The sequence below is a fragment of the Ciconia boyciana genome, chromosome 5 (genome assembly GCF_034638445.1).
Source record: "Ciconia boyciana chromosome 5, ASM3463844v1, whole genome shotgun sequence".
Lineage (NCBI taxonomy): Eukaryota > Metazoa > Chordata > Aves > Ciconiiformes > Ciconiidae > Ciconia > Ciconia boyciana.
Genome location: NC_132938.1, coordinates 64,605,326 through 64,677,414, shown reverse-complemented (window position 1 = coordinate 64,677,414; position 72,089 = coordinate 64,605,326). Strand labels below are relative to the sequence as shown.

At 41.6% G+C, this 72,089-nt stretch overlaps 1 protein-coding gene across 9 annotated transcripts; it reads right to left on the bottom strand.

The window, feature by feature from the left end:
* Nucleotides 1–27,890: 27,890 nt before the first annotated feature.
* Nucleotides 27,891–60,705, bottom strand: RASGEF1B (RasGEF domain family member 1B). 9 transcript variants are annotated; one of them, XM_072862719.1, is made up of 17 exons: nucleotides 60,456–60,583; nucleotides 56,092–56,218; nucleotides 53,206–53,338; nucleotides 51,570–51,723; nucleotides 48,230–48,412; nucleotides 46,330–46,452; nucleotides 45,207–45,344; nucleotides 40,018–40,230; nucleotides 39,845–39,919; nucleotides 38,485–38,580; nucleotides 37,777–37,879; nucleotides 36,945–37,024; nucleotides 35,532–35,627; nucleotides 33,437–33,532; nucleotides 32,066–32,189; nucleotides 31,349–31,421; nucleotides 27,891–30,146 (listed from the first exon to the last, which is right to left on the bottom strand). In XM_072862719.1, the coding sequence occupies exons 5-17, from the start codon at nucleotides 48,404–48,406 to the stop codon at nucleotides 30,122–30,124; spliced, it is 1,419 nt and encodes a 472-aa protein (XP_072718820.1). In that variant the 5' UTR covers nucleotides 48,407–48,412; nucleotides 51,570–51,723; nucleotides 53,206–53,338; nucleotides 56,092–56,218; nucleotides 60,456–60,583; the 3' UTR covers nucleotides 27,891–30,121. The 9 variants fall into 9 exon arrangements, with proteins under 9 accessions (XP_072718820.1, XP_072718817.1, XP_072718814.1 ...); XM_072862716.1 differs by lacking the exon at nucleotides 51,570–51,723; XM_072862713.1 differs by lacking the exon at nucleotides 51,570–51,723 and having other exon boundaries at nucleotides 53,253–53,338.
* Between the last annotated feature and the right edge of the window lie 11,384 nt (nucleotides 60,706–72,089).

Here is a 72,089-nt window from a genome sequence, read left to right as displayed (position 1 = left end):
ATGCATTAGCAGACAGAGGCAATTCCTGTGCCTCCTCACAATAAAAGGGAGAAGGAGGTGAAACCGCTCTGAAGCAACTCAGGTCTCTCTTTCTATTCTTTGCTGAACAGTATGTACTGAAAGAAAAATCTGTACAATCATATTACACAAGCCCTATAGTGTGTAATTCCCACTGTTCTACCTGCAAACTGCAGGGGCAGCAATAAACCTACAAAGCACAACACGAGTGTCCTGTTGGTAATCCTTTCCATTTGTACTGCTGTCTCTTAACACGAAAGGGATGAGACACTTATTGCCATGAAGCACTGAGGAGCAGGAACTTGAAAAGACGGGACTTTAGATTGTGCCTTGCTGCTGCAGGTTCATGTTTTGAAGCAGAATAAAATTGATGGTATTAAATGCTTGTGAGTGGGGTTTTTTTTTCTGTTGTAGATAGGAATCAAATGGGTAGGGATTACAAAATCACAATGCTTCTGCTTCTTACATGCTTTGGGAAATATTTCTGTATTCTAAGAATTTTGCTCTTAATTTTGTAGTTAGCCTGTTGAATCAGTAATCTAGAAGATGCACCTCTACCTGAAACACAACACACTCTCACTTGCCCACTGTAATCCCAGAAAGAGTGTTTTGTTTGGGGTTGGTCCCTTCTTCCCCCCCCATAAAAGGTTTTTTTGTGGGGGGGGTGGTGGTGGTGTGGTTTTGTCTCATCTAGAATCTCAGGGTACTAACCATCTTTGGAACAGATCCATAATCAAAAAACAAACAAAACCCCCATTGTTTGAAACCTAAAGCACATAAATCATCTAAGCTCTACTGCTGTCAAGGAAAAGAAAAATAAAATATGATTGTAAGGGTTAAACTTATATGTACTGCATCATCACTGATTTCAGGGGCTGTCTGGCTTTAATGGTCTGTCTCATTTCCTTAAGCATAAAAACTTTGCCAAGTGAAACAAAGGTTAAGCTTTCCTGAGCTCATACCACATTCAAAAGTCCATTTTCCCCATTTGCTCTTTGTCAAAGTTTGCTTTAGAAACAGAACTACTTGTCAGAGATCTGAAATCAGAATCACAGACAGCACAGCTGTTCTCTCTCTTGGCTAGAAATAAAGGCAAACAAAAATCATGTCCCCCACATTTGAAATAATAAAACATCTGGTACCTGATAAGTGAATAGCTAGTGCAGCCACACTAATTATCAGCAGCTTCAGGATATACTTTAATCTCTCTTGTTCATCTCTATCCTTTGAAAACAGCAAATAGCCCAAATGGGCAATGGCAAGATTTGTAGTAAATAAAACCTGCACATTTTTATTTAGAAGCCCCAGTGCTGACTTTCAGCAAGGTTCCTACAAGCAGTCACTACTCAGCACCAGTGATTTATCACCACAAATATATGCCAAGACAGCGTCCCCCACATACTTGGGAGCCCTCAGGCTGCTGGCCTCCCTAGGGTGTGCGCTGTGCCCAGAGGGGCTGGTCGTACTGCAGCTGCTCCACCAAAATCCATGGGCTGAAAGGGAGAGGTACACAAAGAACAGCAAGAAAGCAAGCAGAAGGGAGAAAATCATCTCATGCATGGGTGCTTTGTCCACTTCAGCCATGTCAACCAAACATCCTTCAACCAAATTAAGCCAAGTGGGGCAAAAAAATACATTAATTCTGTTACAGGGTTCACTCTAAGCTGGAAGACATAGGCAGGGCTGGAGTACTGAAAAGGCAACTGACACTAATTATTAATCTGCCTTATAATAGCCTCTCACAACCCCTAGAGCATTTACAACCTCACTTCTGCTCAGAGGTTTGTAAATATGCCCAAAGTTTTATCTGTGTAAAAAAATTCAAGAGAGATGCCTCGTCCCCAAGGACCTTGCAGTCTATGCAAGCAGAACACACCAGAGCTGGTGGGGACAAAGGGAACGGCAGAAAAATAGAGTCCGTTGGCCATGGCCATCCAGCAGATCAGTGACAGTGCAGGTGTAGCATCCACAGCCTGACTGCCAGGCTGCCCTCACGGTCCCACCACTGCACACACCATGTCCCACCCCTCTCCTTGGTGAGAGATGGTGCTGCAGTCCTGGCTTTAGGCTGGGCTCATGGCAGCAGTTGTTCAGAGCACAGCAAGTACTGAGAGAGTTCCTGCTTTTCTTTCTGTCACTGTTTGCCAGAAAAATCCTCCTCTCTTGCCTTGTAGGAAAGGCAGCTTCTCATCACTGGGAAAGTTCTCTTTATAATTAATCAACAGACTGAGTGACACTAGCGCATCTTGAGCAGTCTCTTTCTACTGATATGATAATAAAGTTTATGGCATACAAAAGAGGGAAAATGGTACAAGGAAAATGGCATTGCTTCTTAATTCCCAAACAGAACCAGTCATTCAATTACATGAAATAATGGATATTTATTTGCCATCTTTTACCCAAATAATAAATAAGCATTTGAACACTGCCTTATTCAGTGTCAGTTCACTCATCAGGCTAGCTTCTACTTGGCCATAACTTCCTCTAGCCAAGAATACTCTAGCCCTTGGAAACGAAAGCACAGCAAAGGCATGTCTGGCAGCAGTTTGACAGGATTACTGCATGGGAAAATTCTTGCCCCAAACCCTCAAGTTCCACCACTCTCACTCATTTTGACTAATGTAGGATGAATATTGCAAGCTGGGGCAGTGCAAGATCCAGGAAAGAAGTGAACTGCAACAGAGCTCCACCTAACACAGATCATTTTGCCACCTTTGCTGGCTCTTCTGCTTTTTTCATTGCATTGAGAGCCAGCACCAAACTCCTGAACTGCTCCTTGCCCATCTTGACAGGACATTGAGCATCAACCCAAAGTCAGCTGCTTACCCCCTCAGGTATGGGCTTTGAATGTGGGCAGCCTGCACAAAGCAAGAGAGGGCACCTAAAGGGCCTGTGCTAGTATGTTAAAGAGCTTCTGTCGTCTGGGCCATATGCAATCATTCAGGCTGAAAATAGTGCTATTAGTTGTCAGGAACAGCACCACTCACTTTGATCTGAACCATTTTTATATATATATATATATATATATATATATGTATAATATGTGTAGAGCCCTTTGAGCCAGCCTTCTACATACTGAGTCTAGATCAGTTCCCGCGTGCTGTCATCCTCCACCACAGATGAAGAAGATCTCAGAACCAAAAAGGAATACAAGTCGTATATGTTCATGGCAGCAAGAGTTAGGCAAACTCAAAAGGCTTTTAATGGAAAGAGATACAGTAGCTATTTTACTCTGGTATTAGGATGCAAACAAGATTTGATGCAGACACATGAAAAGGCACGCATTTTTTTCTAGTTCAACTATCACATTCCGAAGCATCCTGCTTTTGTTGTTACTTTTTGCATGCATACCTTTTCTAGTTTTGACCTGTGTCTCATTTTTACACCAAATCAAATTCTCATGTGGGACTCACTGTCAAGTCATGCATTTGAGAAAAACAGCTAAGTTAAAAAGTAACAAAAACAGCAAAAGAGCCATGGACCTCAACTGCCTGTGCAGCATTAAGGCAAGCTGAAGAAAGGCTCCAAGTTCTCATAGCTGCATAGGCAAGCTGATCATCTGGCTGGGATCAGGAGGGTTGTCATAGCCCATGGTGCTACTGCCCTGCGCTGTTTAGCTCACTGGGCAAGTTTTAGGTTCCTGTTAAACATCTATCATCAACAGGGACACTGAACTAAAAATTCTCCTGTGGTACTATGGAAAGATGGCATTTTCTATGTTCTTAATGTCCTTCAAGAGGCAAAAATTACCAATTTGTATCCCTGGCCAGCCTTTCAAAATTGAAATTTCAAAATTGAAAATATTTTAATATGAGTTTTATGATACTTCAAAACTGTATTGTATTTGGCACTGGAAGTAAAAATGTAATGATAATTTAAACAGAAGATTAATTTTATGGAAGTAATATTGTCTTGATGACTTCAACAAGGTCAAGATTTGACCCAGCACTTACAGTCTAAGACAAAGCTTTCTGGGAGTCTGTATCTTGCTAATGTTTTTCAGTTATAGACATATTATAAATTTTAATCAAACTACTACAGCAGAAACTCTTTAACATGGACCTAATTACAACTGCCTGTGCTATTTCTCCTGTAGTAACCTGGGAGATACATCTTTATAACCATACAACTGTAGCCTGTCTAAATGCACTGTGTGACCTTAACAATAGCAAGCTAATTAAAATGCTACAAGAACATCTTCAAGGCAACTGTTTAGCTATTAGTTTTGTAACATGGGACATCACTACTCATGACCATTTGCTGTGGCAGATTGACATCATACAGCAAAGTCACACTGAGGTGGATATAGAGACAACTGGCTACTCGATTTCTGAATCCTGTGACCATGGTTATGAGGTTTCCTAAGGTCTGAATCAAGTGAGCTACTTCAGGCTGTACATAATTTTAAGCACAAGAACTGTCTCAGTGAGGCTTCAAATAGGAACAGAGCCAGGAACCACACCACACACTACCACAGAAGCTGTTTGCTCCACACTAGTTTCACGTTACTACTTTATAAAGATTTTGGGAACAACGACTTCTTTTTCTCTTCAGTAAGTACACAATGATGATCACTTCTCTATCTCAGAAAATATTCTACAGTACGCTCTTTCCTGTTCAAATTCTTCATTCAGCTTTTCCATGCTCCCTTGAGTGGCACACAGTGTCTTTTGTGTTAATGATTCTAAGAAAATAAATGGAGACAAACTATATGTAATCAGGTGGCTCAGTACAGAGCAGAGAGACAATACACCATACATTGCCTGCCCTGAAGCATTTATAAGCAACAGTAAACAACACGCAGTGCCTCAAGAACGCTAGTTTTATTTCCATGTTGTGAGAGGAAAATTCCTGAGATTCGTAAAGGAAGCTGAAGTATATGCTAAAATGAAAAAATGTGGGAGGCAGCTGAGCTCTGTGAGTGGACCTGCCTTCACTTGATCCAGCAAGGTAATTGAGCACTAGGTGCTCCAAACTCGGCATACAACCTCACACATGTAGCTTGGCGCCCTTATGTGGTTAATGTGACCAGGGCACTGCAGGATGGCACCTTAAAGAAAAGAAAAAAATCCCAAGCCTAATAAGACAGCATGGAAAGATAAAATTTAATTATAGGGACCAAAAGAAAGGGGAGCAAGAATTGGAGGTAAGTCTTGCACATGACAAAGGAGCATCTGAGATGTCTGTGAGTGAGACATAGAGAAGCCAGAAGTCCTGGCTCATAAGGAATATAACTGTACTACACCTGAAGAAAAGGCCAGCAGAATTTAGGGAGATTGCAGATTTCCTCAGACTATAAGATCACAAATCTAAGCGTGTTGTGCAGGCACACATTTTTCTGTCTTTAATTACATGTATAGTTCTTTCTATAGCTTCTTTATATGATTGTGTACTCACCATGTCAGCTGTCTTCACTGCTGCCCAGCTCATTTCCTTTGATCTAGCAAAACTGACTCTTGTTTATGACCATGCATGGGTTTTCTTCCTCTGTGGTGTGGCAGCCCTCTGTTAGCCTAAAAGAAAAAAAACAGTAAAAAGTGAGGGGAATATAAGCTGAAAGTGTCTTGTTTGACCCATGGGGATACACAGATGGCTATCTGTGCCCTACAGGTGGTCACTTAGGCGGAGCAGCACAAACAGAAAAACCACATTTTAAATGGAAATTTCTAAGTGACAAAGTGTGAGGGAATTGTCTGCCTCTTTAATTCATCAGGCTTGACAGCATTTCTTACAACACTATAGATGGAAGAGTATTTAAGATTGTAATTAAATTACTTTTTATCTATCTCTTCAGGCAGTTTATTTAGAAGATTTGTTAAACACATACACATGTGTGTGCAGGTGGAGGTTAAGTCCAGAACTAGAAGACCAGGGGAGCACAGTGCAAAGACACCTGCACCAGCTACACCCCAGCCTGGGCACCACACTGCTGAAACTGAACAGGCTACATTTGTTGCGTGGACCTGGCAAGACTGTGTCAGTCTAAGTCCTTAGTGTCTTCCTATCCCACCGCAGAACTTGAGCCTCTTCAGGGTACCTCTCTCCTCTGCACTCTGCCAATCTAACCAGACAAGACAGGCAGCCACCTTTGAGCAGCCAGGTTAAATAACCATAGCAGTGCTCCCTAACACTGATGCCAAATGTGTACCACTACTACATCCTACACCAACTGGAACTGGAGGAACCTCCCTTTCTCCTCCCAGTCTCCAAAGAGATCAATCTCAGTTCAGCATCCCCAGTGGTGGGAATATAGTCCTGGGCTACGAAACGAGAGCTCGATAAGAGAGGCCTGAGGATCATCCCTGCCTCAAGGGTGTCCAGGCTTGGCAATAAGCCCCTCCAGGTCCCTTTCCACTTCCCCTCCCTGCCACTTTTGTCTCCTTTCCTTTTCCCAACTGCTCTTCTCTGGGCTACATTTCAGTTTTCTGTTCAGTGCAGACTGGTGGGCGAGCCGGTGATGGCAGCTGAACAAGAGAAGCTGAACAAGGGATGCAGAGTCTTTTTTCTTAAATCTTGTCCTCGTAGTAGGAAAACCAAACTCTGCTATGCTGCAAGGACTTATTTTCGTTTTTGTTCCTCCTCTGCCTTGCCGTTCATCTTCTTCCCTCCTCAAGCCTCAGGGACTGACTGCTCCTGGGTGTTTAGAGGAAAGGGCAGGCTGTGCACCCAACAGACTGCAGGTTGCTTCTGCAAATGCAAATGTGCCCAGAACTGGAGAGGATGCTGTTTCAGCTTGGGGCACCATCTGCAGAGCAAGCAACACCCTCCCAAGCAGTGTCAGCTATATAGATGCTCCATATTGCAAAGAACGGCTTCAGTCAGTCCTGCCTGGTGCAGAAAACTGCATTTTACTCCTCTGTCTGACAGCCAGGAGGAGTTGGCAGCAGGCAGTGTTTCCAGACAGTGTGTGTTATCCTCCTGGACCACCTCCATATGCCTGCGGTCCCCTACCTCCTCTTCTTCTTGGATACATTTTGTGTTTTCCAGTACAGGCTTCATTTCTTCCTAAATGAGAAAGGAGGGAGGGGATATTTGCCCTTTGTGCAGTGTTACCATGTCTATCACATCCTTGGTAGTCGCTGGCACCTCTAGGCTCTGCAACAATCTGTTGCTCTGGAATCCCATTGCTCCAGGCAAACTGGGGCACATCCACTGAATGACCAGACAAGGAGAAAGAAGGGCTCTGTAGACAGGCAAAACACGGACATACACTTTGCCTGTTAAAAAGGAGGCAGGTGAGGGGAGCACAGATAACAGTCAGAAAGAAAACCCAAAGACAGATCATTATAATATTCCTAATCCTAGGAAAACACTCAGGAAGACTGTATCAACAGAGAGCAGTTCTTAAGTGCTCCAAGCAAGACCCATTAAATCACCAATCAAGATGTCAATTACTCGCTGCTTCTGCAGGAGAGCTACTCCCAAGCAGGCTTTTTCTGACTTACATGACTGACCTCCTTAAGAAATATTTTTAGAGCGGCTTTATCAGAAGACAACTGCCTTAGCACTGTGACAACAAACCAGGACGCATCTCATCTGCAGGGGGTATCACTGTCCAATACCTTACTTGAAGAAGGAGTCTGAGGAGCCCATGGAAAGTGCCATAGAAAATGCCCTGCATGACTGCATATGAAACCATCTCAGCAAAACGTCCCTGTTCCCTGCTAAAGAAACCATTAGTTTCAGTTCCAGCCATTGTAATCAAACCAGACTTGTGGGAATTCTCAAGAGAGGCAAGCTGGAATGCATGTTCTCACTGCTGAGAGCTATTAACTTATTTTGCTTCCTCTAACAGTAACAGAAGGGGATATCTGGAAAACTCTAGACAATAAAACTCTCCTTATCTTTAGAAACAGCACAACAGTGCCAGCACCATGCAGATTTACCTGAGGTGAGGTGAGTTGCTCACCAGGTTGCCTGTTGTTTAAAATAACTCCCGAAACACACAAAGTATGTTTAGAGAGGAGACATTGTTTTATTCTGCGTAGGGTGCAGGTGGAATATTTCCACAAATCAAGAACACCTACTGTAATTATCCTCAACATTTATACATGAAAGTTAACACACCACGCCTATCTAATACATAATCATTAGACTGACTAAGCATCCTCTTCTTCCATTGGTCTGTATTTTCTCTGCTTAGATTTAAAGCTACAGTGTGATTTTAATTCACTGCGCACGCTCAAAAGGAGTGTGAGGGGTAGTCCTTTTCTCCCTCAATTGGGTCGGTCATCGCAATCTCCTGCTGCCGTCTTCACCCTTCCCCTAGTTACTGTGAGTCCCGTTGTTCTCATGGTTGTGGTTCTCATCCCTTTATCTTTATGACCTTCCCTATAGCAGGATGTTCCTGTTATTAGTCCTTGAAGTGTTACAGCTTTGCATTCTTTGAGGAGATGCTAGTTAGTGAAACATATGCTTGTTAGTGAAGTATGCAGTGCCAGTACCCTCTTACCTGGCTTGAGCATTATCTATTACCTTGAAGATTCTACAATTCTCATATGCTAGTTTCCACTCCTAACTGTGATCCCTTCTTAGCTACTAATAACTTCTATACTAATTCTATTTTATTTTAAAAAAAAAAAAAAAGTTTTGAGGTAACACCCACACCTGAGGGACAAATCAGCTTTCCCGGCTCTCTTACTCCACCATCCCCACGTCGCACAGCACTCATAGTGCAGCTGTGCAGCAAAACCCACAAGCAATGGGCAAACAGTAAATTTGCAATGGCAGAACTGGCAAATTGTGTCACTCATATGGACACATAAGAAAACAAATTGTAGTCTGAAAAAATGCAGGAATAGATTTTTACCAGAGTTGGCATGAACTTTCTGCTTTTCTTGGTTTTGCTTTGTTTTACAACCACACTCTGTTTAGCAAATGCAGGATAATTCAATGGTGCTCTCAGCTTCACCCCGTTTGAAAACAGCCCAGGCCACTAAGCATCTCATAGATGCATTTTGTGAACATCTCTACATCCTGCTCTTGGCCCAGATCTGTGGTCTGAAATGGGTCTGACTGGTTGTAAAACTATATTTTTTTTATTTTGCCCCTCTCCCCATGTTCCTGATATACAGCATCAATGCTAAAAATGTCTGAATATCACAAAAAAAACGGGGCTGGATTAACACCTTATATTTTTTGCACAATTTTTTGTGTTTCAGCTCCAACCTTTTTCTAGATGTATCTTCTCTTTTTCATTAAACTTACCGTGTCAACGTCACAACAGATCATCCTGTGAGACTGAACATTAAACCCAAACTGATTTCAGTTAGTGCTACTAAGATTATCTGCCACAGTGAATAAAAATCCACCCTGGGAAATAGTAACAGTGTTACTGGACAGAGATGAAGCCATGGTATCAGCTGTGCATAGCACTTTGCTGAGGCAAACAATCCTCTCCGAATACCCAATACCCCACATCTGCCTGTGGTGCCCCACTGTCAAAGTCCATTGGAGAGTTTTGCCCTTCACTTTGGTAAGCAGGGAAACAACTCAGGCTCTGTCTGTATTTCTGTGTAGGCTCTGCTGTACAGAGGGAAAGGAAAAGACCACTTTCCATATAATTCAGGGAGGAAAAGATTGGCTGCAGATGTCTCACAGCTGTGCACAACACCTTTGTTGCTCCAGAAGCGCATTGTAAATCTGTTTTTTAAATGTACCTGTTGCAATTATTTTTAATTTAGAGGACTCTGGGGACATCTCTGTATCTGATGCTTCTTTTTAAACATCTGTAAGGTGGTTTGGCTTGGGTTTAAGGCACTGTGCAAACCAAGGGATGAATTCTGAACCTGCAGCCACAACATAGCTCCTCCCACATAAGCCTCCTCAGAATCCCCTTTCCTGGAACATAATTGTATTTTGTTAATTAATGCTGCAGACAGAAATAAGCAGGTCCTTCTGCACAATGACAGTTTTGATCATCCAGGTGAGGCATGAAGAAGATAGATAATTTGAGCTGTATTTTAGAATCAAGCTAGAAAACCAGGGGAAAGTATATTTTTCGCAAAACACTCCCAAGTATTGTTGCTGCCTCTCCCCTTTTCCCCACATACATTTACAGGACAGAACATTTCTACAGAAACTGTATTTTCTTACAGCTACAGTCTGACTTCAGGGCACTTTCACATAGTAATGACACCTCTGTCTCCATTAATTACAGCAGTATGCTACTCTGGGCTCAAGATAATTTGGCTTTGATTATTGCAGCCTGTTTTACCATATTCAGCTTCAGATGAGCTATTTGTTCTCCAGTGTTCTTCATAACTCCAATCTAGTCTGCAGCCAGAAGTAATAGAGTAAGCAATGATGTAAGGCAAAAATGTGACACTGTCTATTTTATAAGGAAAACAAAAGCTACATCAACTCTGGAAAGCACAAGGGCTTCCACTTGGTGCACTCATTTGCCCCAGAAGATACCTGTGCTGCTCTTTAATTCAGTAAATGTTTCTGGATCTTTCTTACTCTGCTCATGTTTCATGTTTTCCATTGGTATCATCTAGCCCGCATTCAGTTATGTTCTAACTGAAAATTAATTTTCCTGATACCTCCAGTTCTTCTAAGAAATAAGAGTCTTCTGGATGAGTAAATACAACAATATTGGGAATAAATTGCCAGAACTAGAACAAAGTCCTACATGGGTTACTTGTGGCCTAATCTGAGAGTGTTAACTGAGAGTATTAACCTTAGGAAATCTTTACAACAGGTGAGCTATTTCCCAAAGAGGAACACAACTTTTAGACCTATCATCTCTGTAGGGATGAACTGACAGCTCTTTAAAAAAGTACGCTCAGAGTTGTACATCTACATAAGCAATACAGTATCTGAGCATGCATGGGATGTGTTGTCTCAAATTCACCTGGTGCTCAGTTCCTAGAAATTCAGAAGGATCTCAAAGAACTCCCATATTTCCCCTTGTTTTCTCCAAAACACGATCAACTTGAACAAATCCCTCTGTATGTGGATCAATTTGGACATTTGATATGGCAAAGTTTAGTGCTTTTCCCCTTAGCAGTGTTACTGTACATTTATTTTGCCAATCATCTACTGTGTTAAAAGAAACCATGACCTGGTCAAGCCAGGACACAGAAATAACAAAAATGAGTATACGGCATATATAGAATACTCCCCAAAATAATGAATCCCATAAGGAATAGCAACAAAGTAGATAAAGCTATTTTTAACCTAAATATGAACTTTGTGACAATGCAGTTTCTAACGTCTCAGCAGAGAGCAGTTAACCCACTTCTGAGGCAGCATCAGTTTTACACATTTTATAACCTAGCTAATTTGGTCACATTTCACCTATTTATTACATACACACTGAATAAACTAAACATGCATCACCACCCCCAATATACAAATGTACCTACTCATACCAAGTACATGCTTCTACTGAAAACAAGAACATGTTTACGTGCTAAGGAAATCTCCCCCTTTGGAATTAGAGGCTAAAATCTCATCTTCTCCTAAGGGATTTCAACAGCTGCAGGGTGAGAGACACAAACTCACCTCCCGATCCAAGTGTTTGCACACCTGACCGGTACTTTTTCACCCAGGGATATAAGGTTTTCTGCAGGGCAGAAAATTATGACACTCATTATGACAGTTTCCTGGCTTTGTGCTGATTAGTCACACAGCTTCCCAAGGGTCAGGTTCCCACCCCTGGAGATTCTCTTTCTCCAGGACACTTAGGCATGGCTTTAAGTAAGCCATTGTACCATTCCATCTTTCCAGCTGGCCAGGGGTGATAGGGAATATGATATACCCAGTCTACTCCATGAGCTGCCACCTGTTCTTGGATAGTTTTGTTTTTGAAAGGACTTCCATTACCTGACTCAAGCTCAAGTGGCACTCCATGGGGACAGATATGCTTGTTTATTCCTCCTAGGTTGCTACACCTATTTGCTTTCCCAGCAGAAAACTTCTAGTCACCATGGTGATAGCTGTACCACTGTGAGACTGCAGTGCCTTCTGGTCTTGCTGGAACCAAGGGCGGCTACGTAACCTGCTGGCCAGGCTTCTCTAAACATGCATTTCTCCCACCATGTGCGCTGTTTCATCACTCACACTTTGTGAGCATGTCATATTATTCCACAGATGTCACACTGCCTAACTACTTGCATTATGGCTTCCCAAGACAAACCTAATCTCTGTTCTCTGGCCCAGTATGAAATTCAATCCCTTGCAGCACGCCCAGCAGTTTTGTGGGCCCATCTGGCTGCAAATGGTTCTCCATTATGCTCCCATTCCATATCTATGTGTTCAGGTCAGGCCAGCTGGTCAGCCTGCTCATTGTGTTTTTCTTTCTAAATTGCCTTTAAGACAGGTAAAATACTGTCAGGAAATGAAACATTCTAAAGATGACCACAAAAGAACAGAAAAACTTACTTCTTTCTTTGTTGGCGCTGTCTGGTTTTGGCTTAGTGAATGCAATGATTATAGTATCAATGAAAATGGGGGGTAAATGATGTGTTCACAATATCCACTAGTTATTTGTAGCATTTGCAGCTCTGCCAGCCTTGCTTCAGCTGTGCAGTGCAATCTGGAATGGAATTCTTCTGCAAAATAGAGCCCATTATTTCTAGCAAGAGGAGAAAAGAGTTAACACATCACTTTGTTTTAGTACAGGCTGAAGAAGAACTGCTTATGCAAGACACAGATCCTTCAATGTATGATGCATCTGGAAGGGTCTTCAAGCTCTTTCACTGAAATCAGTAGTACTCTATAAATGGAAAGAAATGTATAGGGTCAAGGACAACTCCATACTCCATCTGCTAAAGGTGGCATCAACTCTATTTTTACCTTTTCCAGGAAGTGCAGCGAAGAGTGAGATGCCTTTCACTTCACTTGAGATGAGATGAATCAAGTTCTGGAGGTGCCTGGTTCTTTCCAGTGTCTTAAACTACATGTGCAACACCTTGGCTTGTTAAGTGTGACATCAGGTGAATCTCTCAGTATACAAGACTCTTTTGCCTGAAGAGCCAAACACAAATGTAATTTGACACAAAAGACTAAACTAATCTCAAGAACGAGCAGATAATCCCAACCTCCAGCTGCTTTCTGTCTCTATCTCTGTTCAGTGCTTCTTCAAAAACTTAGTGTGTTTCCAAGACAAGTAATTTCCTCAACTTCAGATGACTTTTTTAATGCCATTTTGTTTGCAGGTGTTTGCACCTGGAAAAGCAGGAGCAGAGTTGGCCAGCCTGTTGCCATGAGCTTACTAAGATCATATAATTTGTTCTATAACCAAGTAAATTCCAAATTGTAAGCTAGATGACTTGCCTGCTTATAGGAGGTTGTGGAAGCAATGTGATATCAAACTGACATGTGAATGGACTGACAAAAGTAGCAAGAACGTGATTTGAAGCGACATGGTGAGAGACAGCACTTAGAACACCTTTTTGCATTTTGACCAATGCTGGTAAATGGGGCAGGGGGAAGGTGAGAGAGGGAGAATGAATTTATCTAAAAACAGTTTTATATGCATATTGGGTTCATTCCCCAAGTATTTGAGTATTTGTTTCCAAAAATTAAATATGTAGATGATTGCAGGCTTGTTGTTTTTTTCCCCACACAAAGTTAGAGTTCTGTTTGGGGTTTTTGAAGCTCACTTCTCCTTCTGCAGTTAGAGGAAAAAAGGAATTACAATTACAAGGTCAATCTGGAGAGAAACATTTCAATGAGTTCAATTTTGACTCAGTAGGATGTAAAATTACAGGGAGAAAGCTCTGCTCATGCTCTTGATGCTTTCGTTGCTTTCATTTTGCATTTTACTTTGTCCCCATCTCCAGAATATCTGAGCACTTTTCAGTGGGGCATTAAGCAAGATAACATCTGTCATGTGCTGAATTTCCTTTACTCTGATGAAGCCAACTTTCCAGTTGGTGCAAAACAGGCTGTAGTGTCCTACCTGAATTACTGCTTGTTTTTAGCTTTATTCCAATTACAAGGTACCTATTTCAAGGGAAAAGCTCAGAGAAATGAGACTGTCTAGGAAATATGCCCCAGTAAAGTTTATTATTATTTTTAATTCTCAATAGCTTCACATTACAGCCTCAAACAGTTTCCTGGAAAAGATCTACCTTTCAAGGCACATGAACTTCCTCCTACAGAAAGCCCCACTGTATTACAGAGAGGGGAAAACCTGTGAAGTTAGTCTTCATGATGAAGTTTTCTATTATCATTCATACTGACTTGCTAGCAAGTTAAATTTTTCCAGCCTGCTATTAGAACTAAACTGTGCAGCTGTCTCATCTCAGTTTATTTTATATAAATCAAACAGTATAAGTCCTGGCAAAATTCAATCCATTAGCAAAGGAGATAGTATCACACAATGTACCACCGAGTTCTTAGAGCCACTGAAAGATCTGTCGTAGCTAGATTGACTTCTTTCATGCATGACTATGAAGTGTAATGGAAGATGTAAATAAGGCTTTAAATCTTAGCTTAGTCTGACAGGGGAAAAAAGGCATTATTTATGATAAGCAGTGCTGATGATGCACATGAAGGAACAACTCTGAACTGGAGACTGGGCATACACTAGCTCTGACACATCAAACTGTCTCACATAGATCACACTGCCTCTCCCTTTGCAGTTTGGGTCTAAACTGAAGCACCAAGGACTGCACATTGGGTGAAAGACACCATCACAGCACAACCTCTTAGTCCCCTAGGCAGCACGGTGGCTAGAGGAAGATGGAAAGGGGGTGGGAAGTCTGATTTGCGTCTCCTCACATGCGAACAATTCTGGGAATCTCATGTCTGTTGGCTCCCCTGACAAAGTTCCTCCTTTAACAGTGAGAAATAGAGCATGCAAAAGCTCTCACCAGAGGCTGGTCTTAAATAATCCACTACAACCATTTATGCCCCAGAACAAAGTTGTACGCCAGGCTCCCTGGTGATTTATTTTCTTATGCGGACTAGCCACAGACAGTATGGAGAAGGGTCCAACACAACCTGGATGCTCAGTCCTGAGCCAGACTGATCCAATTGTAATCAATCACATTTAGTGTTATACAAGTAAGTATGGAAGGTCAGTCTGACCTAAGCACTTAGCTATAAGTGCTCTAAAGATAATGGAAGGCCAAGGCATATGTAAAGTTGATAAGGGGGATTCAGACTGGAATGTAGAACACCTAATCAAGAATTACTGTCCTTGGGAGTAAAGCACATCCTGGAGAAATATGTAAGCTAATTAAGATGTTTTTGGACAATCTGGAACTGCTAGCGGAAGTGTGATAAGGAGCATCCTTACGCGAACTATCCTCATTATAATACTAAAAGTCACACCCCTCGAGCTGGAGACCCTGGGCCAAGCAGAGACCCCTCACCTTTGAGCATGTACAGAATATTAAAGGAGCACTGTAGCTTTAAGAGTAAGATAAGAAAATGTAGACCAATAGTAAGCCGCTTTGCGTAATTACTTATGCATATCTATAACTAGACTGTATAAATATTGTACCTGCATGAATGAGTGGTGTGCTAGCTTTGTGGAATTACCACCTAGCACCCAGTTATGCACAAAACCAGAAATAAATCAGTATCTTGGCTCTGTGTGCGTATTGGGTGTTGCACACTGGGTAACGAACTCCATTTGTGAGACAACATTTTGGCACCCCAGATAGGACAGCCATAAGGCCTTGTCCAGATCGTCTTGCTGTCCTGATAGGAAGTGGTTGTCGGAACGGATTCTGGCACGCACTGACCTGTTGATCAGGGGTTCCCTTCGGCCTCCCTTCTGCAGTCAGGCAGTAAGTGACACAATGATGCAACATGAATTTAATGAGATATCTTCAGGGGACTGCAGAGGAGGAAATCTTGGTGAGTGGGAAATCTGGTTCTGTTTTCATTCTGGGCTCTGCGTAAGACACATCAGGAAAGATACGCGGCAGTAGCACAATTTTGTTTGAGTAACAAAGGGAGACATCCCTTGCTCTGGTTTGTGTATGAAACATTGGTTCTTTTTCAGTACTGATCTGTTTCTGTTTCAGTATCAGTTTCTGTTCTGAAATTGCTCTGTGTAAGATGCCCATAGAAGGACTGCAGCAGGAGCTTATTTAGACTTCTGTACGTAGATGCTTGAAAGGAATATTGGAATATCCTTTAGTTGCTGAGTACATGAAGTCCTGCTTAACAAAGTTTTTCCTAGGAAATAATATGGGTTTAAATCCCTCTACTGAGATACCTCCCTGCACTCCTTTAAAATGCATCCTGAAGAATTGGCAAAAATTTGGAGGCGATCCTTTAACTAAAGAAAAACTCCATAAATAGTGTAATCAGTGGTGGCCAATGTACAAATTAAGTGATGGTGAAAAATGGCCCGAAAATGGAACTTTAAATTATAATACTGTGTTGCAATTGATGCTTTGGATGCAATTGATGCAATTGATGCAATTGGATGGATAAATGGGATAAAGTATCGTATGTTGATTTGTTCTTTGCACTGCGAAATAATAATGAAATCAGAAAGAAATGCAAACTGTCAAATAATGATCCTGGTGGTATATATGTTTTAGTGGAAAATGGGTTAGAAAAAAACAAAGATGTTGTTCTGCATGTGATATTGGAAAAGGATGTATCAGGGGTAATGAGGAACCAGAGGATATTCAATTATTGGTAGCAAGAACTAAGCGAGAGGGGTTGGACAATGAAACTGAGTCCGATGGGGTACCGGCACAGTCTTCCCAGATGGACTTTTCACCAATCACTGGAAGGACTCAAGCTTGTACCTGTGATACAGGCACCACTCTGACAGGCAACTGGAGTGGAAGGCCTACCAGTGTTTGTGCATGTACCATTTACTACTTCAGACCTTTTAAATTGGAAGCAATCAGTTGGATCCTATCGGGAAAACCCAGACAAAATGCATCGGTTAGGGGATGCAATTATATGTAATCATAACCCTACGTGGGGAGACATGCAGACACTGTTAAGCACTCTTTTTACTCCAGAAGAAAGGCGATTGGTAATGGAAAAAGCCAAACAGGAAAATCAAAGGTGGAATGCCAACGATGATCCTGCTAGGTTTATGCCTAAAATGATCCTGAATGGGATCCCAATACCAGTGTAGGAAGTGCTATGATTAAACAATATCAACAACTGATTTTATATGGGATACAACATGGGGTTCTGAGACCTAAAAATCTAGCAAAATTGTATGACATTAAACAAGAAAATAATGAGAGCCTCTCAGCATTCTATGAGAGATTGTGTGAAACAGCTAGAAAGTGGACTGACTTGAATCCAGAGGAAGAGACTAATCAGAGAATGTTTAATATGTTGTTTATCGGACAATCTGCCCCAGCTATAAGGAAAAAAACTACAAAAAGTGGATGGAGCAGGAGGAACATCTATATCCCAACTGATAGAAATAGCTTATAAAGTGTATAATAATCATGATGAAACAGAGAAAAGGGAAAAACAAAAGGAAAAATTAAAGGACAGGAAGCTGCAGGCTACATTACTGGCTGCAGCAATTGCAGGGAATTCGGCAAAAAGCAGAGGAAGGGGTCAAGGACATTATCAAGGAAATGACAGAGGCAGAGGCCGGGGTTGGAACCCTGGCTCTATCCCTGTTGCAAGTCATCTGTTAGGATCAAATCGGTGTGCATACTGTAAGGAGGACAGACATGGGAAAAATGAATGCCTGAAGAAGAAACCAACTATCCAAGGGGGGGTCTACATGGGAGGCTGATCTATTCATGTTGGGAACTTCAGACTCGAATTGATGGGGACCAGGGAAGAACACTGAAGTTTCCCCAGCCGATCCCCTGGTTCCAGTTCAGCTGGGGAATTAAATTATAGATTTTCTGATAGACAGAGGGTCACCCATTCTGTAGTGACTAGCTGTAAGGGACCTTTAAGTAATATTTATATGCCTGTTGTTGGGGCCACGGAAAAGTGAGCTTTGAAACCATTTCTGAAACAGATGGAATGTCAAATTGGAGGTAAAGTGGTATCTCATGAGTTCCTCTATATGCCAGAGTGCCTCTTCTAGGGTGAAATTTACTTTGTAAATTAAGAGCACAAACAACCTTTTCTGATAGATCAATATAGTTACATCTACCAAAAGAAACTGCCTGGAAAGCACAGTTTTGCTTATTGACTGTATCAACATCCCAGAAGAGATCCTGGATGCTGTGATACCTACGGTATGGGCAACCAAGAGACAGGCAAGAGTGAAAAATTCTGTACCAGTAAAAATTGGATTGAAACCTGGAGCACATATGGTAAGAAAAATACAATATCCTGTTAAGTTGGAAGCCAGAATAGGTTTGGAACCATTGATAAATGACTTTATTCAGTATGGACTATTAAGAGAATGCCAATCTGAATATAATACTCCAATTTTGACGGTCAGGAAGCCCTGAACACAGGAGTATCGGTTGGTACAGGATTTAAGAGAAATTAACCAGATTACAGTTGATGTGTATCCAGTAGTCCTAAATCCATACACTCTGTTATCATCAATACCTGAGAATAATGTTTATTTTACAGTACTGGATCTGAAGGATGCTTTCTTTTGTATACCTCTGGAAGAAGAAAGTCATAAATTGTTCGTGTTTGAATGGGAAAGTCCAATCACTGGAAGAAAAGTCCAACTCTGCTGGACTGTGCTACCCCAGGGATTTAAGAACAGCCCTACCTTGTTTGGTAACATACTAGCTAAAGAACTGGAAGACTGGCAAGGTGAGCACCCTTCTGTTACTTTACTACAGTATGTAGATGATATATTAATAGGGACCACGTCAGAACAAGAATGCAAAAGAGCCCCTATCAGTCTGTTAAATTCCTGGGACTTGCTGAATACAGAGTACCAGAAAAGAAAGCCCAGATTGTGCAGACAACTGTGGAATACCTAGGTTTTGAAGTTTCACAGGGCAAAAGACCTGTTAATACATCAGCACAAAAGTCTGAGATTGTTACACTAACCAGAGTGCTGGAATTGTATGAAAATATGAGAGTAAACATATATATGGACTGAAAATATGCCTTTGGAGTGATACATGCCTATGGAGCCATATGGGAAGAAAGAGGACTCTTACCTTCCCATGGAACTCCAATTAAGCATGGAAAGGCACTTTTAAATTTACTACAGGCCGTTCTCAAGCCAAAGGAAGTGTCTGTAATGCAATGTAAAGCCCATCAGAAAGGACAAACAGATATTATTAGTGGAAATCGAAAAGCTGATGAGACAGCAAAAAGGGCAGCTTTGACACATTCTAAGGTGGGGGCTTTAATCCCGACTGGAAGAGTTTTACTAGAGCCTCCAACATATCTGGAAAAGGACAATCAGTTAGCAAAACTTTTACATTGTACTAAAACCAAGGATGGATGGTGGACAACTGATACTGGACAAATAATAGTCAAAGCCCCACTAATGAGGGAATTAATAAAAAGGACTCATCAAGAAACCCATATGGGAGCAGATGCAGTAATAGCAGACATCAGATGACATGTCATAGGACCAAGAATGCAAAAACTAGCTAATGCTATTGTAAAGCAGTGCTCGGTATGTTCCAAGAACAATTCAAAGATACAGAAAAGACCTCCTCCAGGGCAGGTTAAAAGGGGACAAACTCCAGGCGAGTACTGGCAAATAGATTTATCTGAGTTACCTAGATGTAATCAATTTAAATACTTATTGATATTAATAGATACCTTTTCTGGATGGCCAGAAGCTTTCCCATGCTGATCCAACAAAGCTAGAGAGGTAGTCAGAGTACTGCTGAAAGAAATAATCCCTAGATTCGGTATCCCTGAAGGAATGGCCTCAGATAACGGGCCCCTCAGATAACGGCCCCCATTGTACAGGAGGTTGCTAAGTTCTTACAATTTGATTGGAATTTACATATCCCTTGGAGGCCGCAATCCAGTGGGAAAGTAGAATGGATGAACCGAACTTTAAAGAGACAAATGTCAAAATTATGCCAGCAAACCCAAATGAAATGGATAGAAATTTTACCTATAGCATTACTAAGAATCAGGATTACTCCTAGAGTTAGGGAGGGGGTTAGTCCTTTTGAAATTCTGTATGGTAAACCATAATGTGTAAATAAATTAACAGGATAGAGTGATCAAATGCATGTCAGTGGGGACCCTGTCCTAAGCAGAGACCCCTCACCTTTGAGCATGCGCAGAATATTAAATTAGTACTGTAGCTTTAAGATTGAGACAAGAAAATGTAGACCAATAGAAAACTGCTTTGCATAATTACTTATGCATATGTATAACTAGACTGTATAACTATTGTACCTGTATGAATGAGCGGTGTGCTAGCTTTGTGGAATTACCACCTAGCACCCAGTTTTGCACACAACCAGAAATAAATCGGTATCTCGGCTCTGTGTGCGTATTGGATGTTGCACACCGGGTAACGAACTCCGTTTGTGAGACAACATTTTGGCACCCCCAGTCACACTGGATATTTAACATGAATCACACTGGATAGTTAACAATGAATCTCACCTGTCTTCAGTCAGACCTTTCTGAGATGTACTGCATCTTCTCTGCCCTAGTGGAGCTGCTGTTCTATGCTGACCAACCTTATCAACCAACCTGGGGGTAAAGGTGCTTTCTCACACCACTCCAGTACTTTTCTTTCCCTTTGCCCTTATCTAATTGGGAAGGCCTATTCACCCCACATTTGTTCTGCTTCACTATCGTGCAGAAGATAACAGACTAGATTTTCATGGGCAAACAGAAACAGTCATACAACCTATGAAGAAATTCACAGTACAAATGTAACATATTAGGAGCTAAAGCATTTGTTACACAGACACAACCATGCACTAAACAAGGCTTTCCAACACAAAAGGCCTAGTAGAACAGATATACATTAATGCTAAGGTAAAAGGGGCTTTGTAACCCTGCACAAACCTCTCCATTCCTACACACACACACTTTTAGAAATTATGTACCAGAAAATGCTGGACTGAGCCACCTGACTTCACAGTCAAGTGAAGTGCCATGTGGTGGGACACATGAGGTGGGCAGAGTTTTTTTAAGCTCAAGATCTTTTGGATTACAAATCTGCCATGTCTCCACATGAAATGCACCTGGCCAGAAGGTTTAAGTAGCTTGAAGCACCATAAACTGAAAATGCTCAGGGAGAGACCTGGATTTGTCAGTTGTTTGGGAAAGTGAATGATTCCTGACCAGGGCTTCTCTGATGGGAACACAGGCCACTGGCAGCCACCCTGTGGTTACCTGTGTCAGTGTGTGCGCCACACTGCTCTGCCAAGCAGCTGTCCAGGACAGCCAGCTGGCCAAAATGCCATGTATTCTGTGGGACTCAAAAGAAACACATCTCCCACTGTCAGCTCAAAATTCCACAGGCTGAAACCAGTCTGCTCTCTCAACCACTTCCCACCATCCTCCACAGGAACAAAATGATGCTTCCCATTCACCCTTATTATTTACACCAGGTGAGGGGCAGCCTCATGCAATGGGTGCAGAAGCTAAACCCTGCTCTTTGCCCCATCACCCCAGGGCTGGCACTCACTCATGGGCAGTCTTGGGCCTGGACTGTGTTGATGCCGCTCTCTGAGACTGCTACGACAGGCGAGGCTGGGGCACCGCAAGGCCTTGTGGCATCCCCAAGGACTGAGGACAATGGCTCCCGCTGCCATCGCTGCTAAGGGGGTGGCTGCCAACAGTCTGGTGCTGGTTCCAATGGCCACCCACAAGTGCTCCACGTGCCCAATGGCCCTGTATGCGAGCACCCCCTGAGCGCCGGCCACAGCAGCCACCTCTAACACTCCCCACCATCACTCCTCATGGTGTTCCGAGCTGCTGGTTGCATCCTGCGGGGGTTCTCACTGCACCAGGAAGAAAAGCTGCATTTTCTCACAAAATGCCTCATACAGCCATCCCAGGAAACCAAATCTAGTCAGCTGGAAATGACTATCCATCTTTTGATGCTATGTCATTCAATTTTCCTTCAGTTAGCCTTCCTACCTGCCAGGAAAACATCTGTGTCGCAAGGTTTTCCTGCTTGCTCCACAGCTCCCCTCTCAGCCCCCACACTGAGGGGACTTTCCCTGGGACAATCACTACATGATGGCTGAGTTGTTCCAGCTCTCACCCTGTCTGTACCCAGCTGAGGACTTCCCCATCCCATGGAAGACATCCAGAAACTCCTCCTGCGGTGTGCCAGTCCCCTGCTCCTTCAGTGAAATTAGCCACAATATGGGCTAAGTTAAAATGCGTCAGCAGAAGTTTAAGAATATGTAAATAAAGCAGTTGCTGGCTGCTGGGTATGGGCACAATCTCACAACGTAAACACATTTCTTCCTGTGGTCCTCCATTCTTATCCCTTCCCACCCATATCTCCGTATTTGTTTCATTTATATCACAAGAGGGCACTCTTCACCTGACTACAGTAAGTTTCTCATCCGCAGCTTGAAGGGTAAAAGCTGAAAACAGGAAAGTCCTTGGACTGAAATGGGCTTTACAGGGAGAGAGGCACCGAAGAAAGAGCCACTGGGGAACAGCCAGTTGCACTGGCAGTGGCAGTGACCTCTCCTTGGCTGAGAGTGATAAATATTCACTCTCCTCTGCGTGATCCCTGTAGGAAGAGGACTCCTGCAATTTTAAAAACTGAATTCAAAAGTAGCAGACTAGAAATAAGGCATTTCAACAAAACAACTGTATAACACTCTGCACTGAAAATGCTCTGTCAGTCATGCTGAAGCTAACTGAAATGCAACTCTTCCTTTCTTTCCTTCACTGTTCAGACCTCCAAGCAACCCAACTACCAAAGCAATTTAAAACTATTTTGCCAGGTTATGCAAAGAGCACCATCTTGGCTGTCAGTTGCTTGGCTTTCTCCCCTGCTGACAACGTCCCAGGCTCCTGGTGAGAATCATGCCTGAAATATTCTGTTTGCTGCAAGTATGTGCCTGTAATGGCCCACAGCCAGCAAAGGTGGTGACTTTGCCCTCTAGGCCCCTTAGGCCTCTACTACCATTCAAGACATGCTGAAGGTTCTCTGAGCGCCTCCCTGCAGTTCCTCTGGAAGGTTTTCTGGGTCTCCCCCAGCTCCTGAGCCAAGCCTGCCAGTCACAGGTGAAGAATATCTGATATCCCAGGGCACATGAACTCCTGCTCTGCCTGTAGGCATCTGAAGTACACCACTGGGATGCCTACTTCAGACATCACTGAATAGCTCTTCTTGACTATATGCCTATTGCTAGTAATGAGAGTTTACATATCCAGCTCAGATGCCAGCACCTGCATTTAGATACCTTCACCTGTGAGACAAGTCCCACCCCTATATTGTAAAGGAAAGTTCTTTTAGATTGGCAGCCCACCGACATGAATGCAGCGATACCTCCTTCCTTTTACACTACTGTGAATTCTGGTTGAAATCTGAAGAGCAGTGTCTCATCAGGCTTACCCCCTCACTAACATTCCTGCTAACACTTTTACCAACATTGACCCATTCAACACAGTACCATGGCTAAGTGTCACAGATCAGTTCCTTAAGCTGATGACTGCTGACCTCTTCCTATTAACAGTGCACACAGCCTTTCACATTATTCACAGGAAAAGAAAAGATTCCTGCCTGGCTAGTTTACTGAGCCCTTTATACTCTGAAGCATTTGAAGATGCTATTTTTTTACACAAAGGTATTTTTTTTTCAGAATAAATTCCCAGACCAAAATCTTGGGGAACAGAAACCTTTTTTGTGTACCCCCAGTTATTGGCATTGATTGTTCTAAGTTCCCTCAGGTTACATTACTTTGCTCATTTCCCCTTGCTTAGTTTTCTATCTTTTGATCTCTGAGGCCAAGCAGCTGTTTAGAACAAGCCAAGTCCCTGATATATTAATTTATTACTAGACAACATATTCACAAATAATTACTGAAAACCAGCTAAATATACAACTGCTACTCTTCCCAAGACATTACGCAACCAGTATTATTTTGCAAGGCATTAATAAAAAGGAAAGATCTTTGTTCTTTGTGAAGAAAAGCAGCATTTAAATAATCCAATGAAATATGCTTCTATTATATTGAAATATATATTTTTGTATAGAGAGAAATATAAATGGAAATTTTGTATAGACAGAAATATAAATGGTCTTACATAAATGCAGGCCTTGCTTCTAAAGAAGGTGACCAACCGTTTCTTAAGTCTAACAAGTATCTAATAGCACATCAACAAAAGGTGTACTGTGTCCTAAAACTCTGTATTATAAAAGCAACATTCTGGGATGAAAATATTTGATTTTGTATGGACTGTAAGGAAAATTTTGTCTGTTAAAAAATTAACACTGCGATGCACTGTTCTCATACATTTACCTTTCTTTCTTTTTCCTTGAAACCTAATCTAATAATGACATACCCTGTGAATATTGCTCCGTAACATTTTCATTACAGTCTTTCGTGAAAACAGCTCAACATGTATTGCAGTTTCAAGTTTTCACTGTAAACATGCTGAAACAGAGATTCACAGATCAGATATCCTTAATGCTCAGCCCTCAGAATTCAAGTTGGGTCTTCAAATGAGATCTGTTCTCTGCAATGTTGCTTGAGAATATGTAATGCCATAAGCACTTTTTTATGGGGGGCAAACAGTCTCTGAATACTAGTTCTGTTGATTATCAAATTGGCTGGACTTACATGGGGCTTGAGGAACACCACCTGCTATTTCTTCTAGGCCTGATTCTGAACTGCCATACAGAAATGAGTACCAAAAAAGTGATACATTTGCTCAAACAGAAATTAAGGGGAAACAGTAACATTCTCCATTGTTAGCATCAGAGTAGATTGTTACCCTGGCAGCCGCAGTAGCAAGAAACATGTTGTATGCACACCAATAAACGTATCCTTTACTTGTTTTTTCTCATGTTTCACATGCTAATTTTCTAAACTATCACCTAACCACACTGGTAAGTATATTCCTTACTAATTGCTCCGACTTTATATCAACTTCTGCTGTCATATTATCAGGTTACTCTCGTTGGAATTTTACATTATCTCCTTTTAAGCAAAAGATCACTATTGCCTGGTTTAGCAGATATAGCGCATCTCTGACTCCCTTTATAAGAGAGTCTCAATGGTATTTCTAAGTATGAGTTCTTTGCCAGCAAACCTGAAGTTCAACATATGCATGTCAAACAAACTATTGTAACCTAAACTTTGCTCACTTGCGCTTCTTTCTACTCAATACCGCTGGCCACAATTAGGTGATGTGTGTCTCAGGAAAGGGATGCCAATTAATTTCCTACCAGATCCTCTTTACTCTTACTCCATAGATCCTCCCCTAACTTCTTTTACAGAAAAGCAGAACTGCAACTATCTGAACTGTCCAGGGAAGAGGAGGTCTATGAAAAGTGTAACTCCTTCTGAAATGACTGACTTGCTCCCAGCCCTAATTATTTCTGACTTTCTACCAAGCTCTAGTAAAAACAATCCTCCTGTATATGTTAAAATCAGCAAGAAGCATAGTTTTTCACAGGTGTTCTGTCTTGTTTTCATACTTCAAATTTTGAGTAGGCTGTCAAGATTAGAAATGTGGAAGATGGCCCAGTTCTGAAAGACATAGCAAAGAAAATGTTAAGTGTGTTTCTCTATTACTAGATAAATAGTAAACCCTCTGTCACAGTCCCACACACAAAGAGAAAAAAAAAAAGGCTCTGCCCAGGAATGTTGGCTGTCCAAATCTGTTAGTACCTTTATGGTTAAATAGAAAACAAAGTATCAAGGTGGTTGCTTTAATGCCTCTCACAGTAGCTTCAAAACATACTTTTGTGTTTAGAGGCAGCATTATCAATAGATGGATCATTCATACAAATGGGGTTGATCTGTTTGATTGACAACAAGATGAGCTGCTTTGAACTTCTTTGCCCACATCATTCACTCCATTCTGAATCACCAGCCTTGAACTTTCAACCACAGATCTTTGTGATGGTCTTCTATAAACACTCTTCTCCCAGGAAAAACGCATTTAAAAAGCAGTGAGGCACCTCAAATGTGAATGCTGTTGAGTTATCAGACAATAAAGAAAAGCAGTTGAAAGGCCAAGGGACTCTTCCCTCCTGCCTCGGGTGTTTATTAGCACTCCCTGGACTGGTTTATGGCTTACTGGTTCTTTCTAAGGAAAGCTATTTCATCTTTTGACCACTAGACCAAACTTCGGGGCTTACAGAGGATCCTGCTGTAACACCAAGACAGATGCTTTGTTTCGTTTGTCGCTCTCTGGAATGGACTGGCTCCAGATGCTGCTTTCCACTGCAGGTACAAGTCCACCTAAGAATCACTTCCCCTTCCAATCTCTGGACTTCACAGGGCAGAGGAGAAAAGCACTAACAGAAAGCAGAAAATCCTGCCTCACAGGCACTCAGATTGCTTTGGCTACATAAATAACTGATGAAAAACAGCTGCTTTATTCACATTATCTTTTATATTTTGCTTCCTGAAAAGTAATTTCCATGAAAGAAGGACAGTGGCTTATTATAAGACATCCTTTTGGGTCATATTATGCCTAAAATTTTCTAATAAAGGATAAAGAAAAAAAAATATTCCAGAAGACCTTAATGGAGCACAGTGGCACAATGGCAAAGTGTCTGTTCGTATCAAATGATACACTTTCTGGCACTAAACTCTAGCTTCTAAACTCACTGAACTTCATCAATTTTGAGTCTGAAGTGTCAGCTCAGCAGACGCCTAAGAACAGTAACCTTGTAAATAGACTAGTTCCCTTGAAAATCCTTACCAGCTGTGTTCTCAAGCCAAAAACCACCTTATGACACAGGACCCCATGACCATAAAGCACAGGTTAGGATACAGTTGCTTGGTAGAAGCAGGCTATCTGGATCAGACTGACAGCAGCAGGACAGATGCAGCTGTGAGGGAATGCATCTCTAGGGATTAGCCTCTCCCTTTATGTGGGGAAAATCTGCTCAGCATGACCACGAGGAGACAGAGAGGAGCTGAGAGGAAAAAGCAGACACTGGTGCACTACCAAAGGATTGTTCTTTTCCAGCAGAAATGCTGCAAGGTGCCCACAAGGGGTCCTGCTGCACACAACTAGTACAAGGAAAGCCACCCAAAGTGACAGGGAAGAATGGAAGTCTTGGAAATTGAATGACATTTTGCCTATTATCCAAAAAAGTTCTTTTTAGTGCTAGATCAAGTACCAGTTTCAGCTCTGTCAAGAACAGGCTGTTTAGGAAGGCTGGAAAAAAAACCAAACCCAAACCCAAACCACCCACGTGGAGGTATAGGTTCTCACTTGCTCTTTTAGAGATGACAGTTGTAAATATGCTTTTGCACATTATTGCATGCAACTGATTATTCTTTTCATGATGATGCCATGAAGCTGTATCCAAGTAGGAGAAAAGGGAAATATTTGCATGATAAGGACAGGTATTGTTCTTGTGGGCTTGGACAGACATCTAGACTCTTTCTTTTGAAAAAGTTGGTTCATATGGGTCCATAAGACCCACAGTTTTTGTCTCTGCACCGCAAGAAGAAAGCGCACCATGAAGAAATAAGTAATGTTTGAGCCATTTATACAGAAGACTGTGATGTTGCTTCTGTCCTCATTAAGCAACAAGCATCTGTCAGCACTGAGCTGGGATTTTTCAGTCCTGGCTGAACATTCAACTTGTAGAGTTAATGAGCTCTTGTAACTCCTCATTTCAGAGAGTTTGTGATGTTTCCTTTAGGAGCTCATTAGCCATAGAAGAGTCAGTCATTTTCCCTCTCATTTGCTACAGACAGGTATGAACGGCTGTTTCCAAGCCAATGGTTCAACAGTCTGACAGTAGCTCAGGATGTTCAAAATTAAAGCACAGCACAGTGGCTGCACAGAATGATGGAGCAGAGGGTACAGTGCATGATGAGACTCGTATCACTCTAACATCAAACATCAAGTTCATTAATGCCTACAGGAGCAGCCTCTGGCTTGCCCGGGGCTCAGGAGTTTGCATTCCCCTTTCAAGCACCAGTCACAGGTCCTGCACCTGCTGCCCAGCTTCTGTGCCAAGGTAGCAGCTACCTCCTCCATAGCAGTCCTTCTGGTATGTGCTGCCTCTTCTTGGTGAGAAGCTGGCTCACAAGACAACACGCAGAGCCCGCACTCTGGACAGAGGCTGCGTAATGCTATTTCTCCCTTTATTTACAAAGGCTTCATTCCAACTAAATAACAAATCAATTTCTAAACCAGGCTAGTAGTCGAACTGTGTTACAGTGGAGGAGGGAAGGAGAGAAGTTACTTTTACAGGTAAGCTAACCCTTTGTTCAACGCAGGTTAATGAGGATAGCAATTATTTCATCATGGAAGATAATTTATGTACCTTATTATCATATCACCCTACTTCCAGAAGATGTGGAAACGGAATAAACTAAGTCCTGCCTATAAGCCTCAACAATGGGGGAAGGATGTAGAGGGGGAGATGGGAAAGATCTCACCTGATGAAAGCTGAGAGGTAAGTCTGTGAACTACAGAAGCAGTCTCCTCCTTTCAAAGAGTTAGCCTCTTCTTTCTCCCTCATCCTAACTCAGTGAATGAGAGAGGAGAAGAGGAATCCTCCTCCACCATCAGGGCTCGAGGCCCTGGTGGTGCTCATAGAATATGTAACTCAGTGACCTCCAGCACCTTGTACCAGCAAACAGGCTGCAGTTAAGGACAGTATCCCCGTTGATGAAGGCTACTTCAGCATGTCCTTACAGAATTCAAAAATTAAATACTTGCCTGAAAAGGCATGGACAGAACATAAAAAACAGCTTACCTGAAAATTCAAAAGATGCAGTGCAACAAATAGATATATTTATTCTTATTCCTTTTCTTTTTTAAATAACAGTGGCAGGATAATTGCAAATAGCTTTTTTGCCAAGTATGTGCTTTTGCTTAGTGATTTTGTATCCAGGGTGATCTACAGCTAGTTTATTTTTTTTCCATTGGGTTCTTCCTAGGATAAATAGACTGACCAAGTATTCAGAGCTACTACAAACTTATTAGGTGTGTAACACAGTGAACTACTTCATAGTCATAAACATAATCCATAAAGCAAACACACAGGAGGACTGTTTTGTTCACAGCTGTAGTTGAGAAGAAGCCTAATTTTTTTTGTTTTTGGCACCTTGCTATTTCAGTCAAAGTGGATTGTGTTCTCCATTGTTACCCTTTCAAAAAAAAAAATTATAAAAATGACTTAATAAAAACATACTTTCATATTTCAATGTGGTTTGTACACCAGTTTCTCAAAGACTATTCTAGAAAAGTCAGCTTGTTCAACCTAATATAAGAAGAAGGTCAAGTATGGAAAATTAGAGTAACAAAACTGTATAGTAAAAATAAGAATGTCTGTAGCATGTAGTGGTTAGTTGTAAACAACTGAAAGAAAGAAAAAAACCTCCCTAGAAGCTGTGAAATAGCCCAAGATGCATAGCTACTATATTTTTGTAGCAGGTGTGTTTTCTACCACAGCCTTGATTTTTATTACTTTATATTTTTTAAATAACTTAGAATAATAATGAGTTTGCCTACCAGCAGCCAACTCAAAAACATAATGGAAAAAGAAAAAAACCCCACAGCCACCATGACAGTACTGGGGAGAAACTCTACCCAGCAGCCAATTTGTTGTGTCCAGTTCTTTCCCTCTTAGCAATCCCAATCAGGCATAGTTCTTGGCTATATTCAGCTTATTAGGAATGGAAGTTCTTCAATGCAGACTTGGATTTCACTGAAAGGAATGGTGGTGATTTTTTCCCCTCCGTAATCTACTATGAACTCTGCAGAGTCCTTGTAGCAGCAAGCTGCAGCAAAAGGAAGGGGAAAAATATTCCATCCAGGTGTGAAATGATTCATAGGTGGCATCTGAGCTCTTCGAAGGATTCTGTCAGCGCTGTCCTCAATCAATACTTAAGCCTGAATCACAGCCAAGAGGGCTGTGATTTTATCTCATCTGTCAGATGTGAGAAGCTGCCTGTTCTTGAGTTAACTTGTTTCATCTTTGCTGACACAATATCGCAACTGACTGCACATTTTCATCACTTTGAATGCCACTTGGTGTACAGAAAAATAAACCAAGCCATGCTCCTTGGTAATCCACATAACGTAGCAACAGCAGAAACAGCAGCCATCTTGTGCACTAAACTCTGCCCAGAAGCGCTGACCTGAAAGGAAGAGGGAAATGTAAAGAAGTAAAGACAATCATTAGAATGATGTAAAACTTCTCAGACAGCTTCAGAGTGCCTTCGATAAGGATCCTGTGAAACTGAGGTTCGTGTTATCACAGATTTTCAAGCTCAGAGTCTTTGTCTGTCCATCTTGCCACTCTGTGTAATGTGGAGTGTCTGGGCACTGATGTGAATAACTCTCCCTTTCTGTCCTCTCCGCAGAATAACTGGGATTAATCAGATGGAATTGTTACATCCCCTCGTGATATCCCAGGAAAAACCAACATGGCCTGAGCAGAATCCTTAGGGTTGTGGTGTATGGTTGTCTCTCTGCAGTGCTGCAGAGTGGATCAGAAGAGTTGCGATCTTATATCCATGGGTACCTCTAGGTGTTAATGTACTAGCTGCCTGCAACAGTGACAAGAACACCTGACTAACGGTCAGTCCCTTGGGATATCGGTACTTTTAAGACTAAAGTGGAGGTATGGCTTAGGCGTGAAAACACAGACTATTCATACACCTGCTTAATTCTGTGTCTCCATCTATGCACCCGATTAGTTTTTTCTGCTGCCATGAATTCAACTTTAAAAAAAAAAAAATTGGTTGGCAAAGCACAAGCTAAAACACTGCCATAACACTTCATGTATCCTTCCACAACTAGTAAAATGAAAGAGTTGAGGCTATGTTCAACCAGAAGAAAAGCCCCAAATAGGATTTTGCTTAAATTTTTTTGCCTGGCCTGGACTCTAAATTGTTACCTGGTTTCATGAATGCATTTGCCCCAGAGTGATCTCTGTGCAAACCTCATCCCTGTCTGAAAGGCTAGGTGCATAAAGGGATGCAATAGCAGCAGAAACATCTGCTTGGAAACCAGAGTGCTCTGTATAGTACTTGTGAGGAAGTAGAGATTTCTTTGAAGTTTAGAAAGCTTTTTTCCTACATTGCATAACACAAGAAATTAAGATACAAAATTACTTATTCTAATTCCCATCCCCTAAGGGAGAGAAGGCTTGAGAGGGTTTAAGATAAAGACTGACTGTTCTCTTTTTTCCCAGAGTCCCAGATTGGACGGGGGATTTACACCAATGCTGTGCCCCATCTGTTGAAACATATAGCGTGCCATTTGGTTTTAACTGTTTGATGCTTGCTCTGTATCCCATTGTCTTTATTTATTGATGCAAGTAACCTCTGACACAAACCTTAGTGTCTTCCATCTGTCCTTTTCAATGTGATTCTCGGGACTTTCGCTTTCATAGGAAGCCAAGTAAAGTGCTGCAATCAGAAGTAAATACAATATGTTAGGCCTACTGGCATTTTAAAATTTGCTCTCCCTGGAAAGTGGGCTGAAGTTAAATGAAGCAGGCTTGTATTACCCATCCCTCAGATCAGGGCTCCAGAATCCCATTAGGAAGTATAGCATTGTTTACAATTACATCCAGACAATACTAACAAACAGTGCATGAGAACCAAGACTACCCTGAGGGGGAATAAAACAACTAGCGAAAACTCAAAAGCACAAGAGTGGAAGAAAACACTCAAAAGAAAAAACTGAGCCCAGGGACATAGTGCTTTGTAAGCAACCAACAAAGTCTCCGTCTTCTTTCTTAAGCAGCACCCGTTAGTGTAAAGCATCCTGAAAGTCCATATAAATACACTTCAGATGATATTTACAGGGACCACATATCCAATCAATTTTTTCATTCTATTTCAGAGGAAAGGATAATGTCAATTCTCACAGACGATGTGCACATAAAAAGAAAAATCTTATTTTCTCTCTCATTTGTAAGAGAGAAGCATTTTTTACTTGCCAGACAGAGATGTCTCAGGACAAAGTCTTTCTTTACTGTGAGGAAGCAACAACTTAACACGGAGAGAGACTAAGCAGCAGCCAGTGACACCAGACCAGAGCTCCTTACCATCATCACTGAAGACTGGGACAGTGAGCAAGAACTGCAGAATCTTCCGATCCCTTTCAAAAGGACACTCCACTTGCTTCCACGTCATAAATTCACTGACTTGTTTTGCCAATTCCCAAAATTTCTGTCAGAACAGAAGAGAAAACAGAAGAAGTGCTATATATTGAACAGTACTATTTACCCTGAACATTTTTTTAAAAGAGAGAGAGATCTTGGTTTCAAGTCCAAGGCTTGGATTCTCTCCGGCTTTTAAGCTAGAATTGAACATGATCTGACTCAACAACTCAGCTTCTAACTTTTGCATTTCTGTTTCAAACTGGGATGACTTCCCACTCCTCCACCCTGGTAAAACTGTTATTTATGAATATAAATAGTAGATCATGATCTGCATTCAGTTTCTTTTCAAGGAGCTGATAACACTCCTTATGCCCAACTTTTCACTTTGATGATGCTCATGCTTGTTTGTTTTGCAATGAAATATTTAGTAATTTTCACATCAAAAGTCTGTAGATGCTTAATACTGACATTTCGAAATCCAGATGTTCCATTTCAGTTAGTTAATCTCAAATGCTCAATTTTCTTGGTGGAAATTTATGCCAAAAATAAACATTCCCCATGTAGTGTGTTGATGTCATTCATTGACAAACTCTTTCAATTAAAGTTTAACGTGCCTGAAGTGCATGTGGATTCCTTGAGTAAAAGGACATTCCAGATCATCACATAGTCTAGCTTTAGAAACAGGCTAATTCAGGCAAATGACTACAAGTGAAATGTACTGTAATTTTGTGTGAGTGACCCAGGCTTCTTGAAAGCTGAAAGCACCAGAAAACAAATCATTGGGTAATCCACACTGTCAGATAACAAGCATGAAATTGGAGGCATAAGAACTACTGAAAGACAAGGGACTCAAAATTCCTTCACTGCTGCTCTATCACATGTTTCTTCAGAGACAATCTGTGACTTACATGTACAAAAATACTGCATATATATCTTGACAAAGGATAAACTCACCTTTTACATGTAGAATTCAAAAAGAAGCTCTAAAATACTAATTTGAATTATTTTTTCATTAAGTATAATAAAACCTGTGAGTTGAAATCTTTAGATGAATTTGAGCACTGGGAAAAAGTTCTGACTTTTTTCCCCTCTAAAAAATTGTGAATATCGAAAGGGTTTCTATAAACATTCTATCTTCAACAAAACTGCTTTTTCCTGACTACCTCCCAGCTCCTGTGAGAAGTAACAGATACACTCAAATTCCAGTCTAATTTTGCTCTCCCAGAATCCAGTGGAAGCTGAACCATCACCTGCTTCAGTTTTCTGTTAAAGGGGCTGACCCTGTATCAATACCCCACTCAGTGCTCTACTTACTTCAAAATTGACATGACCATTTGGAAGACGATTGGCACAACCCTCATTGAGGAAGTAAATATCTTTGATCAAGAGGCTGAAGAAAGGTATTACAATCTAAGGAAAGAACAACATTATTCTCAGTTTGGTCCTGAATCAAAACATAATGCTCTACAGAGAAAAATAAAAGGAAGTCAGGTGGTACAAAAGGTAAGCAAAATACTGAAGCACTAAGATCTGTATATCTGTCTCTTTCACTACACAAAAATTTTGCATTCACTACAGTTTAAAATACATGATATTTCTCTATAAAGAAAGTCCTCCCTTGAATGGTAAGCTAATCCCTATAGTTTTATTTCCAGGTTCGTGCCAAACTGCTTCCATTACCTTGAACTCTTCTTAGCATGTAGCTCCCTCAAGGTCACAATTAAAGCACTTGTTTGTCACTCCACTGTTTGTCAACTGTGGCTACAAGGTGTGTTTAGAACAACAATATGCCTAACTCATTTCATTTCTATGTCATGTCTCTCTTGCTGTCACTTTCTCATTCTTCCTTGTACATTCCAGAACATAAAAGCTCAGAGGTGCCTTCTTCTTACATGTAATTCCTGCAAGGTGTCTCTTAGTGCAGCTCTCCCTCTTGACAGGGACTTGCTTGGTAAATGAGGGGAGATGCACATTAAAGCACAGCATGGAAAATATGGGACTAGCAGCACCAATGGCTTTCGAACTACAATTCCCTGAGCTCATGCAAGAAATTGAACCTTGGCACTGACTGGCTCAAAAAGAAGCATTTCCTGCCAACTGAACAAATCAAAGTATTTTTCTTTGGAGAATGCTGAAACATTCTTACATTCTTAAAATGACTGTATTTTAATTTGTATCCTACAAAAATTTTCACAGCTGCACATCCTTGTTGTAACTGGGGATAAAACAAATATCGCTTATCACTATTTCCATGGAAGACTTCGCTGCACCATTTCAATATCCATAAGTTCTTTCTTTGAAGTCTTAAAACTCACTTTTCTCTGAAAAGAAGTAGGCATCTTACATTTAAACTTCTGGTACTTTGAATGATATGTGAACAGATCCTTAGGACTCAGAAAAAAATCCCTGTTTTTATTTACACATGTATAAACAACAATATAGACCAGCAGACTACACACGGATTTGCTTCATCCTACCTGGTAGTTTATTCTATGAGCACCAAGATAAGGTTTATTAAACACAGCATGAAGTCCTAATATTATAAGCAGTTGATGAGCAACTGCTTCTAAGTGGGGAGAGGCTAGCAAGCTATTTGGCTCCTTTCCACAAGAACTACAACTGAGATTCTGCATTAATGTGTGACCAAATCCAGTTTATTTCTCAAAAGCTAATTTATTTAAAAAAGCAAAGAAAGATGCCACCTCTATAAATGCATAGTTCACAGCCACTCTTGAATCTGGAAGGTGGATTTTAACCCACTGCGTTACACAAACACCTGATTCATCTCAACATTTCCACTAAAAAACTCCAGAGTATATTTAATGCTCATCTAAAGACTGTACACAGGACTGGGACTCTCCAGAATCTGGACAGCAGCTCTGTCTAGATTTGAGTTTTAGAATACCTTTTCTGAGTAAATTTTAAAGCTTTTCCACCCTAAACCATAAACCACTTAAAACTGAGCACAAGTAGCAGCTATATGAACAAATTACTAGCAACCTCATTTCACTCCTTAGACTTTCCATTTGTATTACTGGTTTGTGAGATAAATTTCTCTGTCAAAAAAGAAATGAGCTGAGGCAATGTACTTATTTTATTTAAATAATCAAAGCAATCACTTAATGTTTGCAGCTTTCAGTCAGCACTGAACTGAACTGGCAGCCCTAAGATGCTCATTTTCATTGAGCCACCTGGTTTGCTCAAATATTCCATTTACTTTCTTGGTAGCTTGCAGGTAATATTTAGACATTCCCAATAAAGAGGGATTCAGTTTTGAGGCTTTTTATTCTTTTTAAAAGCCCACCAGAGGTAGAGCTGCTGAGAAACAGAATCCCAAGACAAAAGCTTACCGTGGAACTTAACAAGCACATTTCATTTTTGCCCACTGCCAAGTCATTTGTAAACATACCTTCTCTCTGTTGCTATGAGCTGTCAAGGACCTTTGAGCGGCTCCACGCAGAGCAGTTCGGTAATTATAAAAATTGCTAGAAGGGTCCATCTGATGCTACAAGGCATGAAAAAATGTAAATAATGAGCCAGTGTCATCACCACACACAATTCTTTTTCACTTGAACAACTATTTAAAAAGCAAGAGGTCTGCTGAACAGCACCACAAATACGGCCTTTTAGAGGACTGCAGTATCTCTTTATCTGTTCATTCAATCAGAAGAGAACCTTGTTTTAAAAAATGTTCACTCAGCACAACAAGGGATCCAATATAAGTCAGGGGCAGGAAAGCAAAGGCAGGCTTCATGGACCTTCTTTCTCTCTCCACAAAGAAGGTAGCTCAGCTTTAATTCAAAAGCCAAAATCATGAAACTAAGACAAGAATGGGTCTTGGCACTAATATTCCGCTCTTCCTAGTATGCAGGTTTCTCAGAGCTGATTCAGTTGCAATGACAAAGTAAGATTAGACACCTAAAGCTGTTATTACCCCCACCTCATTGCTCCAAGACTGACTGCTGCACTTCAATGACTAGGATGACTGCATGGCTCACAAAGCACATCCTTAACCAGCAAAGTCCAGCCTGCATAATAAGGTCAAATGAAATAGGGCTGTAATCTTAAGAGCAACTTCCTGAGCTGTGCAGCCACCCTTGACACAAGGAAGGCTATTTCCCACCCAAGGATAGGGGAAGGAAGCGTGAGGTGGCTACAGCCATCCAGTTTTAATCTGTTGTCATAACATGAGTCAAATCTCCTGATGATATTAATAAACATTTCATGCTTGTGTCAAGTACAAAACATTACATGTTCTTTATCTTACTAATAAAAAACCTGAATTAACCGATTGCCATTTACAGCAGGATAATTAATTTGTTGGTAAATAATCTGTTGGGTAAATCACAAACTGATACACTGCTGCACCTACATGATCTTTGACAAAAGTCTCTACTACCTGAAGGTAACTGGAAATTAATTTTTTCAAGACAACTAGTTCAAGACTTGCTCTTTTCTGAAAGGACAAGGCAGCCGCCTTACAGCTCAACTTGATAATGCACAGAACTGCGTTAGGTCAATCCACACCATCCCTCTCAAATACCTCTCCCTTTCAAGAGTTTATCTACATTTTTATTAATTTTTAAAAATAATTCTTAGGAGGTGGGTTTGGGAATTAAAAAAAATATTACTTCAATTTCCTTCTTCCCAATCAAAAGAGCACAAGTCAGCTGAACAATTCTTATTACATCTTCTAGAATTTCCATTAAGAGCACAAACATACTAAATTAAACATGTCACAATGAAGCAAAACTCGCATTTTAGAGCAGTTGAAAGTAAAATGCTATTAACAGCCCCATGTCCAAATACTGGCCAAACTTACCTCAAGAATATAAAATTTGGCTGTCTTCACTTTTGCCCAAGTTTTCTTTAACCGAGACACAGGAGTCATGTTCATGCCAGCTTGATACGAGAGAGAGAAATTGTTGGAGTATTTAAAAAAAAAAATCTTTCAAGTAGCTAAGGCTAGTAAGTATTCCTAAAGCAAAGGAGCTATTAACACTAATAAATATTTTCAACAGAGCTACTCAGAAATCAGACTTATCGTTTTCTTGAAATTCCAACCTTAAAAACAGCTTTGGAAACAAAATCAACATCTCTTACAGAATGAAAGCTCTAAAAAAATGTTGTGACATTATTTAATGTGGTTTTGATAAAACATGAATATACAGTAGACAAGAACAAATGAGTTCTCAACAATTTCTCTTACATATTTCATTGAAAACTACACATATCTATGAAGTTTTCACATTTCAAATTTAAAAAATATTCCCAATATTTCTTATCAGATAAGAAAGGTGTGGAATTTATAAACCACTAGGATATTTATGGTGCGATAGAAACGATGGAAGACATCAATCCTCCATATTACAGGAAGAGTTTCAATCCAATTTAGCATTAAAGTTGGTTTCAAAAAGTGGGGGTTTAGATCTCTGAACAGGTGCAATGAAAACTTTGTTTTTCTGTAATTTACACTACAGCAGTAAATAATTTCTTACACACATAACACTACAATAACGTTGAGCAATTCTCTGCCACTTCCCCTCCCAACTTCACACTGCAGAGTGTGCTAAGCAGCAGACTTTTGTATAAAGCACCGTGCTTCCTTTATCTGGATTCAAGCAGGGACAAAACATCTCAGGACACATACTTACAAATAATAGCCATTAAGGAGTTAAAGTTGCCAATGTTAAAACATTCCCGTGCCACATCAATGAAATATTCTATCACTCTTGCTCTGTGCTTCTTCTTCACAGGCTGCAAGAGATGCCATCGGAGTGTTACGCTCAGCAGGAAACAGAGCACTCTGACCCATCCCCAAAAGAAACAACACCCCTTTTAAAAGGCTTTTCCACATGTACAACTTCACACTGTGCTTTACATGTAGAGGAAGCCATACTATTGTGTTCAAAAGCCCTCATGACAGCAAAGACAACCCAGATACCGGGCAGGTAGAGAGCAAGGACAACAGGTAAAGAGGCTCTGCCAAGAAGAAGTGTACAAAGAACAGTAGAGCAGAGAAGGCGGTCAGCACAGAGGAGAGAAAAGATGCCTCCATTCCCAAGGGGAATTCACAGGAGAGAAGGGCAGGCCAGACACACTCCTGTGCCAAGAAGGGCTAACCCAGTGTAACATCACCACTGTGTCACATGAACAGGGCTGAGGCACGAGTGTGATGCTGAAGACATGGAACTTATTTCCTCTTCAGCCTTGCGCTGACTTCATCCATACGTGAAAAAGTACAGAGCTGAGAGAATGAAAAGTCAAAGGGCACACTGAAGGGGAACCAAACCTGAAAAGGCTTCACAGTTTTAGACAACTAGACTAAACAAAACCTTTTAACAGAAAAAGTCGTTGCTCACCATACAGATTTCTGTTGCAACCAAGTAACTAAGCCTGTTAAACCATTCCACGTAGGCTTCCAGATTCCGGGTCTTCTTTCGATCTCCGTAGCAGCTCTGCAGACAGAAGAGAAATAGCAACTTCTAGTGTAATCTTTTGGCTTTCCACCTTGCCATCCCCAAACACTGTCAAGTAACCAGGAATAACTCAATTACGCAAAGTGACAAAAAGCTTAGAAGGAAACCAGCAGTGATAGTATTTGAGCATATATAAGTTCTTCTTGAGCTGTTGGCTCAGTAAAGCACTCAAGCAGGCATGTGGAATCCATCACCTGCTGTAGGTGATAGACTTATGCAATCAAAGCTAAGTATCTTGCTTAAAGCTTCCTTGAATATGAGCACCGTTTCAGTCCTCACTCCTGTCCATTGATATAGTAGAGACAACATTATGCCCTCTGCAAGTGCAGAAGGAAAACAGAGGCCAGCCCACACCACTGGCACATTATGTTCAGTTGTTGACGCCAAATTAACATACTGCACCCTAACTTTGGGAGATCAGCTTTAACATTTTGGTTGGATTCTCCCTTTCCTAACCAGTGCTATTCATTCTGTAGTGCCTTGGAACGATTCCCACACGTCTCAGGGTTGCCTGAAAAGGGGTAGACAGCAGTTTTAGTGATCTCAACCTACAAAATCATTTTCAGAGACTGTCTGACTGAACATCAAATTGTAAACTTGAGTCATTCTATTCTGTTTGTCAGTTTTAGGGAGGACAGTAATTCAAGTTTAACTGCCTGACTTTGGCAGTTTATTTACAGAGCATAAGTCATCTTAAAAGTAGCATTCAAGGACATGACAACTCTAGCACAGTTAGCTAAAAACACTGCGTCTTTGCCCTTCATCTCACATGGATCTAGAGCCCACTGTCCCCCCTTTTTGTGATGTGTGTTCTACCTGCAAATTGCCCCACTTGCCAGTTTGCTGCAAAGAGTTCAGTTTACTACAAGGAAGAACAGATGTTGAAAACGAGTAACACAAAAGCCAAAGTTAAACTCAGCTTTTTCCAGCTGTAGACCACATAGGTGGCGTGCAGAAAATGTTCACAGGATTAAGTTCTCCCTTAGCTTAAATCAGAAAAAACAGAAAATGTGTTAATTTAAGTCAATTTGTTGGCTGAGTTCTGGAGCTCCAGGAGTTCTCCTCCAGAAAGAAATTTTTAAGAAACAAAATTTTTAAGAGGAATACTAAAGCATTTTCACTATAAAGCCTGTTTCTGCTGGTCCTCATTTACTGCTGCACCCCACTTCCAGCTCATGGGGCACCTGAGCTCCAGGATATTAAATGCCGCATTTCAGAGCTGCTCCAGATCTGTTCCAATTACCTTGTCATTATCCAAAGGATCCTTTTGCACAAACGCCTGGACAAATTCTTCTGGTCCAATATAATTGAGTCTCTCCTAAATAAAGCACACAAGCAGCCAAGTCATATCCTAGGTTAACCTGCATTTCAAAAAGAGGGGAAGGATGAAATCATACTTGAAGTATAACAACTCACAAGCTCTATGTGTGTCAGCTGCTGAGCTAACGCGTAGGGATCATTGCAGACTGTGATTATGTCCCGCTGGATGGACTGGGGCTTGGTCTTTAGAACTGTGAGGCGATCCGTGGATGTGGCATTAATTTTTGCAAGTACTTCCTCATACTGGCTAACAGTAGCGAGCTTCCGAATCAGGTGCTGGAGGAGCTGCTGTACGTTCTTCCGATACATCTGTCATGACATGAAACAATCGGGAGATGTTTTCAAAATGTGAGAAGATAGTATTAAAGTCTGCATGACACCAAAACAGATTGATGCTGATACCTGTATTTATTGTCAACTTAAGATACGCTCTGCTATGTGAGTTTCTAATATTGGCATTTCATCAGACCAAAAGGAATCCAGCCAAGGATTTAAACACTGATTATCTCACAGATTCAATAGTGACCCCATTAGCTCAAGAAACGGCAGAAAAGATGTGCACAATCTACAGCATGAAAAGTACAACCAATCACTGGACAAAATACAAGAAATGAAAATACTCCATCTTCTCCTGCTTAAGACCACAGAAAAAACAACCTATGTTCATTCAATGATGAAAAATGGGCCTGCTTCTCTCTGGAGTAAATCAAGACCAGTTTCACTGAAGTCAGAGTTAAAACTTCCAGTAAATCTGAGAAAAAGGAAAAGATAATAAACCATCTCTCTTCTTTCACCTTGCAGACCTTTCCATGTGGCAGTTTAAGTTAACAGGAATGACAAATTTAAGTAGAAGCAGGACTCGACTCTTAAGTAGATAGATCTGTGTAACTGACCCCAAGGTGGTCGGTTACTCTTCCAAATTCCAGATACCATCCTAAAGCCATTAAAGCAAAACCTAAGTGGCTGAAAAAAGGAGCATCCAAAACTTATTGGCAGCACGGTATAGTGTGATCAGTCCAAGGCAGGAATGTTTCCTGTATTCCATTCCTGAATTCATCATTCCTTCCAAAGCTGCCATTTATATGGATTTCCAAATTTACTCAAATACAACAGCACTATCTTGGGTCAGATTCATCCTTGAAGTCAGTTGTGTCCAACCAAGGCTGACTTTGTCTTGTTACTTGGTAAATAATTCCTTTCTGCTTAGATGCATGTCCTGGTTTTGGCTGGGATAGAGTTAATTTTCTTCCTAGTAGCTGGTATAGTGCTGTGTTTTGGATTCTAGTATGAGAATAATAGTGATAACACGCTGAAGTTTTAGTTGTTGCTAAGTAATGTTTGCACTAGTCAAGGACTTTTCAGCTTCCCATGCTCTGCCAGGTGCAGAAGTTGGGAGGGGACACAGCCAAGATAGTTGATCCAAACTGACCAAAGGGGTATTCCATGCCATATGATGTCATGCTCCGTATATAAAGCTGGGGAAGAAGAAGCAAGGGGGGGACGTTCGGAATGATGGTGTTTGTCTTCCCAAGTAACCATTATGCATGATGGAGCCCTGCTTTCCTGGAGATGGCTGAACACCTGCCTGCCAATGGGAAGTAATGAATGAATTCCTTGTTTTGCTTTGCTTGTGTGCGCGGCTTTTGCTTTACTTATTAAACTGTTCTTATCTCAACCCATGAGTTTTCTCATCTTTACTCTTCTGATTCTCTCTCCCATCCCACAGGGGGGGAGTGAGTGAGCAGCTGCGTGGTGCTTAGTTGCTGGCTGGGGTTAAACCACGACAATGTATTTTGATTTTCTAGACAAATACACACAGCATAATTTTTCACCAGGTGGGTGGGGGATCTCAAGCTTTTAAAGAAAAGGATCTGCATTTTCCTCAAGAAGACACAGAAATATTACTTCAAGTGCTGTGCTTCCATAAACAGGTTTAAACACACACACAGACTTGCTTCACTGACCCATTCCCTTCCAAATTCTTTGAAATTTCATGTAAGAGAACTTTATGAAGCATTTTCTTGCCCATCAACTGAGAATGAAAAAACATCTAAAATACTCAGGATGAATTCTGGCTACCAATGGAAATTACGTAATAATCAGTGGGTTAAGCTTCAAAGCAAAAAAATAAACCTTGCCTGAATTTGTGGTTCATGTCAACCCAGAACTGACAACAAAATCAGGGGGAAAATGGGTGAAGATACAAAGCTGAACCACCTAATTCTGATCAATCTGCTTCTGTAGCTGGAAAACCCCAGAGAAAAGGCAAACTGGCACAGATACCCTCCAAACCAGAACAAGAAATCAGAGTGATTAGCCCACATCTGATCTAACAGCAGTTCAACATAACAAAAATCCTGCTGTCCAGTGATGAGGTAAAACCCTCTCAGCACAAAGGCAGAAGGAAATACCAGTTTCCTCTCACACCTCATAGATATACCTGAGCCCACAAAACCAACATCCCTCTGCTCTTTTGAGCCTCAGTCTCCTCTTAAGCAAAAGGGCAGTGACCTCGAGGCATTCTGTGGGAGGATAAGTACGTACTACATTTTGCACCCATCACAGGTATTTGCTGCTGGACCATTACTTAATCTCATGCATTTTTTAAATATCATATATATATATATATATGTATTTAACAACACACCAATGAACTCACAGAATATGTCTTTTATCAATTTGATTGTAGTACAGCTACCAGTCAGCCTAAACGTATGGTCTTCCTCTAAATTAGGTTTACCCTTCCCACTTAGTTGTCCCACAGTCTCATTTTTGATTCTATATTCACACTGACAATGCTGATATTTATTTACATTTAAAAACCTCTGAGGACTGGACAGCACAGGAGAAAGCTATGGGACACTTCACCTCAAGGTCACCCCTTTGTGTCTGTCCTGTATGGATACTGACTGGAAGTACCATTACTACCTGCTAGATACGGAATATCATATGTTAAATGAGTTTCCACAGCCAATCTCAGTATATGATATCATGGTGGAAAACAAAAAAAGAGAGGTCAGTGCAATGTTTGGCTGCACATGAAAAGGATACAGGACATGGCTTTGGTGTGACTGCATGTGCTTATCAAGTGTTTCACAGAAAAATCCACTGATAAATGTTTATATGGAACTAATCAGGAAATGGGAGGCAATGGCTGATGGGAAAGGTTTCAAAAGATATACCTTGAAACAAAGGTCAGTTAAGTGGTAAAAGGGACCAGAACAATCTAGAAGTATCTCATGAGCATGATGACCTCTCAAGACACAGAGAAGGAAAAAGTGGAAGGAATGGAATTAAATTGAAGGAGAAGAGGGGGAAAAAAATAAACCCACCAAGGTTTTTCCAAAGATATTTTTTTGATGGAGCAATATATTAGTGTGGTGAACGGTTTTAGTTGGACTCTTACTGATGGCTCTTAACAGTACTGGAGCACAATAATTCAGGAAGCGGAATAAGAAGCTACAAGTAGAAGAGCTGTAGTGAACAGGAATAGGAAACACTGCTTCTTTTGTATCCTTCAAGGTAAGGACTCACACAAATCCAAGCAATCTGTAGAAAAGCAAGGTCACAGAAGTTGCCATTTACTGCTCCAAGCAGTTCACAATAATGCAAGTCAATTTACTGCAGTGCTTGCTTTCCCTTTGTCTTTCTAAAGGAAACCTCAAAGTCAAAAAAAGCTCAAAGTTAGAGCTAGAAAGATCTATAGCTCACTGCCAGAGTAAGATTGCTCCCTAGTGCTCATTTTCTAGCAGTTTGTACGTCTGCCTTTTCCCTCAACAGACTATTTCACCGTTTAAACTGTCTGTATTGCCAGAAACTTCACTGTAGACAACCCTTCCCTGTTGTCATTTCACTCTTGCATCTACCAACTCAACTCCCCCCAGGCTAAACAGCTCACTCTCTCTTTTTGTGCCAGTGGGTATTTTTCAAGTGGGTGTGAGTCCTCAATCTTATTACTTTTCCTTGAACTGAACTTCAGTTCCCTGTCTTCCTATTAAGAGTACCCAGAAACAAAGGAACAGTGCAGGAGCACTGTACAGGGAAAGGTGCCTCCTGGCACCCCCCCACTGAAGGCAAACCTATTGCCTCTCCACAGTCCAAAGCCCCCTGTAGCTATCTCGCAGCAACTCTAAGCTTGCCTGTCAAATATGGTATCTTTTTCATTTGTATTCCATACTGCATCTCACCCTCTTGTCCCACCTAATTTTGTCCCTCTCCACTTTCACAATATCAAAATGTATTTCAGCTTCCAAATTCAGTTTAGGTTTGTTCTCTTCCATCCTTGTTTACAGTTTGTCAAGATCTTTCCAGGCCTTTGTCAGCACTTGCAACTCCTCCCAGTAAAGCTTAACCTATGTGCTTATTAACATGCCGTTTGCTGCCTTGTCTGTATCATTATTCAAAAGCTTACATAAAGAACACCAGCCCCTGAGGAACACTAGAAACACGATGCCATCTAGCAATTGCTCTTTGCGTTTATAGTTCTTCCAAATGCCACTCCAGCGTCTTTCATAATCTTAGTATTATGCCAGCTACACATGATCTGCTTATTGAAAGCTTGTTAATTGCCTTTCCACTAAGTGAATATAAGCCTTGGCTTTTGGCTAAGTTTATTTCAGTACTTACAAGACAAGCATCAGTTAAACATCAAAATATTTCGTAATACCTCCGTGAAACTTTACTTCCACCTGAGAACTGGGACTTAGAAAAAGGTCAAGTGATTTCCTCATGTGCTCCATCCAGAGGAATGAATATGAAAGACTTTCTCCGAGTCCATATCTGATGCTTTAAGCTCAAGATAATTCTTCCTGGTCCAGTTTTTTTTAGAAACTTTTTCCCAAACCTGCTATAACTCTTCCATTGACCTACAGGTCAGAGGCCAATTCCAACACACCTTACTCATACAAATCAAAGAAATTATCAACATCAGTAGGGATTTCTCAGATATGCAAGGCTTCCCAGTGTCTTATCTAGCTTCTTCCAAGCAGAATCACTAAAATGAAAAATACTAACACCCACCAAGTTGTGTCTGTCTGCACAATATTCAATATATCATGGGTTTAGGGATGGAGTGAACCTTGCCCATGCTTTGAAAAAGATCTGCTTATGCTGTGTGGTTTCTTCCTAGGCCTAGGTACCAGACAGAACTTTTTGCCTACCAGCACCTTCACAATAAGTTAGCTTAGCCACCCAGAGCCATACCATTGTATTAACAACAAACCTGCAATATCAAAGCATTAAAGGAATGCCTTTTTATCCAATAACTTTGTGCACAGACAACTTACCTCATCACCACTGGCTATTCTTTGTGCCAACTCCTTTAAGTTCCTCATCATTCTTTCATCTCGGAAATCATAAGGAAATGTCTCTGTCCATTCAGTCAACAACTGTAGGATTTTGGGTGCAATTTTTTGTATCCAGTTCTATTTGAAAACGGTAAGGAGGAATGTTACATGTAATAGCAATACAACACATACCTAACCCAAAGGAATAGAATTCCCTTCTGTAAGATACTCTGGAGCATAAGAGTATGAAGGTCAGTTACATTTTTAAGCTTAATTTAATTCAACATTGGATTATAGGCCAGAGCCAATACCCATTGAAGCCAATGAAGAGACTCTCATTGGCTTAACTGACCTGGAAATTAGACCTCAGGTAAATGGAAATCTTAGAATGATTCCCCTCACTATCAGGAGTGTCTCAGTGCAAGACATTTATTAGTGTTTCCATAACTTATGGCTAACTATCAACAATGAAAGTGAGAAGCTCCAGTTCTGCCAAGACTTATGCACATACTATACTTTATAGTGAGAAAGCAGCGGACTTATTCAAGTATCTTAATTTGTGTCATTTTCTACTGGGGTGGAGGTTCTATCCAAATGTCCACATCCTGCACCCTTTCAACACTAGACATGACACACAAAAAAACATACATTTCCGTGCAAAGCGGCCAGCAACCTAAGCCACTCTGCAAAGACTGTAGTGAGAATGTAGCTTAAGCACGTGAGACAGGTCAGTGTAGTTCCCATTGATGTGCCTAATTCATCATTATGTCTTTCCCACATTTTGGCATTATATGTCAAGATGTTCGGAACCCTGAAACAAAAGCAACCACTGCAGGGCCAGTGCAGGATACGTCATTAACAGCAAGCACTTTCGTTTCTGGCCCATGTATTGGTAAAACAAACAGTGCAGCAGCAGCAACAGTCTTCACAGAGGGCAGGCTGAGCAGTGTGGAAATTTCCCATGAATGTCAGTGAATAAAGGGTCAAATTCTAGTTGCTTGTATCAGGTTTTCAATCTGTTTAATCCTATTGAGGACTCTCTTGAGGAGGAACATTTTGCTGTGGGCAGGGTAGAGACATTTGACTGAAACTAACAGGAGTCCCTGAGAGTGAAGGATCTTACCTTGTCCAGGCCAGGCTCTCTTAATCTCTGCTGCTCAATGCACAGATGGCAGACTTTGGCCATGAGCTCATACGGATGCATGAACAGGCGTGAACTGAGAAGGAAGGTGAAGATGTATGTCCTCTGCAAACAAGAGGAAGACAGAGAAAGGGATAAATTACCACCAGTTTTATATTTTCTCAAAATGTGTTCCTGCCAAATCAAGTTCCTAATATTTTACTATCTGCAGAAGAAAACTCTGCATGTGGCTATGCCAAGAGCTATTACTACAGCAGTAACCATTTAATTTAACACTTGTTATTGTTCCAGAATCAGCATTATAAATTCATGCTTGAGCCAAGTTATGCAAGATTTAACCAAAACAAGGCAGGGAAGGGCTGGTTTAGCTCTCATATTGCACACAGCCTTATTACAAGCTCAGTACCTGAAATTACTCAGAATAAAATTTCAACTCATCTTCTCTTGCTCTACAGTAAACCTTTGTGAGAGCCATTACCAGATTACATAACTCTAGCCCGACAATGGAATAAAATTCATGCTGCAAGTTTGGACTTAGAATACCAACAGAGAAATCTTGTCTGCTTCTACACTGCTAGCGAAAGTAAATAGTCTTCAGAAAAACAACAAAAAAAGATGCCAGTTGACCAGATTGTTGAGCTGACTCAATTTCGCCACATACACCATCTTTACTATACTGTGTTTGCCTGTCTGACCTCAGTAAACCGCACACTATGACCATGTACTTCCTTTAAGAATCCCAAAATACTGTGCATTTCTCATAGTATTGCTTGTCTCCTGGGTGAAAGTGGAGGGAATTACATGGCTTAATTTTAAAGAATAAAAATTAGTAACTCATTCTGAGGTTTCAAGAAGAGGCTCCTTAATTTTACGTATATCATGATTTGAACTCATTGTGAGATGGATATTAAAAATATCCACTCCACTCCCCACATTGCCAGTAGTTCAGTATCTATGGCACCCACAAGAAAGATTCTACAATGCTACAATGTTCTGGTTCTAGGGACTTGGAATAAATCATTATGTTTGACCAATTGGTGTCTAAACTGCTACATGTTTAAATTTTACATTAAGCATTAATGGATAAGCACTAGCTTAAGCACAGTCCTGTGCTGCTGCTAACTCTGACCCATGTTAAAAAAGATCCTGCCTTGGAAATGTGGAATAGATCTATGACAATAACAGACGCTGAATATAAGTGGAGTTACGTCTTCAGCAGGAGCCTTTCCACAAGCAGATATGCAGTTTCATCATCATTCAGTCATCCCCAACTGTCCCCCTGACCTTTTGATATCATTCTTCTTTTCTAAGAATTATATAAAATCTCTCAACGCATGGATGTGTCTAGACAAGCCAAAAATTCTCAGATGACAAATGTCCTGTTCTCACGTCCAGCCTCTGCTGATTCCAAACAGTGTGGTACTAGTTCAACACTTCAGTTGCTAATTGCAGGATACATGTGGACTTCAGATGAGCAATGGGAAATATGCATTAAAAACTGTTTGTTTTTAAACTAAATACATTCATCCTGTCACACTGGTGGTCATGCCTTTCTCCTCAGCTTGCCTGACAGGTTTATAAGGGTCAATGGTACATACAATCCATCAAACAGTAAGCCACACTAGGTACTTTATAAATGAGTCACCAGGGTTGCACACCTCATAACAGGAGTAATAAAGAATCAGACTTCCTAGGTTAGGTGAGTTACTGCATGCTGCACTCACACGAAGTACACATTTATCCTATCATTGCCGATCAGTCACTTGAACCCCTTCCATAGCAATTTGATGTGACACATGCTGCTTTTGCTGCATATGTGAAAGTTCCCCTTTACGAGATGCATCAGGCCTAGCCATATAGTTTGGTGGGTGTATAGACTTACATCAGGATAGTAATCTACATTGGGTACCAAGTGCTGGATCAAAGCTTCCAGAGACCCCGACAGGAGGTTGTTGTCATGGTAATAGAGCCCTGCACAGTTGTCCTCTTTTGACTGATACAGGTTCCTGTTGTAGCCGCTGCTGTCAAACATAGCTGCAAAGGGAGGTGTCTGTGGCATCCTTTCCTGAGAAGACACACAAAAGAGATACGGAATAATTACCAGAAGGTGCAGTGTAAGAGGCTTTCTACAATCCAGAGATAGTACTGCATTAGGAAGAAAAGCCAGCGTCACACCCTGGGTTGCTTGCACACAGCAGTAAAGATTGTACGGTCTTCCAGCCTGTGCAGATTTCTCAGAAAAGGGCCAATGCAGGCTCTCATCACCGCCTGACTATTGCAATTGCCAGGCACTTCTTTTCTATCTTGCTGTTTCTTCATTAAATGACAGATAAGAGGTCAAAGTTAAGAGTTAGAAGGAGCGTACAAGAATCCTGACAGGTTTTGGGAACTCAAACTTTCCATAAAGCTTTTGGGGACATGACATAATGTTCATTGACAACTTTGGGCAAATCCTGACAGTAGCTACCTAAGAGCAGCACGCTGATTGGGAAGCATGTTCAGGCTGACACAGCCCCAGTCAGTGCAGAGGGAAGGAGACTGAAGTGAAGCCCTGAAGAGGTTATGTGTGAGAAGAGTCTCCTTATCCCACATGACGGCCATGTAACTGCAATCAAAAGCTCCAAGTTCCCAACTCCACCCTGGTAAATCAGTGCTGAGTTTTTCCAGTTACACTATGACAGGTGTGACCCAGGCTAAAGCCTGATGCTTCACCACATCTGTCTCCACCTACTCTCTGAGTGGCTACACAGAAATTTGGAAAAATATGCCTGTGTATAGCTGCTTACCAATGTTGTCCAAGTTCACCAATGATATTAAAGATGCAAGCAGAGTCAGAGATCTGTTAAACCCTCTCTCGATATTCTGTGACAATGTGAAAAATTCAGCCCTGTGTTTTCCAGCTTCAGATTTTCTTAATACTTAAGGAAAAATAAAGCAATTACTCATCAGTCTGCATCTCAGTGTCTGCAGAATAAAACTGTCTTACCAAGGAAAAGATCAGCCAGTGCTGCAGGCTATTGAGTCATCCAGAGTAGTGGGTGGGTGGCAAGGGGGCTATGACCACCCAAGAGCTCTTTTGGTGACGCAGTATGTGAAAAGGCCAAAAGATAAAATCTCTCTGATTACTTGAGAGTTGAGTTATACCCTCCTCCCCCCTCCCGTGCCTTCTGGGAGTAGCAGTTCTTGTCAGTTTAGGGAACCTGGGTTTTATAGTCTTAACTGCAACCTAAGTTTGTTTCCAATTTTAACCACAAATATGTGCTGGTTGTAACTCTACTGCAGCAGTTACTGGGCTGTGAGTGCTAATGGGCCAGCCGCATTCGGGGAGCGGACAGATCAAATGCAAAAAGGTATCACACACTGCTTCCCATCCTCCCACAACTGGGAGGCAAGGGAGATCAAATTGAGAGGATAATATCCACAGGCTGCCATGCTCATGTGTTGACAGAGCACGTGCGTGTGCCCAAGAAAAGCATTAATGCCTCTGAGCCATCATTGTAAGTGCAGATGCTGTTGCTTTTCTCTCCATTGTATCAAATCCTATTTGGGAAAAGGGTTTTTAAAGCCACAGACCTCAGCGAACACTAGTCTGTGAAGGTACCCCATTTTGAGAACAACTAGCGATGTGACAGCCTGGAGATGTATTCATGGCGTGCTGCCATCTGTGTGCTCTGCAACTCACAACAAAGCACTCTTCAGAGTGAGCTCAGTGGAGATGAGAAGCTATTAAGTTATTAGCTAGACTCCTGGGGACCTGAAGCACCACACAGAGAGCCACAGACTTGCTGCTGCTGGCAGCATGTCCAGACAATGGAGGCAGTCAAACCAGCACAAGACTGAGGGATTCAGTAAGTAAACAGTAAGAGAAAGCCAAAAACGGTTGCAAAGACATAGAGGGATAGTGAAGAGAGCCCCCTGGCCTACACGACCCGTGCTAATCCCACCTTGCAAGATACCAAAAGATATCTGCATCAAAATGTGAGTGAGGAGTCTCCATGTCTGAAAAGTGACATTAGTCACTCTGTGCAGCTGTTCAACCAGCAATTCAACTCCATCCAGCCCAATGAATTGGGAGAAGAGAAGACTAAAGTAAATACACATGCTGCAGCATAAGAGCACGAGGTGCAGGACTGAACAAAACAAGGTTCCTGTACAACAGAGTTCAAATGACTGGGCAGGTGAGGTGCAACCCAACCACGGCCGCTCTCTGCAACAATAAAGCATTCTGACGCATAAAGACTCTTGGTCTTTCAGGCTCTTTGCAAGGCTAGCAAAGTTTAAGAAACAAAGTATTACTAAGGAGCTGACAGGAACCTTAAGTTTTCATACTATGTAAAGCTCACCATGTTTTAATCGCAAATCACAGACTTGAACAAATCCAAAATATTCTACAGCCCACTGGTGCTGAAATATGCCCTTTTTGCACCAACAGAAGTCTTTTCAGCTACTGTAGCAAAGTTTTTTCAGCCAGAAGGCAAGGGGTAGTGGACAGTGTGTAAACACTGCCACCCACCAAACGTTTGTAGCCCTGTGGCTCCAAGGTAATACTCTACAGGGAAAGTGAGAGAGGCTAGTTTGTATCTGCAAGACAATTTGCCATCAGTATTGGCACTGTAAAAAACCAAGGAGAGTAGTTGTTTCAATCCAGATCTCCTATTAACCAAAACAGCCGAATTCAGGGTGAGACTGGAATCTGCAGAGGTTTAAGCCAGCCTAGCCAGTAATTAGTTGTGATTTCATACAACCCTTACAACCCAAAGCAGACTCAGGCAGTATCTCATTTAATCAGTGATACAATGTTTGGGGAAAAAGCTCCACTTCCACCATACCACTTACTTCTAGCATAGTAAGAACTGAAACAGGGGTGAATCACACAAGGGCTTTTCTCCAACATATTTTACATGTGCACACTATCTATTACTACCCATTAAAATACAAGGCTTTTTAGAAGGTCAGCAGGCAGTGTTTAAATTTTAATAACTAACTCCCAAAGGGAATGAGACCTTTTTAAAGCTTGCAGTCCCCTAACTCTCAGCATAAAATTACTCCCAGCACCACGTGGATCTTTCTTCAGACAAAACTAAATTTGAGACACACAGAGCCTCCTAGTGACTCATCAAGAGGAAAGAAAAAAGTCATCAGGTCATTAATAGATATACTGATTCATAACAGTAAAATAAAATTCCAAAAAGTCTGACCCCAAAAGGTACATATTGGCTTACTTGTTTGCTATCTGTTTCTGGAAGCTGCTTGATAGAGATGGTTCAGTTCTGTTTCAGTGAGACATCAAGTTTTACTAGCTAAGAGATGTTCTGTATGCTCCACATTCAGACACCGAGGATTTCACTTGTGAGTGAACAACACACAGGACACGTTCTCCATGTGATGAAAAGGGATGATATCAAAGTGTGACAGAGATAAATAAAGCATAGCCAACAGGATAATTCATACTACACATGTGCTTTTCCAGCAGGACTCCTTTATTACCTTGACCTTGACTCTTCTGCTGTATTTTATATGGAGGTGGAGACACAAAGCAGCATGCTTAGTTCTAATTAGCTCAGGAGCTAAATACATAACACCAAACCCTGCCTTCAGAATAACTTGAGTGGAATTGAAATTTGGTCACAGAGCAGAATCTGGTCCGCAAAGCCTTGGCACATAGAGCAGAGGTATCTTGGGACCTAAAAATACTGACAAACCACAGCAATACAATGTCTGACAAGCAGGAATTAGGAAAAAAGACAGAAATATGATTCTAGTGAAAAACATCCTCAGAGTTAAAACTGGAACTTTTAAACTGGGCTTTGGAAACATTTGGCTACCACTAACATGGAAAACATTTATGTCTCCTCTTTCTTTTTTTTTTTTTTAAGAAGGGAAAGAGTGGCTTTTTTTTTGGTTAAAGATCCAACTTGAAGGAAAGAGCAATGAAATAATTTCCTGGCTCTACCAGTCATGTTCTCCTGTAACAGAGAGAAGTCAATAACTCTCTGCATTGTGGAAAGAGGAATAAAACATTTTTTTTTCTGCATTTAGTATCATTATGGAGAACGTGAGATCTTGGGCATTAAGGTCCAAATTCTGACTTTGAGTAGCCTCTGACAAGAACGAAGTCTCAATATTCCCAGTAACAGTAGTGTAAATAGAAAGCCAGAGCCAAAAACGATATGCTCAAAACCCCATCATTTCCTGCAGGAGTTGAGTTCCAGTTTGGCAAAACTAAAGGAATCAGACCTAGCTTCCTGGCTGCCAAGTGCTTGTCCAAACCTCTATGTTAATCAACAGAAAAAAAATCTGTTTTCTAGTAGCAACAGTGGAAGGTTGCATTGGTTTGTTTTCATTTACATTAAAGAGCTCAGTCTGCACGTCAGGTGTATAAAACAAAACCAACAATATGGACAGCTCATATCTTTTATAGAAGCACGCACCAAGGCATTCAGTAGTAGCCACAAAAGGTGCCTTTAAAGCCACTGCCAAACATTTTCAACACACTCCTCTGTTATGTACAGGTATCTCCCATACTACATACCTTAACCAGAGGAATGGTGACTGAATCTGTTATGAGTCCCAAGGCACACCTCCTCAAGATGCAAACCTCAGGTGTGTGATTACATCCCCTCAGAGCTGCTTCACTGCACAGTCAGAAACCCCAAAACATATTTAGCAGGTGATTACCATTGGCCATTGTTCTTAAGGACGACATTATAAAATCGAGGTATGGCAAAACAAAAGACTGCTGGGGAAAGGACTAGGAATCCTAACAGCTTGCACCAACCTAGGACTCAGCACGTCTGAGCAAGTCAGAATGAGCCTCGGCTTTAACATATAGAAAGGAAGTAAGGACTAGGTACTTGCCAGCAACATCCAGCTTTCTCTTAAGTGTTTCTGAAAAGTGTGGATACCTTGACATACTTCTTCATTTTCACTGAAACAGCAGAGGATGAACAATTTTGTAAAGTTCTCAAAAAATTACCCAGGCAACAACAGGCTGCAAAGGAAAAAGAAAAACCCCAGTAAGCAAAGAACAGTCCAGGAACTGAATTTCAATGAAAGGCATTTTCCTCCTGAATGTGCAAAGGGAACTCGTTCTTGGATCTATAAATAGATCCAGCTGATGATGCGGGAAGGTCAGATGCAGCACTGCTGACTGATCACTCATATATGAGAACTTTGATACAGTAATTAAGTGCATCCTGAATCACTCAAAACTAAAGTCCTTGGATACTGAACTGTGAAAGTGTGATGGATGTGAATGCATTTGTGTGTATGCTTGGGAGCATTAGGAAAAGTGCAGGGGGTTTAAGAATGCCTTGAATTTATCAAAATCTGCAAGGGTGGAAAAAGGGAAGAAAACAAACAAGTTCCTCTTGATGCCAGTGTGCTGTAAACCCATGTCCCCTGCCTAAGCCCCAAGAACCAACCCTCCTCCTACCCTTTCCTGACGCTCTTCTTCTGTGGGGCAGGAAAAGCGACGTGAGTCTAATGATGCTGAGGGTGGCCATGCCACAGCATTGCTGCAGTGCCAGACAAGCACACACAGGCAAACTACATCACAGCAAAAATCCCAATTGCAGGAGAATTACCCAGGCCAAGGGAGAGGACAGGACATATGTTCCTCCCAACCAAAACACATGAAACAATTTGTCTGCATTGCTGGACACACAAAAGCAGCATCCTTTAAACACAGAACATGAAAAGACCACCACACATATAACATATTAGCTTTCTCAACACACTTGTATCTTACCATGATCACAACGCAGCTGAGATTTCTATCTGTAGGTTAAAACTGAGGAGGCCACAATTACTAAAAAAGACACTATATGAAGTGTAATCCATCACTAACTGATTAACCTTTTTATGAAGTTCATTTGTAAGTTATTTTTTAATTTATGGACAATTTCTTCATCTGTATGATGTCCTTTTAACATTTTAATTAAATTTTTAGTTCAAAATAAGGCTGTTCTCCCATAAATGTGGGGTTTTTTAAACTTGTAAATCTCTCTGATAACCCCACATCTTTTTTTTTTTCTGGTTTCAGAGGAGAAGTTTAAAACATGAGCCATACAGGATAAGTATCTGTTATAATTACTGCTGTGCTAACCCATCATGTCACTTATATGTCACAAGCCACCAGAGATTCTAGAAAAGTTCAGTCCATTGCATGCTCCATAGCGACTCCTGTAAAGCTCGAGTGATCTACAGAATGAATGAAATGGAAAAGGATGCACAAAAGCCTCAGACCAGCCAAAGTATGCAATGAAATACAGCCCATCTTAAACAACAGACAATACATGTAGCTACTGTTTTCTACCAAAAGTTATGAGCAGACAGCTGGACTGAAAGCAAAGAAGTTTTGAGAGACAACCAATACTAAGGTCATATTAAGAAACAACTCCCCCCCGCCCTGCTCCCCAGACCTATTTCCTTTAGAAAAATTCAAAAATGGACTGTCCTCCAAGCACTTTGTTTAAAACCAAACCGATACACAAGCTGAGTATGATCTCCTCAGTCTTACGTGTTAAATTTTGTTCAAAATCAAATACCACAAGGAAAGGCAGACAGCCTACTGTCTGGCCAGCAAAAAGTGTTAAGAAATTGGCTGGAACTGCTGATGGCAAAATTGAGAGCTTTGAAATAAGAGTACAAGTATATTAAATGCAAAGAAAACACAAGCACGCGACTAAAGCCTTATGCTTTTTTAACTTACTGAAGCAGGTTTTAGAAGTACACAGCATTCCCCTAATTGCACCCAGTGAAGTACAGAAGAGTTTTGCCATTTATTCTATTGGGAACAGAAGGCTCTTAAATATTACAATCATAAAAAACTAAAATCCCACCTCTCTATTCAGCCAGCTGCAGACTGGCTCCATCAGGGCTCCCATCCACCAGCAAGGTGCAGAGCTCTACAGACCCAAGGAGGTTACCATCCCAGCCTCCCACATTGCTGAGTGGACAGCTGAGCTGCTGCTCATCAATCAGCTGATGAAATGCTGCAGTTTGCAGTCAGGAGTTTTAAAGCAAGTGAACAGGAGCGATGATTTATTTCAAAACATCACACTGTAAACCAAGTGATTCAGCAGCTGATTCACGATGGCTCAGCTGTCCAGGAATAGGGTGTGGTGTGGGGTAGACAGCTTGGACCTGCAATGTCATCCATGCTATGCCATCCCCACTAGTGAATCAGAACCCTGACACTCGATATCATTTCCATAGCACACTTTGTGTAGAAAATTGATGTTGTCAATAGAGACATTTTCCCCTACACTATCATCAGAAGAGTATCACTGATTTCAATGTGGTATTAGACTCCCACTAACCTTGGGGAATATGATCCATTTTATGCGATGGGGATGTGAACCTCTGTAATCCTAACCCACCTCAGGTGACCAAGGCCCACAGATACACCTTCTCTATCTGCACGGTCAGTAGCTAAGCATGGGTCTGAACTAGTTGACAGTGATAACCATCTTCATCAAGAACTGTTCACATGTCTATCCACAGTCAACAGAAAAAGCATCATTTCAGTGCTTAGAGCCAGCAGCTGGGAGCTTGGATCTGCTACAAGCTCCTCAATGTGGCTTTAGTCAAGTCACTCAGTTTCTCATTACTGCATTCCTCTGACAGTACAAAGACGGATTAGTGTGGGGTTATTTCCCTTCATTAAGTTCCAAGATCTTTTTTCAAAAGGGGTACAGAAGGCTTATCACACTATATTAATGCCAGAAGCACAGTACTAGCCTTAAGCATGAAGCTCTCTTGACACGGTTCCTTCTTCAACCTCATCAAAGCAAGACACCTTCCAAATCCAAAAGCTGTGCTCTTTGCAGACATCCATGCTTGGCCTTTCGGTGAAACCTACAATACACTTCAGAAGAAAGCACCATTCCCTTTTATAACGATAACAGACAGACAAGTTATAATTTACAACAGCAAGCTGTAATAGTGTTAAATAACAGTACTTAATTTCATTTAACTGGTTCTACCTAAAACCTCATCACCAAACATCTCTTTTCCATTTAGATGCGATTAGATTCCATTTAGAAAAAATGCTGGTTTAAGGTGAACAGTTCACATAATCTCTGTTTTTCCATTTACTGAGACCTTAAGTTTCCATGAACAGTACAGAATTTTTATTGACACCTACAGGTACAGCAGGTTGAAAGCATATTTAGCTTTTCTGCAGCAGAAATACTTCAGTTAAAAAACCACAAAAAAAGATACACCTTCCCATGTTTAGGTTGAAGATAAAAAGGGATGGTCCCACTTTGACAGTTAAGAAAGCAAATACAGCTCTGTATCTGGATCAGTTATACTTGCCTCACACCCATTTATACCTGGGCAGAATATCAGCCAGCGGTTTCTAGACCAGAGCTGGGTCTGAGGTGTAGGAGACTTGTAAAACAGTTGGCTCCAATCAGCTTGACTGGCTCCTCAGGAAATCAAGGAGAAGAACAGACTAGCCAAACTGACTGAAAAGAGGTTTTCCCTAGTGTAGGCAGGGCCATAGCAGAAATCTCCTCCACTCATGCTGCATCTGCTGGTTTGCGTTAGCCTTTAAGACCCGGCAGCAGTTCCCATGCTCGACTGCAGGTGGACCCTTGGGCTCTGCAATGGATGGGTCTAAGTCTCCTTGCCTTGACACAATTACACCTATGAGTTCAACACACGGTATGGTGTTGAGTAAACGTATACCAGCTTGGGTTGTGAAAGGATCATTGTAAACACGGGCTAATAGTGTCTGAATCCCTGCAGGATGTTTAAGGGAGGATCAACTCGCAGCCCTGATGGGCAGGTACTGTCAGGTCAGCACGCTGCTTTCATGCAGAAAGCACCTGGCCTTGTATCAATAAGAGCAATTACCTCAGAAAATATCCCACTCCCCAATCTGACTCAAGCATATTTATCCTCTGTCTTACTGCTTATGAATCTAAATGTCTCATTGTGCTGGCTGGTGCAGACTCACAGCTTCCCAGGCTCATCTCTCTACTGGTGTGTAACCTGGTATTTCTGGTCCCTGTTTCCAGGTGTGACAAGACACAAGCAGAGTACCTGACGCCGTGGGAGGGACAGGTGACCTGCGGAACATTTTACTCTGGGGAGAAAATGCAATTTATTGAATCAAAAATAAAATAATCAGAATACCTGGATCTGAGTCATGCAGTGCTATTCTAGAGCCACCTAGAAAGACTGAGCTGTATTGTTTCCATGATCCTACTCATTTTCTAATTAAAAATACAGCCATACTGAATACCATCCGTTCATGCTCCTCACTGTAGTGATTTAGGTTTTTTTAATACTACTTCTCACAGCAGCTACAATAGAGGAGAAATTAGAAATAGCTTTCAGCTAGAGGTAGAGTCTTTGCCTCCTGTTTGTAAATTATGTATTGTCCTGCAAAATGCACTCTGGAACTTATGTTTGCAAGCTCATTTCTAGCAAAGTGGTTATTAGATTATGTGGTTTGGTCCCACTAAACCCATGCCAAGCAAAAGGCACTTGTCAGTGCTTGCAGAGCACACCTGTATATCTACTAACATTCAGGAAAAGATGCTTAAGTATGAGCAGTCAGAAATTCTGCCTCTTTCATTGACACACAGGCATCCTATTCCAACTGACAGCTTCTTCCTGTACTGCCCAACCATCTACTGAACAGCAGAACAGCGCTCAAATGACCGAAGAAAAGAAAGACATGTTGAGACAAAGGCAAAATTAGCTTTTCATTCAGAAACACTGCATAAAGATACAAGGAAATAAATGGTTCGGATCATCTCTATCTCCAAAAGTTGAGGGCTGTCTTCTGAAGACTATGCTTTAAATTAAAACTCCTGTGACAGCTACCCTGCTCAGCACTGGAGCTTTGACACTAGTCTCTCCAAATGGGTGAGAAGGATAACAGTTAATGGAAAGAGCTCTACAAACCGACCAGGGACATAGTTGCAAAGAATGACACATCCACATCAAGGATGTGCAAGAGTGAAGTGAGCACCACAAGCTTACCCTTTTCCAAGTCATTTGACTGAGCTCCCACCACATTTTCTAAGCATAATGACACTCCAGTTAAAATTAGTACTAGCTGACTGACTGCAACCTTGTGTAGAAAGAAAACTTTCCAAATGCTCTGATTTAGATAGGAAATCTTTGGAGTGTGAACTATCCGATACTTCTTACACCTCCTCTCTTTGCATAAAACACCTAGAGTTTGATATTCAGAAAAGCTTAGGGCCACAATGCATCCCTGTTATCAGGAGTGTTCAACATCTTTGGCCCCAAACATCACTTAACCCTTTCACAGATGATCATTTCAGAGGCTCTTGAGAGTATCAGTTCTATTAAGTTTTAACCATTTAGCTTTGTAGCACTTTTCCAAGGGTAACACCAATGCCCAAGTAGCCATGTAGTCAAAGGTAGCCAAGAAAGATCCCACCCACACAATTTTGTCAGCTCTAGTAGGTGTCATAACGCCAGACCCTTACAGCAATGTAGCACAAACTGGCAATATGATCCACACACAGCTCCTTCCTATCTTCACCCCAAGAAAAACTCGCTTTTTAACCACTCCAAGTTACAAAAATAAACTCCCATGTTTTCAGCTTTTTCAGTTCACATTCCTTCACTGATGGGGCTCCAGTGTTGAATTGTGCCTGTCATTTCTGACACGGTGTGACAGCAGCTCATCCTGCAGACCATGAACAGGTACGGTGACTCACTGCATTCCCCAAGGACTGTTTAGATAACTCATACAACTGGTGGAGTACAGGTAACACCACAGTGTGCTGTCCCCAAGAACCTCAGCAGAAAGAAACCATGAAGAACATGAAACAACGGGAATTCATTGTACTATACAAAAAAGCATTTTACTCAGTATGCGGCACCACTGTGAGCTTAACCCCCAATAAATCAGTACTTTCTTTCCTCTCTACAAAGCATTAACAAAACCTACAGTGGCTTGTTTCAGTCCTGCCTGTTTAAAGGAGTGATATCCCCATCACTAATCCAAAATCAGATCTGGGTCTTACCTATTAGGTCTCTCCAGCACAGCTCACCAGTTAGCTACTTGTCCTGAGTATACTTAGCATTGATTTTCAGCTGATTACCAGCCTCCCTCCAAGACATCTCATTTGGAAGCTGTAAAATAAGCCTGAGCAACCCATCCCTCAAACACTGTTCTTGGCTTTCAAAATACAGACAGACTAGAGACCCAGTCCTGCCTGCGCAAGTCCCCATTTGTCACAGATGGCATGTTATCTTAGCCCACTGCAGCTGTGATCTCACTGAAAGCAACCCCCTTACTCCTTGCTTAGACGGATAGCTGTCTGTCTGAGGTACAGAGTACCTCTTTGTTTATGAAGCCATTCTTCTCCTTTGAGAGGAGTCAGCCCTACTCCACTCTATTCAGCGGAACACCTCTGAAAGAGTTTTCCTCATCCCTCAGTGCTATATTTAGCTTTACACACAGGCAGACAGGGAGGCACTGCTTGGTGTTAGGGCTGCCTTAGTTTACAGTCTGGCCTAAGCACAACATAGCAGATGTAGCTGACGAGCAACATATTGGTCTTGAGTCATTTAACAGCTCTCACCTCACTCAGCACGGGGGCCTAAAGTTTTACCAGTCACACACAGCAGATGCCCAGCAAAAGAGAAGCCCATAAACACACTTAGGTGACACCACACACAGACCTGTCCTGCCCACACACCCATTTTATGCAGCCCTACAACCACAATCTGGCAAATCAGTGCTTTTTCATCTCTCCCATCCAAAAAAGCAGCCATCAATTGAACCGATCGGCTTAAGGAAAAAGGGGGAAAGCTTCTCCGAGTATTATAGCCACAGAAAGACCACATCGTGCAGTTTTAGGACCCTGTTCCATATTAATACAGGGAATGGGACAGGGAGAAGGACCCAACCACCGCACCACCAAGTGCTTTTTCTGATGGGTTGAAGTCTCTCTCCCCTCCCCAGTATCCTGATCCCCCAGAAACTAATAAGGAGATAAACACCAGAAAGAAAGAGACCATCCTGCCAGGGCTAGCAAGAAGACGGATGGATGGATGGATGGATGGAGAGACGCACACTCGAGCACCGCAGACACCCCGGACCGTACCTGGAAGTGGCCGCAGGCACTCCCGGCCCCAGCCGCTGCTTTACCGCCCACAGGCACGCATCGTCTACGGCACGGCACGGCACGGCACGGCACGGCACGGCTCGGCTCGGCTCGGCTCGGCTCGGCTCCCCACACCGCCGCTTCCCTCACCGGGACTCCCCGGGCGGCAGGCAGAACGCCGGGACGCACTGCTCGCCCGGCCCTCCCCCTCTCCCGGGCCGCGGGAAGGGCGGGGAGCGCCTGCGCTGCAGCGCCGGTGCCGGCGGAGGCGGAGCGTGAGCACGGCCCGTCCCGCCTGCAGAGGTGGCGCCTGGAAAACGTGTTGGAGTGGCTCGGCCAAGCCTGCTCTGGGTGACACCAGCGGGCAGAGGTCCCAGGCGCTGGTTCCAAACCTGGAACTGAACCCGTGTGTGACTGGACTCGGCTGAGATGGCCCGAGAGCGGCCACTGCCCAGCCGGCCCTGCTTCTTGCCACTGGCAGCAGTAGTAAGCGAATGCTTACAGATGGGCAAGAACAGGACACGCATACACAATACTTCCTCCAAGCAGTCTCCCAGCTTGTATTTTCAGCACAGGGGATTTCCTGAGCCCAGTGCTGTTTGTCTGTTCAGTGACCTTCAGCAGGTCTCTCTTTCCAGTACTTGCCCAGTTGCCTCTGCAGCCCATAGTCTTCGAAAAGGACTCACGCAGATCCACTACAACTCCTCAGAGAGCCACCGTCCTTAGTTTCTCTTGAACTTGGCTTACTAGCTTCCATCTGATGTCCCCTTGCAAGAGCACAAAGTGACAAACACTTTGCTCCTACGCACTCTCTCCAGAGCACTCTGAGTGTTCTCCATTCTTGTACAGCATTCTCAGTCACCATTTTTCCAGGCTGAAAAGTCCAGGTCTACCCAGTCAGGGGAACCAAGGGTCCAAATCTCTGATGGTGCTTGTTATCCTTCAGCAACCTTTTTGCGGTACTTCTAAACCTTCTGAGATGAGGGAAACAGAGCTGCACATGCACAATACAAGGTACAGTTGAACCTCAGATTGAAGGAGCAGTATGCCAACTTTTCCTGCTCTCCATCCCCTCCTAGCAATGCCCAATCTATGCTCAATTTCCTTTTTTGACTGTGACTGGGCACCGAGCTGGAGCCACCCCTCAGAACGCCCAAGATCTTCCAACCAAGTGGCAGCAGCCAGGTCAGAGCCCATACTTTACATGTGAAGCTAGCTACATGCATCAGATCTTTCACTAATTGAAAAAAAATTGCCCCCAGTAGTTAAATGCTTGAAAGACAGATGCCTCTGGCTACTATTTCTGCACAGAAGCATAGAAGGAGCACGTAAACCTGAGTTCCTTTGGCCAGGATGATTTTGGAGGCAGTCACACAATCCTGCCTACCTGCATTTCCATTTCTTTAAATTCAGTCTCTAGAAAGAAATACTTTAAAAATCTATTTTTAAAATAATTGAGCTGGCAAGATAACTAATAGTAAAGGGACCCCAGCATAAAGGGCCTTTGCCCACACAACTCCTTTTCTGGAATTGGGACTTAAAGGCGCATGTGATCTCACTGTGGATTCTAGAAATTACTTGAAAGTCTTTTGAGTTCTGGATTCACACAAAAGCCCACTCTGTCCCTTTGCACAGTGTCACATATAATGTCAAGTATAACAAAATGACATTGCAATGTTATTTCTGAAGGAAGATGACATGATGCCAAGTCACAGCACTTACACACGTATCCTAGTTCTTTTCCCACTTTGGTGAGTATGTCAGAGGATGGTGCTACGTATCTTCCTCAGGCTCTGCTCTGTGATGTTTCTACCTCCGTTTCCTCTCTGTGACAGGTTTCCCAATATAATAAACTATTTAACTTTCTTGATTCCTGTTTACCCCTCCAGTTCTCTTCATCAGACAACTCTTGTTGCGATACCTACAATAAATCTACTAGAAAAAGATTTAAACTTCATCCAGATGAAGGGTTTTTCCTTTTTCCTTTCACCCCTCTCAGATTCGAGGACAAACATTTGTTTTTCCCTCCCCTTGTCTCCTGTATTCTCAGACACGATCTTTGATTAAAGCAGAAATATTTTACTGAAGTAACTGCACATACAGACACATCTGTCCTGGTTTGTTTTGGTGCAAGCTGACAAGAGTGAAGGCAGCCTGTGGGCTCCCTGGCAGAGAGGACTACCCCAGAGGAGTGACAGCTGGTGCAGTGAATGACATATTGTGCGTGAATCGGCAGTGCTGCTCTGCTGCAAGACTGGCAAATGCTACAGCTCAGTGGGCTGTAGTCAAGTATCATGTTAGGCAAGCAAGGCAATTTGTCTGCTGTGCTTGGCATTGCTCAGGCCTCATTTGCAATAATGCAAGCAGCTATGAATAACTTGGCAAGAGTCGACAGGCGATCAAAAATTGTAAGGAGGTAAGAAGTACAGTTATGAGTCAATGTTTCAAATGCAGAACATGCCCAGTCTGCATTGCTCAGATGCTTTGCTTGTTTATTCTTCCTATTTTTGATACAGTAGTGCTCACAACAGCAATGGACATTAAGGGAATTAAGCACAAACAAAACCTAAAAAACTAGAGGGGGGCTGATTAAACCAATTAGACCGATGCTCGCTAAACAAGTTCTGTGCAGGCAATGTTCTCCTACATTCCAGGCCCGGGTCCCATGGCTGGATCTGCTGGCATGAAACTCAGCATCTAGGCTGGGCTTTAACATGCGACCCTCCACTGTGGTAGAAATACAGACTACAGACTTGGACTGCAAACCAGGCCTCTGCTTTGCCTGGGTATTTGAGTTGTGGAAAATTTCATCCACAGCCCCATCTTGTCTCCATTATTACTATAAAAACATATTTTTCATGTGAATGTGTTACTTCAAAACAAACTGGATTTTATAAGAGAAGAGATTTTTGTATCTAGTAGACACTGGAAATCTCTGGGCCCATGTATGCAAACAAACTACAGTTCTGGCTAATTGTAACCAGGCTCCTGGGCTTTCAGACCCACTCCAGAAAAGGTGGGTTGAAACAGCAATGCCAATATCAACTGCTGAAGAAGCAGGAGTTTCACTCCCAAAATTTCAATACTTACATAGAATGAAAAAATATTTTTTCAAGATATTTCTGTTTACTTTTCTGGTGACTAGTAGCTGAGCCGATAAGCTTCAAATCAACATATTCATACTATCCACTGTTTCTCCAAGACATAAGAATTAGAAGTTATAAAGGATGGGGGGAAAAAGTGTATTTAATGGCATCAGATGACTTGAGGAAATGAAGCTTTAGAAAAATCACCAAGCCTGGGAATACTGAGAATAGAGTTGTTAACTCTATGCAACTTCTGTTGTGGACTAACTTCCGTTATGTGGTTGAAAATCTGTCTACTGATAAAACAACCTACCCCCTCTCCCCGACTCTGGGTTTATCCTGATCCCATGCAGTGTTGCTTGTTCTGTGTCCCCCAGCCAAATACTCATAATTTCCAAGTGATAAACCAGAAACCGCTTCCCTCGGTTTACCCAGTAATCTTTTACTGGATAGATCATGCAAGCATGGTCTGTAAAACAGTTAAGTGACGCTGAATTTTAAGCATAAAGAGAGAACATTCTGTCTTGTTTCAGCAAGTAACTGTCGGGACAGTTCTCTGTCAGAGCAATGTGAAACAATTGGCTAAACTTATCTGCTCTCTGCTTCCTGTAACTCCAAAGGATCATCAAAGAAGAATAATTATGAGAAAACAGCCAATACCCATTCTTTTTTTATTTTAATACTTGTTTCTGTGCAAATACATCAACCCTTACCCTGTGATTTGTAGCACTTCCCCACATAAAGCAGAAAGACATCAGGTTTAATTTAAGCCCTATGTTTATTAATTTTGAACTTGGACTAGGATCATATTAAAAACAGATTACAAATAATTTTAGAGCTATTAATGCTTGCCAAAACTAACCTATGGTTTTAAATAAGAGGAAAGTCAAAGTAAATGAAAAGTAGCATTTAACTCACTGTAGAGAAGTCATGTTACATAAAAAGTGCACAACATATTAGGCATTTCAAAAAGTAGTCAGCAGAATCCCATACACAAAGAGTACTCTTGATACAGTTAGATGGAAGGGAAGAATTTAGAGTTTGGAGTCAATTGTCTGAAATTCACAAGTAAGCCTTAGTCTGGCAATATTAGCACACATGTAAACCTGAGCACAGAACTCCTGCTGAAATCATTGAGACACCTGCACAGGTAGAATTATTTGCAGAACCAGATACCAAAACTCTTGACCACTTTGAATTTTCAAAAAACTGCTTCAAATTCAATTCACACTGCAAACATTTACATTAGAGGGATCAGTCCAGCAGATCACTTAAACCTTGCCTTGGCTTCAAGCTTGAAATTAAGTGCTTCAGTGATTTTACAGAAGGATTCAAGCATAGTCTTCAATGTTTGGATGGAGTGCTGTGACAGTGCAATGGTTGTGTGTGGAAATTAAGAGATGTACAAACACTCAGGGCACTTGACTGGTAAGCACACAGTACTTCCTGTAACAGATTTTTTGTAATGAGGCTTTGATTTTAGCTGTTTACAACTTTGTCAGAATTTAAGCAATCAATCAGAGCTAAAAGTGTTGATGGCAGGTGCCTGCTTCAGGCTAGGGCAAAATTCAGATAAAATTATGTATGCCTTTCTGAAAAGGTGGTGGACAAAAATCTGATGTTATTGCTCGTGTTCCTGTGTTGACTACATCTTTTTTTATTTGTTACTGTTACCTATTGAAGGAAAACATTCTGTGAGAAAGCCTTGGACAGGGGCTTGAAAATTGAAAGACTACACTCCCTGTAATTTGCCTTTAACGTTTTGCCTTTAATGCAAGAACTGCCCAAATTCAGACAACCTCTTAATTTCTGAAAGCTCTCTGTCTGCCCTACAAGCACATCTGAGAATTTGTCAGCATAATTCTTACTGACCTTCTCACAACTGACAACATCAGTCCCAGGCTTCAGGGGCTGAGCTGGACTTGCGCTGAAGTGACCCCCTTCTGTGCAGTGGACACCAGAGCTGAGAAGATGGAGAGAGTCTTCTATATTCTCAGTGCCCTCCATGTTAGCACCAACACAGAGCAAAAAGGAGGAAAAAATTGACAAAAGGATCAAATACTATATGTTGGGGAGAAACAAGATGGGATAAGGAAATTGAGTATTGGGATAATATAGTTAAGGAGGAATCTTACAGAAGAAATTAAAACTGTAGGTGACATCTCAAATGGAGGTATCTCCATTGGAGCTCAATGCCGTTTGTAAAGGAGGTAAGCACTGCCCAGATGAGCAAAGCAAGGCACAAAAGTATCAAATGCTGTATCATCTGGCAGGCCAGCGAGAGGAACATGCAACTCCTGAATCCCAGTCCACAAGCCAGTGCTTCAGAGACAGAGAACTCTGAAAGGAGGCCTCCATTCAGTCATTTCACACACCTGAGCTTGATGTGGTACTGCTGTCATTTAAGTGGGTGACAATCAATGTGTAAAAATGGACATTAAATCTTTAAAGCCATTCACCTTTGAGAATGACAAGGCTAAGTGCTGACGTGGGTGGGGAACAGAAGGGAAAGACAGACATCCTTGAAGAGTGTTGTTTTCTCTCCTAAATGACAAAGAAAGACAATCTGAAGTATTGCTCATGTGTCCTGAGGCTGTCCCTTGTAAGGTATCACACAGTCCTGCTTTCTTTCCTGTGAAACCTCTGTGTGAGGCAAGCAGTGAAGATGAAAATACCAATGGCTTGTCACAATGTTGGTCTAAGGAGGACAACCAGCTTCACTTTCTCTTTCATCGCATCTAACTGTGGATTATCTTGACCTTTCCACAGGTCTGGCCAGTGTGAGAGTGAAGTATCTGTAAATTAAGCCAGATAAAGCTGAAATTATGTTGGAGAAGCATCTTCAAGCCCTCAAGGACAAGCAGCAACTCTTTCATTTAGGACAGTTTATAGGCTGCTTCTTACTTCAGAGTCTCACTGAATCTTCAATGTTAATGCAGTGTGGAACCACTAGCCATGATGAAAAGTGTCAGGATTAGGCCTACCTTAAAAATGTATTTATGCAAGGAGCAAATGGTTCTGTCTCCTTCCAAGTGAACATTGCCAGTACTATTGGGGCGCTTTAAAAGTTCAACACCATCAAAAGAAGTGCAGCTCAATGCATGATGTTTCACTAGTTCCTGATGTCCCTTACAAGCTGGGAGATACAGAAAGTAGGTTAAGTCGATCCCAACTCAGTATGGCTTAATCCCGACTTTTATCTCTAAGAGAAGTTGTTGATTCATTGCAATCATTTGCATTACTGATGGCCTCTATTTAACCGTCCCCAAAGGAATAAACCGTCCAGAGTGATATAATTAAGTTTCCTGTTTATTTACATAAAACTTCCCCAAAGTATCTTAACTAATAAATCTTTACAGATACCTGCAAATTTGAAAAATATTCCACCTTGTCTTAAAGACAAAGAAACTGAAGCATTCTCAAAGGCAAAGGACGTAGCACATGAACACCTAACACCAAGAACAGAACCAAATCCTGATCCCCAAGTCCTCTGTGGCTTGGGAGGTCAGAACCTCGTGGACTGGGAAGTACGCCTAACTGCAAAGCAGACTATCCAGAAAAAATAACATACCTTGCACAATTACTATCTTTAGCTATAGATCAAAGCTGTCATTTAGGACCTTGTCTGATGATACAGACGTGATGTACTGTAACCAGATGTAACCAAAATTATTAGTTCGTTCTTTTGTAACTAAGCAACATAGAGATAGGAGCGGGGTAGAAAATGCTTTAATGTTGTATTTGTACACCTATGGCTATGCATATGCTACTATGCCCAAAGACAATTGGACGAGGAGTAGTACGGACATGCTGCTATGTTCCCAGTACAGCTCCAGCCCATCTTGACAACGAGACAAGGGGCAGTTAAAATAATTGGTTTGTGTTAGAATAGGAATAAGGGTGCCAAATCATTGGTAGGAACCATGCACCATGAAGAAGGGAAGCAAGTTACATAAGCAAGATGATATTGTGCATGTCCAGAAGAAGGGGTCAACTAAAGGACACACCTGTACGACCACCAAGGACCACCAGAGACCCCCACCGAAGCCCCTCGGAGTTTAAGGACGCATGCATAATGACCATGCAAATATGATAATTAGTTCTGGGAAACAGAATGAATATGCATGATCATTCTGGAAAATTTGATGCACATGTATGTAATCGGACAATATAAGCTTTGGTTGATGTAACCTGCGGTATGCACACTAGGTGGAATGATCCCCCGTGTATCTGGCGTCATAATAAAGAATGCCTGCTTCTTAATTCTACATTGGTGTTAAGGAGTTTGATTCCCGATTTCAGTGACAGTTTGGGACACTGCTTCTGAATTTTGATGGATCTGAGGGATCACAGGACCTCCAGCCAGCACTGAGGGATTCTCGGGGAGAACCTCCAATCCCTGAACCAAAGAATTCTGAGCAAGATCCCCTGGAACAAGGTAATAAGGCATTCTTTCTGAGTATACCGGTAACGAGGGTTGGTGGCCTGTCTGTAGGGCTCAGCGAAAGCTACACAGGGTTGGACTAAAAAGGTACCTAAGGTAGCTAATCTCTGCTAGGTGAAAGCCTGTGGAGCTCTGGCTAAAGGGTCAGGGTTAGAGTCCCCTAAAGGGGTTAGAGTCCCCTATAAGGTTGAGGGTTCAAGTCCCACTTAAGTGGTTAGAGTCCCCAACTGGCTCTTGGTTTCTGAATTTTGGTCTGGGTATTGGAACTACGGATTTATTGTGCATTTGGATACAGTTTTTATAGTTTTTGTGTTGTCATATTGCTTTCTGAATTTTGGTCTGGATATTGGAACTATGGATTTGTTGTGTGTTTGGATAGAGTTTTTATGTTTCTGTGTTGTCATATTGGTTTTTGAATTTTGGTCTGGATATTGGAGCTATGAATTTGCTGTGTGTTCGTCATAGTCTCTATGTTTTTGTGTTGTATTATTTTATAACGGGAAGTCAGCAATCGCTGGAAGAGGGGATTCTGAGAACATCCCCTGTAGGCTGTATATTAAGGCATTGGAAAAATCTAGGAGGAGATCCACTAACTTGGAAACAATTGATTGAATATTGTAATCATTGGTGGCCATTGTATACTTTGGATAGTGGGGGGAAAATGGCCAAAGAATAGTACATTGAGATATAATACCTTCTTGCAATTAATCCTGTTTTGTAGGTGGGAGGGTAAATGGGATGAAATACCTTATGAGGTATTCATTTTTTGCTTTGAGAAATCATCTGTAGTGGCAAAAACAGTGTGGGATTATCCTGCAAGATTCTATGGTGTTGACTTTGGAAAAAGACAGGGAAGGAATGAGAGTTTATGATGATGTTGCTCTGCCTGTAGCATTGGGAAAAGGTGTTTGAAATGTGGAAAGGAGGAGGAGGGAAAGCAGGAATAGGTAGGGCAAAAGGAGGACCACCCAGAGAAGCATCACCTCCGTTTAGACCTTCTAGCAGAAGATCAGTGTGCTATTTGTAAGGAGAGGGGGCATTGGAAAAGGGAATGTCTCAAAGTGAGAGAATTGGATCCTTTGCTACAGGCAATTAAGTTGATGACTCTAAATGATGAGGATTGAAGGAGACCAGGGGAGTCAACCCCAGCTGAACACCCGGTTACATTAAAGCTGGGGAATGATGAAGTAGAATTTTTAGTTGATACAGGGGCAACATATTTGGTATTAAATATATGCAAAGGGGGGTTTAGTCATAAAATTGTAAGTGTTGTTGGGGTGACAGGGCGGAAAGAAAACAGGACGTTTTTACAACCTTTGAAATTCAAATTAGGAAAGCAATGGGTAACTCTTCAATTTTTGTATATGCCTGAATGTCTGTCATGTTTGTTAGGAAGAGATATATTGCATAAATTGAATGCACAAATAATTTTATAAAAAATGGGGAGACTCAGCTGTTAATACCCGAATCAAAAGCTGTGGAAGTGAGAATTTTTATGTTACAGAACACACCAAGACCAAAGGAAGAAATTCCTGCAGAAATGGAGGATGCAGTAACACCCTTGGTACGGTCTAGTGGAATCCCATGTCGGTCTAAATTGGCAGAACCAGTAGAAGTTGTTCTAAAATCTGGAACTAAACTGCTAAGACAAAACCAGTATCCTATTAAGTGGGAAGCTAGAAAGGGGTTGGAAGAATTAATAACAACGTTTTTGGATTATGGATTATTGATAGAGTGTGAATCAGAATATAATACCCCAATATTGCCAGTGAAAAAGCAGAATGGCAAGGAATATAGGTTAGTTCAAGATTTCAGAGCCGTGAATCAGGTTGTTCAAGACATTCACCCAGTAGGAGCTAACCCATATACCTTGCTGACATCCTTAAAAGAAAAACATAAGTGGTTTACTGTACTTGATCTCAAGGATGCTTTCTTCTGCATACCTCTAGACAAAGACAGCCAGGCATATTTGCCTTTGAATGGGAAAGCCCCACCACTGGATGCAAGACACAACTCACCTGGACGGTGCTACCTCAAGGGTTCAAAAATAGTCCTACAATATTTGGTAATTAGTTGGCAAAGGAATTGGAAGTGTGGGAAAAAGAGAATTCAGAAGGAATAATATTGCATTATGTAGATGACATCTTGATAGCAGCAGAGACTCGGGAGGACTGTTTACAAGTGACCATCAGCTTGTTGAATTTTTTGGGACAAGCAGGATACTGAGTATCAAGAAGCAAGGCCCAGATTGGGAAAGAGACTGTGATATATTTAGGCTTTGAAATTTCGCAAGGACAAAGAAGATTGGGAGCAGGCAGAAAGGAAGGAATTTGTCAAGTTCCAGAACCCAGAATGATACGGGAATTGCGGACATTTTTGGCTATGGTCGGGTGGTGTCGATTGTGGATCCTCAATTATGCAGCTTTGAAAGGATCCCAGGAGAATCACCTGTTGTGGACACCTGAGTGTTGGACAGCTTTTAAAAATCTGAAGAAGGCTCTGATGTCTGCACCTGCATTAGGACTCCCAGATTTAGCAAAGCCTTTTGAATTGTTTGTACATGAGCGATAACATCTTGCTTTGGGTGCGTTGACTCAAAAATTAGGAACTTGGAAATGGGCCGTTGGGTATTTTTCTAAGCAATTGGATAATGTCAGCAAGCGATGGCCTGGATGCTTGCAAGCAGTGACAGCAACTGTACTCTTAATCCAAGAAGCAAGGAAATTAACCATGGGGCAGAAGATTACAGTTTGTGTCCCACATATGGTAATTTCTGTCTTGGAGCAAAAAGTGGGGCATTGGCTGTCCCCGAGCCACATGCTCAAATACCAGGTCACTTTCTTGGAACAGGATGATGTGGAGCTTAAAACTACAACAGCAGTGAATCCGGCAATGTTTTTGAGCTCTGAAATGGGTGAGTCTTTACACCATGATTGTTTGCACACTATTGAACAGGTATATTCTAGCAGACAGAACCTGAAAGATGAACCGTTGCCTAGTCCTGATTTGGAGCTGTTTATGGATGGAAGCAGTTTTGTCCAAGATGGAAAACGAATGGCAGGGTATGCAGTGGTCACCACCACCCAAGTGATGAAAGCTGAAGCTCTTCCTGTGAATACACCAGCACAGAAAGCAGGTTCATGCACATGGAGGTATCTGGAAGGAAAGAGGACTGTTGTCAGCTCAAGGATCGCCCATCAAATACAAGGAAGAAATTCTCCAACTCCTCCAGGACATCCAGCAGCCCAAGGAAGTAGCGGTAATGCATTGTAAAGCACATAAATTTGGACAAACTGTGGTAAATGTGGGCAACCGATTGGCTGATAAAACTGCTAGAGAGGCAGCGGAGCAAAGCATCCTTGCCCTGGTACCAGTAAAACAGGTAAAACTTCCAACCCCGAAACCAAACTATGGTAAGTTGGATAGATTATTGGCAGAACAGTTGAGAGCAGTAGAAAATGAGGATGGATGGTGGGTAACACCCACCCAACAAGTTATAGTTACCCCACAAATAATGATAAACATAGCAGAGGAAGAATATAGAGAAACACATTGGGGAATTCAAGCGATGATTGTGGATTTACAGAAATCAATTATCTGTGTGGGAATGACAGCGATAGTGAAATCAATAACAGCAAAATGCCACATTTGTTTGAAAAATAATCCTCTGAATCAGAAGAGACCAACCCCTGGTGTTCTTAAGCAGTGAAATTCCCCTGGGGACTACTGGCAGATTGATTTTTCTGAGTTACCAAAACAAAATGGTTACAGATATTTGTTAATATTGATTGATACCTTTTCAGGTTGGCCGGAAGCTTTCCGTTGCTGCACCAACAAGGCTAGAGAAGTAGTTAAAGTATTGTTAAAGGAAATAATTCCATGGTTTGGGGTACCGATAGGAATGTCCTCTGATAGAGGATCACATTTTGTAGCAGATGTAGTACAACAGTTGAATAAATTTTGGGGTATTAAATGGGATTTGCGTACCTCATGGAGACCGCAGTCTAGCGGAAAAATAGAAAGGATGAATCAAACTTTAAAAAGACAAATTAGCAAATTATGTCAAGAGGCATCCCTAAAGTGGCCGCAAGCATTGTCATTGGC

Coding starts and splice junctions, on each gene's coding strand:
- RASGEF1B (XM_072862713.1), bottom strand. Junction 38,581..39,844: donor ATCCTTTGGATAATGACAAG/GTAATTGGAACA, acceptor TTCTGTCTGCAG/AGCTGCTACGGAGATCGAAA. Junction 32,190..33,436: donor ATGGTCATGTCAATTTTGAA/GTAAGTAGAGCA, acceptor CTGTTCTGACAG/AAATTTTGGGAATTGGCAAA.